Genomic DNA, 53,575 nt, shown 5'->3' with positions numbered 1-53,575 from the left:
GTAAAATTTATATTTGATATTTTTATAGCCTATAAATATACTTCCAGAAAAAAAGGATTATATTTCTTCAATTTACTGTTTTATTAGTTTCCACTTTCAACGTATGACTTTCACGAAACAAAAAGGTTGAAAATAATACATTGTCAAAGTAAATATTATTAAAGCTATTAGTGTAAAAACAGTAATGATAGGGATTCCACACCCGAACCACTAGTTGGAGTGGTAAAGTAAAGATGATATGTATCATCCTGATGATCAGGGTTCTAATCCTCCCCTATCTAGGAAAAAAAGTAACGATAGGGATTCCAACAACATGCAGTATCTCAATTATTACAACTGCTGAATTATACGTACATAATTTTATATGCATCATGTGAGATATATGGAGTGTAACTCGTGAATTCACTTGGATATTATACTTCCAACTCAGATATTGGGATAAGTGAGATATCAACTGTTAATATATTTATGATTTTCGGTGTAAAAACAATTGAATTTTAGGAAGAACATGAGGAGTAGGAGCGGGACATATACATACGTTCGATTAGGGGGGGTTTGGTTTGGGACCCACAAATGAGAGACCCCCATGAACCCGGGCTTTGCACGCGCAGTCAGGAACACGGGGCCCACGCACGTCCATGCAAAAAGGAATAAAAATATTAAAAAAATAAAATATAGGGCGTGGAATTTTATGGGCCCAATTCTTGTCGGGAATGTCGTGGGTGTAGGCTTGTTAACGTGCACCGCATGCGCATATATATCCCGTACACACAACAACACAGTGCCATCATTGTTTGCTATAAAGCGTGGAAATCAGCGTCCACGTTTGACAGGTCAGCTTTGATTTTTTTTTTATTTTTTTATGCTTTTTAGGAGATAAATCAATTAAAAATGGATTAATTGTGTTATAATTGTTGTAAGAGTTACCATGCAACATTAATTTCAATATGATTAAAAAGGTTTTAAATTTTTATAATGTCTTTTTTCAGTATAATAATTTGATACCTACACATAGGGTTGTACGGAATGCCTATGTACCCTTCAAAGCATATTAATATTTTTTGAATTTTTTTCTTTCATATGTACATCATTAATTTTGATTTTTATGTGGAAAAACATATTAAATATAGATTCGAAATTGAGGAGCAAAAATGAAACCCTAGGACCATTTTAGGGCTACAACCCTATTCTATAAATGGAGGAAAATTTCAAGATTTAGGGTTTTACCAAAACAATGCCATCGAAAGCCAAAATGGTAATTTTTGTTGATTTTTAAAAAAAAAATGAAGGGATGAACAATTAATATTTTTGTTGGACCATAGAGAGAGGGCATGCATGGCATGCGTTTGCATAATGAAAACACTACTTTCACTGTTAGAGGAAACGACCTAACCTTATAGACTGTAGCAAAACAGGTCATGAAGCAAGAGACTATGTGTTGTACTTTGTATAGATAATGATTATAGCTCTCTTTTGCTTTTCTGATTGAACATATATCGTGTGTATATATATGTGTGTATAAAACTCAAATTCATTTTTTCTCAGTGATTTTGTTCATTGTTTTCTTCAACAATGGAGAGGTCATGATGACCCTTTTGAGTTGCATATACATGCATATGTAATTTATCTTCATTCATTGATTGTGATATCATTCTACATGCCGAAGCAAACATTTAAAAGAAAAAGGCCTCATCTACGAGGAGTCATATCTAAGGAAAGATAAAGTTTTGGTTGCCTTCCAAGGCCAATTATACACACACACACACACATATATATATATATATACATATATGTCTATTATAGTGCGTATACATATATTGGTTCGATAATCAATAATTATATAATTAAGTTGAAAAAAATTCAAACCACGTGCAGTTGAATATTTGCTAGTTCTTTTCACTTCAATCAATCAATATAGTTGGTTTTTGTCAAGGTATCTGTACGTAATTTGAACATATAAGAAATTTTGAATTTACATATATCGTACTTATAATATATATATATATATATATATATATACCTGGCCCATCGTAATTAACCTGTCAAAGAGTGCCAAATATGTGTGTGTATAAATATATATAATAATTAGTGGAAAGAGAAAAGCTAAAGAAAAAACACAAAAAAGATGATTTTTTTGCGAAGTCAATTTGAGTGGTTACTCTTTTTGTAGTAAAACTAGCAATTATCAAAGAAAGATGAAAATCATAATCATCATAGCGAAGAAAGTGGACAAAGGCCACGTAAAGAAAGCAAAAACTGATCAGAACAAGCCGACCCCATAAATATACAATAAAAATAAATAAATAAATATTATTTTGTTATTGAGGGATTGGAAATGATGAGGTTGGGGGTTATTGGATATAGTCATTAGTGTGAAGAATAAAGAATTTCAAAAAAAAAGAAGGAATATTTTGGTTTTGGTGACATGCAAAGGGTGTGAAGTTGGGTATTTATATATATATATATATGAATCATCATCTCTGCAAATATTCGTAAATTCCTATGCATGTGTGTTGATAGAGTCAAGCAAGCGTGCCTGTTCTTTCTTAGATGAACCCAACAATCACCTCTGCAAATTTTCCATTCAAGATTCTGACATGCCTTCTTAATTCTTATACACACACATATATATAAGTTATATATATCATAATTTTTAATGTTATTCAACATTTGTGTTGAGTTGGGTTCTTCCCATTAACATATTCAAAAAACAAAAAACAAAAAGTGCAATTAAATCGCGTTTGGTTGGAAGATTTTTCTTCTTGTATCACTTTTGTTATTACTGTGGATTGTGTAACTTATTTGAATCAATGATGTTCTTCCTAGCTTCTTTATCAAAACAATCTTGGTTTAAGTGAAAATTATTAATCGCTAAGTGTGTGTGTATATATATATATATATATATATATATATGCATGTGTTATTAAAAATTATTGTCAATTTGAGCCATATAAAGAGGAGGAAAGGGGGTTAACCCCAAACCTATATGCGCATGTGTGTGTGTGAAAATAGGAGGAATATTCCAAAGGTAGACTTGTGGGTTGTGGGAGCGTTGGCTTGCATTGGAAGGGGACATGCAATGGAAAGTGGGGCTAAATTACATCCAAAAAGGATGGCGATATTATAGAAAAGTTGGCCCCCTTTTTTCACTTCGGAATGATCACTTCACACAAACCCACTATGTCATGTAAAATATATATATATATAATTATATATACACACAAGTAGAGGCCATACCAAAGCTATAGAAAAATAAAAGAGCATATCCTGTTCTTATCATATAAATGTCGACAGAAAACCCTAGGCAGCTTTCCCTTCATCAAGACCCGTCCCTATCACAAGATTTCAAAGAAAAGAAACCATGTGTTGCATTTTTGTTTGTAAATGGCCCTTGTGGAGAGAGATTTTGTATATTACTATATATTCCTTTGACAATACGACACTGTTGTTAAAGTTTTGAACAGTACTGTTTTCTTTTTGATATCAGAGTTCCACTAGACTTAATTTATCTTCTTTATTAATTATTATGGATTAAATTTATAATCATTTTAATTAATAAAATTAAATACACGACTACAAACAATTAAATGCTATGGTTTTATATATGAAATCTCTAATATTTCATTACTGAAGTTTTCAATATATCCAACTAAGAGGAGAAACAAGATAGAGAGGAGAGACGGGAATACGGGATGAAGGAGAGAACATATCTTCATCTCAATTACTTGTCAGATTCAACGGTTGATATGAAAATTTGTAAATTTAAAAAATGCTTATACACGGGGGTGTTGATGACTAAAATTGACTAGGAGTACTCTTGAGACCACAAATTAAGATTAAGATGCATTTTAAAGTCCAAAAAGATCAACTACAAAAAGAAAAAGTTCCAAAAAAGGAGACCCATGCCATACTCACACACACTAACTGACAAAACCCCCAACTTACGCCATGCACTCTCTCTCTCTCTCTCTCTCATCTCCACATGCATGGACTGACATGGGCACTCATGATATGACATGCACATGCAAGCCCAATAAAACCTCCCTCCCTCTCTCTCTGTAATTCTGTATGGTAATGGAAGAGTGATGATGATGGCATTGATGATGTTATGATGACGAGATTAAAACCCTCATTTTATTTTCATGATTTATTTTTTTTCCCCTTGAGTGGGAAGAGAGAGAGAGAGTAAACCCACATACACTTTTCTCTAATGGAAACATCCTCATTATAAAACAAGAAGCTTACCTAGTAGGTCCATATCCTTAAATTCCATGGACTCTTAAGACAATATTTACTCTTACTCATGGTCCGATCCCCTCTCTTAAATAAAACAAGAGAAATGATCACTTGTGAGCCCATAAAAAACAGAAGAAAAAATAGTTTAGATTATCATTTGTACCGTCTCTCTAAATTCATAGGAGAATCCCATGCATGATCATCAGTACGTATACTCCAATACATGCTTTCATATTTTCTTCTTTGATTTGCCTTCAATGGGAAATTAAAGTTTCCATATAGCTTCATTGTGTCATTATACTACTTATGGTCCTCCCACATTAATTAAGATTTATGCCTTTTAATTTAGTCCAAGCTTATGATGTACAATATTAAACCCTAAACACATTTCTTTTTAATGGAAAACTTCCATCACACATTTTTCTCTGTATATGGGGAAAAAGTTTTTATAGTTGAACCCAAACTAATAGAAGTGTGTATATACTTTAGACCACTTTTTCCAATGGCATGTCATGGGTGTAATTCCTCCATAGGGCAGAGGGGAGTTAAATTTATATATCAAATTCGTTAAACACGTAAACCAGTGATAGAGTTATAAGTGTGTAACTTAATCACATATTCAATTTGTGAAACAATATGTACACATATGATATAGAAATAAGGTTTAAATACATTCCCCCTATCTCCGATTCAACCCACCATGATCATTTGTCCGGTTATTTAACTTTTCAAAGACGTTGTTGATTGACCTATCTTTGAAAAGTCCCTTTTATCAATGACAGATACGGTAAAAAAAGAGAGAATTTGCAGCCTTTTCAGTTTCAATTTCAAATAAACATATCACTTCGATCCTTGAAGTCTTAACCCAAAAAGAAAGGGCTAGTTAGGAATATTAGTAAGTATATATTTAACAAGTAATTAATTTACTAATGTAAAAAATAAATTAAAGGAAGTACATTGGGGGTGTGTTTTGGTTGCTGGGAGGGTGGGAGGCACATGATAATTAATATTGGGAAGTGTCCTATAAAGAATAATGCCCACGTCTCTGTACATGTTTTAATTTCTTGGGTTGTGGACAAACACCCATCATGCACACCAAAGTCCAATTTGAATCCTTTTACATATATAATTACTTAATTAACTCTTAATTATTATATTATAGTATTATTATTATAATGTGTTGTGCGTCTTTGTGTCAAATATCTTATGTTTTCATTGACAGGTAATGTCATCATGCCCATCCCATTTTTATGGTCAGGTCCATCTCTGACTCTCTGGTCACAACACTTACAACCCTAACCACTTTTAAGCGACAAAATTGTACTAACTTTTATGTGTTTTTATTTGTAATCTAGAGATTTTAAAAATTAATATTACAGGCAGATTATAAAGATTATTGTAGTTTTGGACCATATAAGATGGAACCCCAAAGTATTTCAAAATTGTATATAATAAAATTCCAAGTATTTTGACATATTGCCTTAACATTTTTATATTCTGTGGATTGTTTGAGGAGGGAATATATAAAATGTTAAAGGGTAAAGAGATCCATGGATGAACTTGAACTACTTTTTGATTAAGTAGCAGTCAATTCCAAATACTTGAATTAAAAATTTACTTTCGTTTAAATAAATATATTATCAATTGTTGTGTTGTCTATTGTAGAGAATCGGTTTTGGTGGTTTGTGAAGTCTAATAGATAATCGTTATCAACGAAGGTTGACCTGAGTGATCAGGGACTCTGGTCGCTTAAGCAAGGTCTTGGGTTCGAGTTATTGTGGATGCCCAAAGCTTTCTTAGGAGAGATCCCGCATTTGACATCTGACCGTACCCAAGAGAATTAGTCTTGAGTTTGCCTGGAATACCTTAGAAACCAAAAAAAAAAAAAAAAAAAAGAGGATAATTGTTGATTGATCCTTTTGTTGCGACTTTCCTAATAACCCACGTACGTTAGGGCTTAAAAAAAAAGAAAGAACCTTTTTTAGGCATTTTGTTGTTGGAACAATACCCTAAAAGAAAGACAGGTGGAACATATATATTTCTTCTTAATAAAGTCAAATATTACTGTTATTCGACGCCTCTCAGAATGTGTATATATATATATATAAACATATACAACCAATGATATTGTTATTTAATAATATATAACTGACTGACTGACCACCCATTCCTCTCTCTCATTATTTCTGCAACTATTTCATCTCTCTCACAAACTTCCAAACATAGAGAATGAATGGAAAGTGAGAATTCTTATAAGGTTTATTATTCTCCTTATTATATATACATATTTATTCACACAAAAAAACCCTTATCTGTCCGTTAATGGGTGGTGTTAATCTTCCCTTTCTTGACTCTTCTTCTTCTTCAATATGCTCACACAGATTGATGACAACCTTATAATCGATGGCCGCGATCATCATCAAGAATAATAATAGTAGGCGATTGGGGGTTGTTCCGGGTTGTCGGGTATGACCATGGTTCCTGAACAAACCCTCTCCGAACATCATCAACTATACTGTGGCGGTTATGGTGGCAGTTACACGGAAGAAGAGTATTATGAAACGGCGGCTGGCTTATTAGGAGGATCCGATCTAGTGGACTTATCGGCGGCTCATAATCCAATGGCGGAAGATGAATCAAGAACAACAACAACAACGAATACTACTAGTGCTAGTCTTAACAACAACAACAACGAAGCCGCGGCTTCAAGCTCTAAAGACGTCGGAGGAGGAGCCGAAGACGACGCCAGCTGGCTCCAGCTCAGCATAGGCGCCTCGCCCAAAACTAACACTCGGAGAGGCGGCGTAGGTTTAGTAGAGCTTGATCTGTTACCTCCCTCCGGTAGCGGCGAGGGCGAAAGAGTCATTTCACAAGAGAATACAAGAGTACCGGTAGCAGCAACACCGTTAGCACCAATTTTTCACTTGCCTCAGCCGCTGCCGCGGCAGGTCCCTCCTTTTTTGTTTCAGGCCGCGGCAGGGAGTGGTTCGAGTACGGTCGTTCCTCCTCCTCCTCCTCCTTATCATCAAGAGATTAATTGGGCACTTAGGCCGACTGTGCTGAATATGGGGACGAATAATTCATCGTCTTCATCAACTTCGTCGTCTAATTACCTGCCCACGTTCATGCAATTGGGTTCGTATTTTGCTCGATCACCATTTCAATTGCAGAGTGGTGGTGTTAATGTTGCTGGACCAAGTTCGGATTTTAGAGCTATTGATCCTCCCAGGAGACCCCATTCCGGCATTTGGTTTTCACTTCAAGCATCACAAAACCAGTAAGTTTAATTTCCTAATTAATTATTCAATCATACTAATCAAATTGTTAGTATTTAATTTGTATAACTACAAGGTCGTAATATTTTGCAATTAAATGCAGAGCTAAAGAACCCTTCTTGCCTCAAATACCAAAGAGCTATCTAAGAATCAGGTAATATAATCAATTTCAATTCATTTTATGCAGAAAGTTCTTTTCTTTGTTTCTTGGTCTAATAATTTATTTACGTTTTAGGGATGGGAGGATGACAGTTCGTTTACTAATGAAGTATCTGGTTAACAAGCTGAGACTGGATAGCGAATCAGAGGTACTTTTAATTCATTCAACTCCTAGCTAGCTCCTTTTAATTTTGAAGTATTTTTTTTGGTAGACATCGTTATACGCAGATTAATTGTGTTATAGAGACATGAAAGAAACGGCAGAGCTAAATGCGTTTTTTTGTAGTGGTTGTTTTGCTGTTCTGATAACATCAGTTTAGGTAGCAAGTCATGTGTCCGGCCAGGTACCCATCTGCATCCTCTAACTTTGCATCATTAGAAGAGACATTCACAATACATTAAGACTAATTAAACACAAAAATGTTGGTCTAATCAAGGTTAATAATCAAGGATCTTGTTTGAAGTGGTCAGAAATTTCTTGTTTTTTACTTAATTAGTTATATGGATGGGTGTGTTCTTAATTAGTGAAGAGATTAAGAGGTTGGTAGGGTTCAAAGGGGAATTAGAAGTCTACAATTAGGAGACAATACAGAAAACTACCTACCACCGCACATTCTTTGAATTCAAATGAAACCCTCTTCAAGAATTTATGGACGAAGAGTTGCCATGTATAAGTGGGTTTACTATTTCAAGAACATAGAAGGTTATATGAAAATGATGTTTCAATGATCTATATATACGGCTTGTGTGTGTATATACCATCACAACTCACAACCTAAAATAAAGTGAACTCGAAATAAAATTTACCATTAAAAATGTAACATATATATACACATTTCTATATGTAGTCAATGAAACATTTGTAGGTAACGATGAATCCATACAACTAGTAGATATTAAAGTTAGTGATAAGAGAAAGATCTAAGGTTAGGGTTTGTTTTAAGATTTATGTACATGTGTGTGTTTTAATTTAACGTCAAGGATGAATCTATTTCCTCCTTAATAAGTTGCATGACCCGCAAGAGTTGGAACGTAAAGCTTATGATTCTATAGAATATCTTGCGGCTAAAGAAATGTCAATGTGTGTGTGTGGAGCTTGCGTATGATGAGTGAGAGAGAAACAAGGATTTTGTGTTTTTTTTTCCTTCTTGTTAATCTAATTAAGGAGGATAAATTAGTTAAAAATGATATAGTAGTAGCTACTTAATCGGGATCAATAGGGAACCTTTGAATTAACCTTGATATTCTCCACTTATTTAGGAATCTAATTCTTCTATATATATATACACGATTATGGGGCTTAATTTCATAGGAGAGGATAATACGCATGTACATTTCAAAGATTGTTAAAATTAAGGCATACGTGCGCAATATATATATATAATCTATTGAGAAATATCTTTTTTGTTTGCATTATGATAGGTCCTATAAATCATACATTGCTTCTTATGCACTCTTCATCATCATCAAAAACCATTATATCTTCACTATGATTACTACAAATTATAGCATATTTTCTTGTATTATTATACTTTATACGAAACATATAAAGCTAGCTCGTGTGGGTGGAGTCACTCTTTAGCACTTTTTTTTTTGATAAGCACATAAAAAATTAGTTTCCATGCATCCTAAGTATTCATTCTTTCATGATAATGTTCTTTTATTATCATACTTTATAATTTTCTTCAAAATCATTCAATTCGGATGCATATACAATTGTTTTCCACTAAAAAACGAAATTATTAGGAGTTACATGAAGTTATCAACCGAGATAAGCAATTGTATTGAGATTTCCAGTGGAAAACATTTAAAATGACTGAACTTATATTTTAATTAGGAAAATAAATTTTATATATTTGAATTTATTTTAAAATTGTTTGTATTATGCCTTTCGGAGTACCATTGAGTTCCAAAAATCACTGAATTTTTTCACATGTAAGATTTCTGAATAAATTTAGAGTTTTCAAATTTTATCAGAGAAGTTACCATTTTATACCTTTTTTATAGGCATATTAATAATGAAACCCTAGTTATGATATTAGTTTATAAATAATGGACAAAGATCCGTGCTTTTGATCTTCAAAAAAGAAACGAAAAAACTTAGTTGTGAGTATATACATATAGAGATTAATGTACGTAGAAGAGATAGCAGATAATTAAGTATCGTTTATGTGTTTTTAGTATGCATTTTCAATAGGTGAAACAATAATTAATTAAATTAAAAAAAAAAGAGTAGCTAATGAGTAAATCCTTAACTAGGAATATATCATGGGACATGCAACCGAGTATATGAGGATGTAGTAAATCCAAAAAGATGCGTGGCATGCTAGCTAGGTTTCATTATCTTTTGACTGATCAATGATCATTATATATAAGTATATAATTAACCCTTAAAGACAATGATTTTCCTTCTTAATTAGCTGCATATAACTTGTCTTCTCGGGGAAATTGTGGCATGCTTAGAGATAAAATAATTATATAGGCTTAGAGACAAAAGGAAATTAACAATTAATAGAGACAAAAACCCTTAGCTGCATTAATGGACAAAAGAGAATAACTATGTAATGTGATCAGTTTTGAGTTATTTCTTGCTGGTACCTTGATGGAACATTGATATATCATCTGAAGATGTGTTGTCTTTCTTACCTATAACATTAAAATATACTCTTATTATATGTGCGTCCAACATTCCATTTTTGTTAATTATATAATAAACTTCTAATTTGCGTGAGTATTAGTATTAGTTGGTATATATATCTAGGTCAACTCATCTTATATATGCCATGATTTGGAAATTTGCTTAGTGTTTTCTTGCATTTCATGCCTCTCCATGAAGTAATGACAAATGAGATCAGGACAATACACACACAGAGATATATATATATATATATATATATATATATATATATATATATATATATATATATATGTATGTTTAGCTAACTAACAACGCCCTCCACGTACAGCAAATCTCTCTCTCTCTCTCTCTCTCTCTCTCTCTCTCTCTCTCTCTCATACATATATAATATGTCCACAGATAGAGAAATCATCTCTTCTCTTTGTATTTTTGACCTTAAATTGTTTCTAATGCACCTCATCATATAAGAAGAGTCTTTAGTTGTATAAAGTAGTACGCACACAACATTCCTCATGAGTATTTATATATGTTGGTCAACTCTTAATGATGCCATTGATTTGGCAATTAATTCCTTAACAACGGTGGCCGGTTCCGCCGCCCCTCCCTCGCCTTTAACATCATCACATTCTAGTATTAATTCTACACGAGGCATGCGGCATATATATTACATAGCACAGCCATATATACATGTGTTAAGTGTATGTATGTAATACGTGCATATAGCTTCATATATATATATATATATATATGTGTGTGTGTGTGTGTGTGTGTGTGTGTATAGTAAGATATTTTCGTGTCTTTCAGGGTTAAAATAGGAAGAAGATAAAATGTTTTTTTTTTTGTAAGAAATGAGAGCATTGACTTTGGAGAATAGAATTGTTGTTCAAATATGATAGGATATTGTCTTGGCCTCTAATTGTTAAAAAAAAAAAAAAAGAAAAAAAAAAGGAGGTTGATTTTAAGATGATCATGATCATGATAATTGAAAACATCGTAGGGTTTGAAAAGTCACACGTGGACCCTGTCGTTGTCATTCTTTTTGCATGCGTTGCTCCCCCCTTTAGTTTCGTCACGCTTTCGCTTCTTTCAACTCATCACCCCCCAATATTCATAATAATACTGTATTGTAGGGCCCATCTTCTGAGATCTTCTTCCTCCATCCCCATCTTTTCGTATGGATTTGGATTTGTGCTTAAAAAAGCCCCATCAAAATCCTCAAGTAGTGCGCTTTGATTATATATATATATATATATATATATATATATATATATATCTATATGTTCATTTCTTTTACGTCTGAGGAAAGCAATGCATGAGCTACCTATTTAGTCTACAACAGAATCATTCCAATTTGGCAATTTCCAAGTTGTTGAATTTCTATTTTTTTTCCCATTTTATTTAAAATAATTCTCTACATTATTAGTTGGTGAATGAGTGTGATGTGCATGCAAAATAAATAAAGACATATATATGGTTGCTTACATACATTGATGTGAACAAAACAACGACCTTTTTAAAATTAAAAAAAAAACTTGGTTTTGAATGCGTGGTTTTACTAAGCTAGAATTATTAATTAAATGTCAACAAAGATTAGTGGCCTTCTCTCATTAGGGTTCTTTTGGAAGAAAAAAGAAAGCAACGTGAAGCAGACGTGCATGAGATATAGTTATCAGGACGTGCTATATATTAATATATACATACATATATGTAGAGAGAGATTTGGTTGGGTAGAAAATAAGAATGAGTGCATAATCCTCGCCGTCCTTTTTGGATCCACTATCAAGTTTACTTTGATTATTATTGTTTTTTTTTTCTCTTGTGGTTTCATAAATTTAATAATAAAGTCTATGTGTTAATGATTTAATCTTAGGAGCAAAGTCTAGGGTAGGCCATCTAATGATCAAAAACGGGCAGCCACTAATCAACTGTCTATTTCTTTGGCTGCCCGTTGCCCGTGGTGTGTTTTTTTGTGGAGTAAAGAAAAATAGTAATAGCTAGAGATGTAATTAATATTATATGTATAGTGTAATGCATGTTGTGGGGTAAAATAGACGTCAACAATCCAATATGGGACATGGCATGGGCAAGACGTAAGGTAGTGACAAAGCATGATGTCAATATAATAATCAAAATTCTAGGTTTTTTTTTTTAATTTTTAATTTTTACATTAGAGATTGAGAACCCTACTTTGGGTCGGATTGTTCTTCTCATTGCACATCTTGTTGTGAATCAAAAGTGCATACTTGAGTTTCAGTTCAATCTTAACAGTCGTTGGAATGGTGTGTGTTGATTTGACAGCTTGAATTTTGACCTATTCAGTTGTCCGAAAGGCACGCTGGGTCAGATCGTTCTAGATTTAAATTTTGTTTGAAAAAATGTATTTTATATTTTATATTTCAATAAGTCAATTTCCAAGATTTGATGATCCACTTAAGGAAAAGCAAATTGGTTGGTTTAAGAAGGCAATGCATGTGACACTAGTTTTCTAAGTATTTCAACTTTTACATGATTAATTGTTTTGTTATTCCACCTATAGACAGTGACAAATTAAGCATATATATCATTAGTGTAAAAGCAATCTTTCATTTTCATGCGCACAAGTGCGATATTATATATATATATATATTGTGAATAATGTGTTCTTTTTCTTCCAACATCTTTTTTTATAATTATGATAATTAATATTGTTAAATTTATAAATTTTTTTCATAATTGTGATTGATTGTTTTAAAAAAAAACACAGGTAGAGATAACATGTAGAGGACAACAACTTCTACCTTTCTTGACGCTTCAGCATGTAAGAGATAATATATGGAATCCAAGAGATGCACTCACTTTGCTTTCAGATTCATCAACTACGGATCATCTGATGGTGCTACAGTATGGTAGGATTGCTTAATTTATTCCAAAAAGAAAAAAAACTTAATCCCCAATAATTTAATTTTCTTCTCATTAATTAATTTACTTGTATTATTATTATTCGTTAAGAAACCACCTCATTTTATTTTTAAATTCCTAATGGGTTTTGTTAATTTATTTTTTTGCCCCTTTTTTTATTTTTTATTGACTTAATTCTCCAATTGAATGGGGAATTAAAGAAGATTATGGGTTATACCCCAAAATGAAGTTTATGGCTTTTGGGGTTGATAAACTTAACCAAATGAGCTGTGCTATCGATCTTAAATCTTGTTCCTAATCAAAGCAGATACGAACATTTTGTGAAGGAAATGGAAACTGAGTCAAACTCTAGTCAGTAAAAAGGGTCATGGACCCTACTTCTGAATTCATTCAACAAATAAGTTTTTCAATAATTATTCCAGCCAAAATATTAATACTGCTAATAATTATAGAAAAATAAATAAATACTGAATCTTTCTCATGGAAATGTTGATTAATAACTTGAAGGAAAAGCAGACAGATAAACCTCTAAACATGATCTTAAAAGACGACAATTGAGCTCGGAATCAATAAATACCATTCAGATCATGCAACGTACCCTCTCATTTGAATTAGCTATTTTTCTTTCGGTTTAAGTATCTTTAAATGAGACGCTATTTTTCTTTCGCTAATTTCTTGTAGTGGAAACAAAGCATAGTAAGTGATGTACATTGGTTAGAAAAATATTTTACAAGAAATTCTTAGGAAAAGAAGAAGAAAATGATGAAAAAGATGACGATGAAGATGAGAGGATACTATGAAAAAGTTGACTAATGGAGAGATGATTAGGGCGCAACGAAAAACAATAATGTGAAGAAGAGGAAGACACGGAAGAAGAAGAAGACGGAAAAAAATTATCGTTTTTTATTATTTATTTATTTAACTTTCAACGTTTGGTTTTTGGTAACAAGAATTTGGATTTCTTATTCTGGTCATTAAATGTTAAGAAAATTTAAATTTAGGGATTTGAAAATAATAATCAAAGACAATGGCCATTTACTCATAAATATTTTTTTCCCGACCACTAAACTGAAATTATTCTTGACAGAGGGCATTGGGCCATAATTTCCCCTCAATACTTTCCACTTTAACCTTTAATGGGCCAGGAAAAAAGGCCCGGCCCGTCAAACGGAGCGAGATTGAGTAACAGAGATGCCTATCGATTCCTCCACCTTTGCCATCTCCGGATTGACATGAAGTCCCATTCTCTGCAAAGAAATGGCGCTTCGTGCCTGTGAATATGCGTGGAAGGGCGGACTAATTTTTCACCGTCCCCTAATTCTCTGCTTTGACAAGGTCTCTCTTTTGAAATTGCTTTTTCTGGCCTTTTCAGTTTTTAATCTACAAAAGATTGTTTATTCTTCCTACTTCGCAGGTTCGGCGTTACAGTTCTGTCTCGGCGGTTTCATTGCCGGACGTTGAAGGGAAGAAGAGTGAGTTGAAGTTCCTGGTAGTTATGTTAGCATTAATTTTCCTTCTGGGTGTCGTTTTAGCGGTGGCTGATGGATGTAAATGTTTTTTGCAATGAAGTAGGTAATGATGAAAGCAAGGCACCGCAATGGAAGAAGTTGGATTCTGATGAACTGGGCATCAGAAATTCAATGATTTCAGAGCCTACACGAGTAGTACTTAAGAAGCTGAAGAAAAATGGTACTGAGTTTTCCTACCTTTTTGTCATTGAACAATGTCAAACGTGCAATTTGGCAATCATTGTCTATAATGGGTATTAAATTGTGAGCTCCAAATGGTTATTTCAATTGATTTCTGCGCCATACTAGTAATTAATGTTATTGGGGTCAATTAGTATTTGAATTCTCCGAAGTGGGTTCTTTTTGTCCGGTGGTTGTTGTAATTCATGCTATTAATCCTGTAGGATATGAGGTGTACCTTGTGGGAGGTTGTGTAAGAGACCTTATCTTAAACAGGACGCCAAAGGATTTTGACATTGTAACTTCGGCCGAACTCAAAGAGGTTCTCTCTATTTACGCTCACTTTCTCTTTTGGTAGGTCTGCGGTGCTATGCATGAGAAAAACATTTATGTACCATTGAATCAATGCTTGATTACAGTTCATATTATGTATTATTAGCTTTTGCACACCTTTAAAAAGCTTTCGATTGCATTAGGTTCTTAGATTTGTAATCCTTTCTTTGTGGATGGCACCATCTTGGTGCATCTCTGCAATAAAATCTCTTTTGCATTATAAAAAAAAGCTTTTGAATGCATCAAGTGGAATTTGGAAATATGATGAAGAAATACTGGTGTTCTAACTATAACCAAGGAATATCATCTTACCTGTTATTTTTGTAATAATTTACCAGTTGTATGCCTATATCATTGAAGGAATTGATAGCATTCAAGAGGGCTGCAATCCCATGTAAGGTCATGGTCATGCATCTGCTGTGCGACTCTCTAAACATAAGTTTTTCTTACTGGAATTGTAAGTCAAGGAGAAACAATTCGCTCTTATAGTGCTAGCTGTTTTTTTCCAAATTATTGTGTGTTTGACGCAATATAGCAGATCAGCTGTAGGTGCGGCAAGCATACAAAAGTACTTATGGCATCACAAACTTGGGAACTTGTTCTTTCCATTATCCCACATTTATAATTTATGAACCCAACATTTTTTATCAATTTATGTTTTATCAAATCCTCACTATCAGCTATCAGCCAGTCCATACATCTTTTTCTTTGCCAATTTATCTGCTAGGATATAGCCGAAACATAAGAATTTGTAATTTTTCCATGGGGGCATTCATGTTAGATCTTCTCAAAAGTGCAGTCAGTTTTTTACATTTCCATTTTTTCTTCTGGCGCTTTGAGTAAAAGATTAGAGGTGGTCCCAAAAAAACTAATTTTACCACTGTTACTATGACTATTACAAGTTATACTTTGTGAAGTGTGAGATTGTGAAGCAACCCAAACATTTGGATGTCCTAGGGATCAAGTCCCTTAGAACTTTCATTGAAGCTTTGCTTGGCAAGTGGTTTGTGGAGATTTGTTATAAAGGATGAGAGCCTATGGAATTTCTTTTGCGATAGCCAAATATGGTCTCTAAGAGAAGTGATGGACCTTCTCTTTATTAGGCAAGCTTTTGGAGTTGGAGCATCGAAGAGAACAAACAAGTGTGGGAAGATTAGAGAAAAAAATGTTTCCTTTTCTTTTGGGATGGTAACCGTTGAATTTTGGGGAGAAATTTGGTGTGGCTCCACTACACCTGAGAAATTTTGGGGAGAAATGTTTCTAACGCTTTTCACTTTGGTTAGGGACAAACAAACCTTAGTAGGTGACTGCTTCCATACCAACAATAATTAATTGAATGGAATATTGCCTTCATTTGGGCGATGGATTGCGAACTAAAGGATATTTTTCTTTTTTTCAGAAGATATTTACTCACCCTGCCACACCACAATTTAGAGGATGGTTTGAAATGAAAAGGAGGGCCCTACCAAGTTAAATCAGCGTACCACAGCCTGTTCTCAGCTAAGGCACCGAAGGATGGGAGACAAATTTCCCTTGGAAAAAAAATTGGAAAACAAAGGCACCAACTAAGGTGGCCTTCCTTACTTGGGAAACAACATAGGAACGCATCTTAACTTTAATAATTCAAGAAAAAGGGGGTATTTAACAGACACTTCTCTGCACAGAGAAGAAATAGAGTGTTACTCCTAGCTCCCTTCACTGCCCTCGGGTAAAGCATCTGTTCTTTTTTGCTCTGCTGCTCTTCAGATTTAGGGAATGACTTGGGTGAGATGCCCCAGGGTGGGAGATGAACTCAGAACCTAGAGTTTCTGCAGGATTATATTTTGGCCTCTGGGCTGCTGGTTTTCTAGCAAATATAAAGTGAACAAAAATCTTGTGTTTAATGATTTATAACTCGTATCTTGTGCTTAATTTTCTACACTTGGTTGGTACCCCCTCGGTGTCTTCTCTAATATGTATGTATATTTTTTGCTCTAGAAAAAAGAAAGAAAGGTTCTATTGGTTTCCTTGTGACATAGATGAACTTTTCTGGGGGAACACTAATTCCTCTGATCAATTATATGCAGATACGAACAACTTTTCACCAATGTGAAATTGTTGGAAAAAGATTTCCCATTTGCCACGTGCATGTCAATGATTCCCTTGTTGAGGTTTGTCCACCGATGGCTTTTATCCCTTCTTGACACCTCAAGATATGTAAATGTTGTAGTAAAACACTTGATGAAATCAAAGTTTTTGCTTGTGACTGTGGTTATTTCTCTTTCTCTTTTTTAATTTCCTTTTTCCCTCTCTTAGAAATTGTGTACCTGCTGCATAGGTTTCAAGTTTTAGCACTTCCGCGGGCAAGGGTGGTAAGAAGTTGAGTGAAAATTTCATAAAACCTAAAGGCTGCAATGGTCGTGATTACATACGGTGGAGGAATTGTATTCGGCGTGACTTTACAATTAATGGGTTATGTACTTGAAACCGAATTATTATGTATTTTTTGTCAAGTGTTTTTCTTTCAGTTGCTCCGAAGACAATAATTATAAGAAATTACTTAATGTTTTGAAGCTTTTGCTCCTCCGTTTTCAGGTTGATGTTTGATCCATATGCAAAGATCGTGTATGACTACATGGGGGGAATGGAAGATATTAGAAAAACCAAGGTGTGCATGTAATGTATTAGTTTTAGTATCGAAAGTTTTTTGTGAACTTACTGAATTTGGAAGAATGTTTTCTACTACATGTAGGTTCGGACTGTAATGCCTGCGAATACTTCTTTCCTGGAAGACTGCGGTCTGTATCTGTCTGCTTGTTGTGTGTCATTTACTTGCTTCATTGTTTTGCTAAAGATGAGGTGCAACGTGCTTGCACCTTGGACTTTTTTTTTTCTTCTTGAAGAACCTAATGCATTTTTATACTGAATCCACAGCTCGAATTTTGCGTGCAATCAGGATTGCTGCACGTTTAGGATTTTCCTTCTCAAGGGAATTGGCTCTTTCTTTAAAACAGTTATCACGCTCAGTGCTGAGGCTTGACAAGGTATTAAAGTTTACGGATGGTCTTTGTCGTGTAGTTTTGTCATCCTTAGCTTTCATCTTGCCTTTTCAATACCGTGTGCTGCAGGGAAGAATACTTATGGAAATGAATTATATGCTGGCATATGGTTCTGCAGAAGCTTCTTTGCGGTTATTGTGGAGATTTGGACTTCTCGAGATACTTCTACCTATCCAAGTATGGTATTTCTTCCCAACTGTTGACGTTACTCTCTGATCATCGGTTTCCATACTACAACATCTTCTGAGGATCACATAAGTCGCTGCATCATACAGGCATCATATTTTGTCTCTCAAGGTTTTAGGAGACGTGATAATGGATCTAACATGCTTCTGGTATGTACATATCTTATTCTCGTGAGCATTTTTTGATTTGCACAATAACAGTCTTTTGCATGGGACATTCTATTTATCTTGTTGCATGCAGTCTAATCTGATTCTACATATTGATTATCCTTGCTAATGCTGCATTCATGTTGTGCTCTCTCGCTTTCTCCCTCTCTCTCATTCTAACCTCATTAGAGACTTACCTCTCTGCACGGATGTTAACATGATTGCCTTTTGTGGTTTTTTTCCCTCTCTGTTGCAGTCCTTATTTTCCAATCTTGATAAGCTTGTGGCACCTGATCGGCCATGTCATAATAGCTTATGGTAAGAGCTAAGAACTTTGTCAGTGGCTAAACCAGTTAAAACTTAACATAAGCTAATTCATTGTTTATTTAATTACTTCATAAACTGTTAATAGAGTTATTTGAAATTGCAAAGTTACATGTGTCAGTTATACCAAGGACATGGTTTTGCCGTCTGGGTTTCATTTTGGTTGTATTGGACATTTTCATGAAGCTTAACATATCCTTTCATTACTTAAGTTCATTATTTAGGGCTGTTAATTTGTTGAAAATAGAGTTAGTGGCTTAAAATGTTCAGATAGACTGAGACATTATATCCTGTTATAGGCCTAGCTAGATGGAAGCAAAACTAGTGAACAGTTTAACCTATAACTGGTCTCCAATTCAGTGGCATAATATTTAGTTCAATTTGAGTGTTAGACTTAGACAGTCATATTAGTTTCGGCACTTCTATGCAAGTTTGAAGTTTCTCTTTTTTCTCTAAAACTAAACAAATCTTCATGTACGAGTAACATGTTTGTATGTTATCTGTGAATATGCGTTAGTTTGATACTTGTAACCTTAGAATGGCTAATACGATTGCAGGATTTGTATCTTGGCTTTCCATAAAGCTCTTGTTGACCGACCTCGAGATCCTTTGGTCATTGCAGCATTTGCCCTTGCTGTCCACAATGGCGGATCTTTGGTAAATGCTGTGGAGATCTCTAGGAGAATATCTCGTCCTCATGATGCTAGCTTCCATGAATTACAAGAGGCTTCAGATTCAAACTCAAATCAGGCGCTGATAGATCAGATCGTTGATCTTGCGTTATCAATAAAATATTCGTTGCGCAAGATGATGGAGAGAGATTATGTTTCTCAAGCAATGGCCAAATACCCTCGAGCACCATGCTCAGATCTGGTGAGGACGAACTGCTTCAGCTCATAATTTTTTTGCATATCAAAGTAAATAACTAGTATGAGGCCTAAAAAAGTTATCATTTTCCTGTGATGCTGCTAATTGCAACTAGATAAATGGTCTAACATTGCCTTGGAATGAAGACATGACCCGTTAATTGTATTGAGGTGAAATTACATAAAAACTAAAAAAAAAAGTGAGTGATGGATTCTTTATTTCTGCAAATTTTGATGGATGAAGTGTTTATTTGATTATGGAAATTGATTGGGATGTTGAGGATATAGAAAACCGGTAGAGGAATTTTTTGTTTGGCAAATTTGAAAGCCAGAAGAGGTTGAGCAGGAAGAATGTGATCTCTTTCTTGTTTATTAAGAGTCTTAATTTTTTTCCCCTTTAGCTTAATCTTCAGAAGATCCATAATCCTGCAATCGATTTGACCCTTATGTATGCTAGTCTCGTCTGTGAAATTGTTGTGAGATTTAGCTTTCTTTAAATTTATTATTTTTATGTCATGGCTTGAGAGCATAACAACTACGCAACCCTTGTTTGTACATGGTTACGAGCTTTCTTGTTAATCTTGGGCTCAAAGGGTTACACTGCAACCTTCTCCATGGTTGATGTTCTGCTATGACCCTATGAGATTATTCTTTGTAAATGGGTAAAAACTTCAGGGGTTAATGATATCAGCTATTTTTATTTATATTTTTAATTGTAACTAGGAATTGTTGTCATTTTCTCATTATTTTCTTGATTCCTAGGTTTTCATCTCAGAAGCATTGTCAATGAGAGCATGCAAGATTTTTGAATGTGTTAGAAGGGGTAAGGAGAAGGGATATGTGCCCAGAAGACGGAATAAGATCAACTACAAGTCTCTGGCTGAGGGGAGCTTGCCAGAGGTTCGGCGCTTGTTTGCAAGGATTGTTTCTGACACAGTGTATCCCCCAATTCATGGTGATCAGAATAGTCTTGTTAATATGAACAGCCATTCTTAGGCAATTAAGCTTCATTATTCTTGTGACAAAACCCCACTTTGGTGAGTGATTAAGTTGCATTCATCCTTTTTGTGTTTTTAGTAAATAGAGACTTGTTCTTTTACGTCATATTCATTCTTATGTGCTGTGCTTGAAAGTTTTACGATCAAGCCAGCTATGGAATGAAGTAATGAACACAGTGCTAGGACTTATAGTTACATGAAATGCGTATTCTGGCATTGCTCCCTGAGTCTGAGCTCGCTCAAGAATCCAAGTTCATAGCCGTTGGTGCGGACTCTTGACACTGTATGCCTCTATAACCTACTGGAGATACTTTTTTGCCACTACTCCTTGGTTTTTTTTTGTTATTGTATGATCGAGGGGAACGAGAAGAGTTTATCATACAATAACTTTAGCGCAAGTAAGGGCTCATCACAAATGAAAACACTCATGAGACTTGAACTCACGACCTCCTACTTGTGTTATGGTCAAATTCACCATCTCAGCCGACGACCCATTATTTGACACCCAAAACACCTAAAACCATTAGAGAATATAGATTCAAGATTGTAGCTGATGATTTGATGGTCTTATATTGTACAAAAATATGTGAAATAATAGTCTCAGCAGTTGACTTCCCTTTGCTGTTACTTTGGGGATGATCGCATACTTGATTGAGCTTCGAGATGACCACGTCCTTGCCGAACTAGCTAGATCTTGAAATGACCATGATGAACGAATTTGGGTAGGGAAAAATTGGATCAATGTGGAAGGATGAATCGATAGTAGATTCAACGGCACGCAATAAGTCAACTTTGTGTGCTTTGTTGATTGGGGGTATCAAACGAGGTTTGTTGGTGTCACCCATTTTGGAGTTTCTGCATATTATGATGCATTGTAAATGGTCGAGGGACAAAAAATGTCACACTTACATAGTTTAGAGACAAATAGTTCACTTTTGTCAAAATTGCCGCATTGAAATTTTTTCCATATGTCTCATAGATATCATGTCGGATTTTTCCAATCTCGAGTCTATGTAAATGACAAAAATGGTACCTTACGTAGGAAAAAAATAGTCTAAAGACGACAATGAAACTAGAGTATAATTGAGAGAAAAATTATATTCAACAAATATTCTTCTAAAAAATACTTTCAGCCAACACATACCAACTTTCTCTTTGTGGATATGAATATTTTTAACAATATGTTCCAAATATGAAGGAACAACAACTGTAATCCGATGAAATCGAGATTTAATTCAATACATTCAACCAATAAAATATTAAAATCTTGTTTTGGGGTCTTAAATAAATTCCTTGAAACCAAAAAAATGCCATTAGATTTGGGGCGGACCATAAACCCGGCCAGCTCTTGATCCGCTGACAGCCAACAACGATAAAGTTCGCACGGATCGATGACGTGTACGGTCCAGATTCAAATTCTTGCCTACGTTAGATTCGTTTCGTCATTATAAGACACTTGCATCTCTTTTTCCTCGGCCGCCGTTGTGTTATTCTTCTTCTACAAAACGATCTGATCTCTAGAGAAAAAGCAAATCTATTTGAGATCTCGAACTCTGTTTCCAACAGATCGGAGATCAAGAATAGATATTTGAATTTCGTAAGGTGAATTCGAATTTTTGCCCCAGGATCGATAATTATACAAAATCTTTTATGAAAAATAAGAATCAAATCTAATTTATATATAGTCTTTCCTTGAAATTGTTTTACTTTCTCGGAAAATCGAGTGGAGGTGCTCTGATTTGTTGTTTGGTTTTGAGTCCTAAGATATACAGCTATCTTGATCCAAGTGGATCGAGGAGTAGAATAATCTCGAAGAAACCCTTAGGTGAGATGGGCGAAGATGAGAAAAACAATGGAGTGGTGCATGCGGAGGAAGGAGAGGTTTCTGAATCAGCAGATGTGGAGGAGATCAGTGCATTAGATTTTATTAAGCAAGAGAATCGGAAGGTTGAGGAGTCGAAGTCATCGAAAGGGGATTCTAGGGTTTGGACGATGCAGGATCTGTATAAGTACCGGGTTTGCGGGGGTTATGTCAACTCTGGTCTGTACAACCTCGCTTGGGCGCAGGCTGTGCAGAATAAACCTTTGAATAAGGTCTTCGTGGAGGCTGAGCCCGATGAGAATTCCAGTAAACCTTGTTCGTCTGGTGCCTCTGTCAACGGCAAAGAAGTCGATAAAGTTGTGATTGATAAAAGTGGTGATGAGATGGATGCCGAGAAGGAAGAAGGGGAACTGGAGGAGGGTGAGATTGACTTGGACTCCGAGCCAGTGACAGAAGCCGCGAATGTTAATGGCGAAGAATGTACGGATATTGATGCATTGGATTCTGATGCCTTAATAATTGGGGAGTCGGGGAAGGGAGTGAACTTGATACGGGAAGCTTTAGAGAGCATTAATGTGATGGATGCAAAGACGTAAGTGAAATTGCTGTTGGGTTGGATAATTGAAGTGTATTTGCACAAATTGAACCAGTTAGGGACTTAGAGCAATTCTGGAAACTGACATGTCGAGTTAATTATATTTTTGCTGACTTATTTGCTGTAGGTCGTTTCAAGGAGTTTGTTCTAGACTGCAGAGCATTTTGGAGAGTTTGCAGGAAATGGTTAGCGAGAGTAATGTTCCTACAAAGGATCTTGTTATTCAGCTGTTGTTCACTAAAATTCAAGTTGTTGATTCCGTAAGGCTGCTAGAGCTTTAACTCAATTATTTTGTTTGCTATGTTTAATAAATACAATTAATGAACTAACTGAGCTTTTGAAGTATTTCTGTTTGATTCTAATTAAACTACTCTGGCACCTGAACAATTTTAATCGTTGCAGGCTTTTTGTGCCATGGATAATGCTTTGAAGGGACATAACAGGGGCATGTTTTTGAGGTTTTGATATTTTCTATGCATTATCTTGTTATTATGAACTTCCATCAAGTATGGGGTGTCATTGATTTCTTGTATTGAATCTTAAAACAGGATACTTTCTCTTGTAAAGAGCCATAGCCCACCGCTGTTCTCTCCGGATAAGATGAAAGAGGTGTGATTTGTGTAAATATCGGTGTTGATTTTGAGCTATTATGATTGTGTTTGTTTGTCATCTGTGCACTATATTGTTTGGAATGGGATTTTGAGCTATTATGGTTGTGTTTGTTTGTCATCTGTGCACTATATTGTTTGGAATGGTTGCTCTGTGTTCACGGAGAATTAATTATGCTCTCTACTTTACAGATAGAGGCAATGCTGACCTGTTTGGCTTCAGCTGATACTTTCTTGAGTGCTGGGCCTGGTAATAAGGAGAAGGAGATAAAGGTCTCTGTAGGGTTGAATAAGGAGGCTATCGATGGCTTAGCTGGAAATGCTGGCCATGATTTGATCCCAGTGAACAAGGTGCATCAAATTGTTCAACCATTTGACCATAATAAGTCAGGCACATCATCGGAGGCTTTGAGACCAGTAGTATCTGGTTTTAGAGGTAGAGGCTCTTTGCTTCCTCTATTAGACCTCCACAAGGATCATGATTTGGACAGCCTTCCGTCTCCTACTCATGAAACAACACCAGTTTTACCTGTACGTGGGGCATTGGGTGTGGCAAATGGGATCATTAGACCAAGTTTGGCTGCAGGTAAGGTGGCGCAAAACATTGAAGGCTCTAGAACTCATCCCTACGAAACTGACGCCCTCAAAGCTGTTTCTTTCTATCAACAAAAGTTCAATCGAAATTCATTTCTTACTACTGATCTTCCTAGTCCAACCCCTTCAGTAGAATCTGGAGGTGGGGATGGTGATACCGGTGGGGAGGTTTCTAGTTCCTCCACTGTTGGTAACCTGATAATGGGCCAATCGATGGCGTCGCCTTATCCATCTCTCGACACTTCTAACATGCATGGACTGATCACCACTAGAAATGCTACATCTGTGGTTTCTGCAAATAATTCATCCATAAAACCCCCAACGAAGACCAGAGATCCAAGGCTTCGATTTGTGAATCCTGAATCAGGTGCTTTGGATCTTAATCAAGGTCCCTCTCTAGTGGTTCATAATAAACGTAAAATGGAATCTGCTGCAGATATTATGAACTTATGGAAACAAAAAACTCCCGAGGATCCTAGTTCCAAAGGTCCTGCATCCAAAAGGCAAAGGAATATGCCTGACAATTTTGGGGATGTTAAGAATGTGAGAACTGTGACTAGCAGTGGTGGGTGGTTGGAGGACTGTGACGTTATTGGACCGCAAACTCTTGGCAGAAGTCGATTGACAGAAAATGCAGAACCTGATCAAAAGAAAGTGGATAGTTTAGCAAGTAGTGGTAAACATAATGTGATGGTCGGTGAGCAGGTGTCAGTGACCAGTACCAACACCAAAGCATCTTTTCCCAATATATTGAAAGATATTGCTGTTAATCCAACAATGTTGATTAATATACTTAAGATGGGACAACGACAAAGTTTAGCAGTAGAGGCCCAGCAGAAGGCTGCTGATCCTGTGAAAAATACAATACTTACTCCAAGCTCGAATTCAAAACTGGGGGCAGTTCCCTCTGTAAGTGTTACTCCCGTGACCCATGCAGGGATGTTGCCAACACCATCTGCAACACTTCAACTTTCTTCTCAAATAGCTACCACGGTGAGAACTAAGTTTTATGTTATTTGTGAGGATCTCAAAATTATGTTTATGTGAAACTGATGCCTCTGATTAGTTATTCGTTTGTGCCTTATGCCTATGGGTTATAACATGTTTCAATTTTATATATGCTATTATAGTTTTCCCTCTTTATTGCATCTGAATCACGGAATCACCAGTGTTACTGAAGATCCAATTCTTTTAATCTGATTAGTTATTCGTTTGTGCCTTATGCCTATGGGTTATAACATGTGTCAATTTTATATATGCTATTCTAGTTTTCCCTCTTTATTGCATCTGAATCACCAGTGTTACTGAAGATCCAATTCTTTTAATTTCTTGGAGGTAAATATTCTCACATTAAATCTGAGGTTAAAATCTCAATGTGCAGTATGAACATTCTGTAGGCTGAATGTTCTTTCTATATTTGAAGGATTTTGTAGGTAAGTTACCCGGTCGATCTTCGATCAAGAGATTTGCCCGCATTCCGTTTGATTGTTTTTGCTTAATCCATGGTCTTTTAGATGTAATAATGAGTTTTCATTCACATTATTAAGAGTGATGATGCTACTGACGTATATCCTTGCTTACCTTTGTCTCCTTGATTTGTCCAATTTAAGAGCATGTTTACTGTATTATAAAACTTCAATGGATTCTACTATTCCTAAGCATGTTATGAACTTTTGTTGACTGTTGGACAATTAATTTTCTTTACAGGAAGAGTCGGGAAAAATTTGCATGAAACCTCGGGACCCTCGTCGTGTTCTCCATGGTAATGCTCTTCAAAGGATTGGGAGCTTAGGATCTGAGCAGTTGAAAATGAATGGACCTCCTACTTCCATTACTCAAGGTAACAAGGACAATCAGAATGCTCAAAAACTAGGTCATACACAAACGAAGCCAATGACTTCTCAGCCTTCCGCGCTCCCAGATATATCTCTACCATTTACCAATAATCTTAAAAACATTGCTAATATTGTGTCTGTTCCTCAAGCATCAGTAATTCCACCTGTAGTTTCTCAGAATCTTCCTTCTCCACCTACGCCAATTCAAATGGAAAGGATGGATATGAATACTGTTGTTTCAAATTCTGAGAGCCATCAAGTGGGAGATCCAGAGGTAGGTGCAGCAGGTACTCATCCACAAAATACATGGGGAGATCTGGAGCATCTTTTTGAAGGTTATGATGAGCAGCAAAAAGCTGCTATTCAAAGAGAGAGGGCAAGGAGAATTGATGAACAGAATAAAATGTTTGCTGCACGTAAACTGTGCCTTGTCTTGGATCTTGATCATACTCTTCTCAATTCAGCAAAGGTAACTTCTTACTGTCATAACTAGCTTGTCATTCCCTATTTATGCAGCCAATATTTGGAAATACATGTTTTTCTTTTCTATTTTTTTTATACAAATTTTGTCATCTTATACCCCCGATTACCTTTTCAGTTTGTTGAGATAGACCGTATACATGAGGAGATATTGAGGAAGAAAGAGGAACAGGATCGTGAAAAACCAGAAAGACATCTATTCCGGTTTCCTCATATGGGAATGTGGACTAAATTGCGGCCTGGAATCTGGAATTTTTTGGAAAAGGTAACATAATGAGGCATTGGTCTTGGTTATGTGCTCAAAGCTGTTTGTGTTTTGAAATGTAGTGTTCAAAAGATTTCTGTCTTCATTTTAGGCTAGTAAGCTATTTGAGCTGCATCTTTACACTATGGGAAACAAGGTATATGCCACAGAGATGGCGAAAGTGCTTGATCCAAAGGGAGTTTTGTTTAATGGTCGTGTGATCTCTAAGGGCGATGATGCGGATCTCTTTGATGGTGATGAGAGAGTTCCCAAGAGTAAGGATCTGGAAGGAGTCTTGGGTATGGAGTCAGCTGTTGTTATTATAGATGATTCAGTGAGAGTCTGGCCGCATAACAGACTGAACTTGATAGTCGTAGAGAGGTAGCTTTTTCCTTGCTACAACAATAAAGCCCCTTAATGATTTAATTGACCAGTTTCCTTATAAGTATCTTGCTAAACCCAAACTTATTTGTTGCAGGTATACTTATTTTCCTTGTAGTAGACGCCAATTTGGGCTTCAAGGTCCCTCTCTTCTTGAAGTTGACCTCGATGAGAGACTAGAAGATGGGACGTTGGCATCTTCTTTGACGGTGAGGAAATCTCCCTCTCTCTCTCTCTCACACACACACACACACACACACGCCAAAAGGAATGAAAGGTGATTCTTGTCTTCTTGTTTGTCGACTGTTTCTAATAGGTTATTGAGAGAATACATCAAAACTTTTTCACCCATCAATCCTTAGAGGAAGCAGACGTTAGGAATATCCTTGCCTCAGAACAGCGGAAGATTTTGGGTGGTTGTCGAATAGTATTTAGTAGGGTGTTCCCTGTTGGTGAAGCAAATCCCCACCTACACCCACTGTGGCAGATGGCTGAACAGTTTGGTGCAGTGTGCACGAACCAGATAGATGATCAGGTTACTCATGTAGTTGCCCATTCCCTTGGGACTGACAAGGTATTGTTAATAGTTTTCTCTGCTCTTTGACTTCGCCTTATATCCGTAACCTGAATCTGCAAGTTGTGGTTGTGGGTTTTGATTGATCTTTTAATATAATAGAGAGCACAATGGATGACTTGAAGGAAACAATTTTTTGGATGGTTTCCATTCTTAAACGCTATGGTTAACACATACTTGTTGGAACTCACACTACAAAACTTTCCGTTCACAATGGATGAAGCGTTTATAATCTTGGAATCCAGTTGTTCTGTTTGTTGCTATTATGCCTTGGGAAATTACTTGTTGAAGTATATGTAGCTGACGATAGACGAGCTGTTAGGAAAATATTGATTGTTTCGTTGTGTTTTTAAACAGGTGAATTGGGCTCTTTCCAGCGGGAGATTTGTTGTCCATCCTAATTGGTGAGAATGATCTATGCCTTCTAATTTCTATTTTGCATTTGGATAATCTTATCGGTCCTGATGTGGTATGCCTTCATCCTCTCCTCCCCTCTTCTTTTCCATTCATATAACACAGGGTGGAAGCATCAACTTTGCTTTACCGAAGGATGAATGAGCAGGACTTTGCAATTAAACCCCCACAATCACCATCTTGACCTTTTCGGTAAATTAAGACCTGATAAACATAAAATTAAAATTCACATTTAAAGTCAGAAGTAAACCGTGGGTAGGCTTGGAGAACTCTTGGTCCACCTTTTGAGTTCTTTTTCACCCCTAACCAGCAGTTTCCCCTGTACTGAAGATAGGATGGAAGAATGGGGCAAGTAACAGGGTTATCGAAAGGTTTTAGTGGTGGTCTGAAAAGGTAAGAGAGATTAAAATGAATGGAGGTATACCGTTGAAACCTCGTGGGACGAAATATCTGAAACGAAGAGGGGAATGGGTGTGAATGATGCATGGGACTTGGAAGGAAATTTTGTTTTCCAAGACTTGATTGGAAAGTTGCACCCACGAAGGTTTTGTTGTAGGTGCACACACACTTTGGTTCTGGATGTCTGGCGGGGGGTTCTATTTCCCCTCCATTTTTGAAGGCTTCCTTGGGTGAAACAAGCATTCCTTGGTATTGATTAGAAGGTCGTGAAGCTTTAACGTGCATTGAAGTATTTTCCTTCCCATCCACGCTTTTCAGCCGGTTTTGACACTCAGAAAAATAAAAGTGATGTCCGAGAATGTCTATAAATATTCTCAATCAACACGAGAGTGAGAAACTAAGAGTGAAGAATTGCTTCTGTGCTTTGCTTTATCAAAAAAACAAAATTACTGTAAATATCGAATTGCCCAGGAGAACGTGAAATACACCCTTTTCAGTCCTCTCCAGTCTCCACTTTTCTAATTTCAGGCGTTTAAGCTTTTATGTGGGCTACTCCTTTAAAAAATATGGATATGGTCAGTCAACGAAACTGGGCAAGAGAGGACCACAAGACAAGGTTGAAGGAATCACGAGAAGAGTTTATATATCTTTTTGTCCACATTTACAACGTTGTCATGTGAATTGTAAGAGGTGGTGGTATTATGGGTGTGTTCTCTGCCGTTGCTGTCTTTCTAATTGGGGATATATTGATTGTGGGGGTCACTTTCAAGTTTTGACTCCATAGAGTCCTAGACTAACAGTAGATTCTTGAACATTGGGGAAATTAAATTTCTAGGTCGGACAGTGAGATCTTGAATGGATAACAATAACCTTTTATTTTTAAATTTTGAGAGTCTTCAATTTCAACCCCATGCACATCTGGTACGGATCGTTGGAGTTGGCTTGCATGTAGTAGAGGATGGGCCTGTCTTATTCGACGATGGGTAGATTTTATGAAAGTGGAAACAAATTCGAAGACTAGTCCTGATTCCTGAGGGAACCAATTGTCAATTTTTGGCATTTTAAGGAAAGTTATCCTCCAAATCACTGGTATTCAGGTAAGAGATTATCAATGTTGTTATATACACCTAACAACATTTCACAATATAGAAGTACCCATACATCTTGCAGGATCATCGTTACTCAAAAACAAAAGTGATATTGAACGGGCTTCTGCAATTATAGGTTAGAGAAAAAACAGAAGCAAAGCGAGTAGTACGTTTCAATTACGGACTTATGGCCAATTTAAGCAGATTGATTCCTTTTTTAAAAAGAATATTTATATTTATTAATATTCTGAATCCTCCAAGCTTGATGATGTCCTAATTAATATTTAAATAATTGACTTTCATAAATGATAGAGATGTGATAAGATAATTACCCCCATTAGATATTCTTTGTTGAAATAAATAAGACAAACGACAACGATAATTAAACAATTAAATTTTGTTTCCTTAAACCTTAAAAATGCAGTTTAATCTGCCAGAAATTCCTTACGTAAAATTGAAGATGCGTATCCAATTTTTTGTTTTTATTAAAAAGAGACAATAATACAATAGGGTTTCCTTAACAGTGTTTATAGGAAAGTCGTATGTCCGTCGTTGTCTCCACGCGCTGTATTTCTGGATCGTGTTTTTGGCTCTATTACGCGGAGATCTAGGGTCCCACTTGTTCGTTTCTTTTTCAGTATGAACCGAAACCGACAGGGTAGTACGGTTTATGATCCGCGATGAAGCAGAGAGCCCGGCTCAACCCTACTGCCACTTCCTCTCCGGCAATGTCTCCGGCTCATCACCACCAATCGCGATCTTCCGCCATCAATGGCCTCTCCTCCGTCAAGCGCACTCAGAACTTCGCTGCCAAGGCGGCAGCCGAGCGTCTTGCTCAGGTCATGGCCTCTCAGACTACTGACGACGACGATGACGATGAAGACGGTGGAGACTTAGGGTTCAGGTACAGTGCGCCTCCTCCTATGTCTCTCACGAGGAACAACATGAACTCTGGTAGTAGTGCTACTAGTAAGCCTGCGGGTTCCTCTGCGAGGATCGGTAGATCTCCTTCACCGGCGGTGAGTTGCGATTATGTTGTTTTACTTTAACTCTTTGATTCGCTGAATGCATTTGGATCTTGTGTGATTTTGATGCGAAAACAATGTTGCTGGTTCGGCATTGTGCGATGAACTCTGTTTTCCAATGAATTAAAGAGAATTATTCAAAATGAATTGATTCAATGTGGATGTACTTCTTGTTTTTGATTAGTTGGCAAGGATTTCTGCGGAGGAAGCACCGTCGGTTCGTTCCACATCAGCTGGAAGGGCAACAACCTCTCTTCGTACAGCGGTACCACCGATGCCTCCTAGTAGAGCGTCCGTGAGGACTCCGGTTTCCATGCCACCTATAGATCCTCCTACCAGTCGAGAAAAAGATAGAAGGTAATCAAGTTGTCGTTTGTCTTTATGGAACTATTTAGAGCGGCCTTAGATGTTTTTGAGCTTTGTTCATGTTATTGAAGAGTCTAAAACTTTAGCTTGGCTTGGATTTTGCTCTGGTTAGAAATATTTTTTTGGTTTTACAATTTAAGAAATCAGATATGTGGCATGAACTACAGATGGTTATCTGATGTTGGACGATTGAACTCAAAAGATAACAGACATCAGCGCGATGCCTCTGCACTTCTTGACGAAGTAGGTTATTGTATAACGTTTAACTGAACATTGTCTTACCAGTTGACTTTGAACATCTTTTTTTCCCTGTACAACTCCTGAATTTCTTATGAAACTGACGACAACAGACAACTTATTCTGCAGCTCGACACATTACAAGAAGAGAATGAGAATCTTCTTGAAAAGGTATACCGTTTTCTATGTTTGAAGTTTTAAGGAAACTCGGTAGTTGCCTTGTATGCCCTTTCTCTTCATCATTTTAAAATAATCTGTGCATTTCTTGTACAGCTCAGGGTTGAAGATGAGATATCTAAAGAAGCTGAGGCCAGAGTTAGGGAGCTTGAAAAACAGGTAGTTGCTAGTTTAATAATGTAAGATGGCATCCTCGTTGACCACATGTAGATATTATTGTTAGTTAGAAATTTTATTTGGGATGCAAATGCACTCATTCCTGTATCACACATCACGTATCCATGGTTTTATCCGACTAAACTTGTAATGATATTCTTCCCTGTGGATTTCAGCTACTCTGTAGTAGCTGCTGAGATATTGGAACAGAGCATTTTTCTTGCTAAAAAGTAGTTGTTTCTTAAATATGTCCTATTCCTTTGGAATATCCCCATATAAACCATGCTGCCTCTCCCTTGTTGTTAGGTTGCTGCCCTTGGAGAAGGTGTGTCTTTGGAAGCTAAACTATTGAGCAGGTAAGTTGTGATCCTGGTACCTGTTTATCCCCCCTCCCTCTGCTTGAAGTTTATGTTGACATCTATTTCCTTACTGCAGAAAGGAAGCTGCATTGCGTCAAAGGGAGGTAAATGACTTGATTATGCAATTAAATAGGAATTGTTTGATTATTGGATATAACGTTCTGTATTATCTTCTTTCCTTCAATGAAACAAAGAACTAGGCTTCTTTGATTTTCTTTGTTTTCTTCTCCTGCAGGCCGCCCTTAAGGATGCAAAGCAAAGTGGCACAGTAGATAAAGAAATTGCATCTCTTAAGTCTGAAGTGGAGGTATGTATGGAAATATGTGGTGGCCGTACAATGTACATACTCTATTCTCACATTTCTTTAGCCTAATAATTTTGCTTGTGAATTTTTCCGCTGCTACTGACTCATGTTGATACTTTAATTTCTTGATTGAATCAGATTGCAAAAGATGAAGCTGCAGTTGTTGTGTGCCAGCTTCGTGGGGCAGAATCTGAAGTTAAATCACTTCGCTCAATGACACAAAGAATGATATTGACTCAGAAAGAGATGGTGCATACTTTTGTGCTTTTAAGCACCCTGCTGACAGTCTTAAGGATTAACCATTGACTTAATTTGTTTTTCAGGAAGAAGTAGTTCTTAAAAGGTGTTGGCTTGCGCGCTACTGGGGTTTAGCTGCAAAATATGGTAATCTACTGCAAGATTCCCCTGCCTTTCCTTACTGCTGTTGTTGGCTTTAGTTTTTCTTTATTAGTTAGGGGCAATTGCTAGGGCATTAGGGATGAACTAGCCTGCTTTTCAACTTTCCTATGTATAATATAAACAATATTAGAGCATGCAACTTGGATGTCAAACCACTGCACATATATGCTGGTGTTCTAGTTCTTGAGTTAATCAACATTTTTGTTTTTGCATGATACTCTTTAGTTATTATTTTCAAAAGCTCATAATATATATTTCATCCATCATCAACTCTAATGAATGCATAATTGCAGGTTTCTGTGCTGATGTTGCTGTCTCGAAGTATGAGTACTGGTCATCTTTGGCTCCACTTCCATTTGAGATTGTCATTTCTGCTGGACAAAAAGCCAAGGAAGAATGTTGGGAAAAAGGTTAGTAATTACCTCTGAGATTATTAATATTTATTGACATTCTCATTGGGTGACATGTTTCTATTATTAATAGATCGGCATGTATTCTCATTTGTACTAGACATTTTACTATTTTCTAACACTTTCACCTTAGCAGATAATGAAGACAATGAGAAGAGAAGCACACTTGCTCAGGACTTGAGTGATCTAACCGGCGAAGGCAATATTGAGAGTATGCTTTCAGTGGAAATGGGTTTGAAGGAGCTGGCTTCTTTGAAGGTCTGTTGTGCATTACCTGTTTTTAAATCTTTATGGTTTCTTGTTATGGTCTACAAACGTGAAATTTAGGCATTATGTGAAGTAATTTTTTGTTTTTGTGTATCTTCTTTGTTAGCCATTCGTTTTATATGCTTCTGTATCTTTTCTTGGGAACTCCTGGAACCTACATAATATTGTATTGTTGAAATTATGAAGGTTGAGGATGCTATTGTTCTTGCATTGGCCCAACAGCGACGGGCAAACGCTGTTCGACTGTCCTCAGGTATGTTTTGTAAACTTGGTGGTATATCCGGACATTCTTAATCATTGTTTGTACCCACTCATGTGACACGACTGCAATTGTCATACATTTCTTATTCTCACTCTCCTGTGCTTTAAATTCCATTTTCTGTTTCCTTGCTATTTTCATCAGTTCTAAGTGTTATCGTTAATGTGCATGCGTCATAAGTGCTGATACTTACTTTTCTGTCATTATTTGAAATCACGTGCAGATATCAAATCACCAGGTGATCCAAAGTTTATGGAGGCATTTGGTAAGTTAATATCTGAGTTTGGGAATTTACCACTTTTTCTCTAAAATAAAGATATTGTACAAAGACTTCCAAACAAAGTTGATAGACATATCCTTAAAGTGGTATTCTTCATCAAAAGCAAACTTTTTTATTTCCATCTATGATCAATCTCATATTTGAGGAGGAAGTTACGTCAAAAATGCTAAGACGTGCTTAAGCTGTCTCCCAGTGCAAGAATTCTTAATAATCCCTTCCTTTTGTTATCTCTCCCTCTCTTTGTCTCTCTCTCTTGGGAGGGAAAGTTAGGGTCTGTTTGGTATGCTTGTTTTCCACGTATTTCCGTTTTCATTTTCCGGAAAACAGAAAAACAACCCTGAAAACAAGTTTGGTTGCTCATTTTAGAAAGCACGGGAAACAAGAAATCATTGGAAAACAACTTGAAAACTGAAATGAAAAAAAAAACATTTCTAGAAATTAGAAAACAAGGGAAAAAGTGAAAGCATGACACAAACCAAACAGCCCTTAGGTTGCATCATCATGTTATTTTATCTAAAAATAGAATCAGAGATATCGTCAGAGGATACAAGTGTAATCAAAATGCAAGAATTTTTTAATTTTAGTTTTTTTTTCTCAGAATTGAGTCCAGAGGAGTCTGAAGACGTACTTTTCAAGGAGGTCTGCCATTTCTTCTCTTAGTTATCCGTATATGCATTTTATTTAATTTTTATGTGGAACAGACTGTTATATCGCTCCAAATCTGATACTGTTCATGTATATAACTTGCATAGGCATGGCTTACATATTTTTGGAGAAGGGCCAAGTCCCATGGTATAGAGGAGGGTATAGCCAATGAACGACTTAAGTTTTGGATCAGCCGCAGTGCGCACTCGCCAAGTTCTCATGATGCTGTTGATGGTAATAATAACTCTCTCATCAATTTACATGGAGAAAACATAGTAGCTTTCATGAAAGCTTAAAATGGTAATGATTGAACTTCATTGGGATATGGTATATGCTAAGCATGCTCAACTTGACTGCATGTTTGGTTTGCCCTACGACTTCCATTCCAAGTGAAGGGGCATACCTTAGATTAGCTTGCTAGAGCTAGGTATTCACATCTTGCCCTTTCATTCCATGGGGTGGTCAATTATTCCCCAATTATAAGTTTATCCTTGATTAGAATGATATTATATAAATTATATTATTATAATAAAAAAATAATAATCATCAAGGAATAATAGGATATCTAGAATTGTAATATGACAGTAATAATTATTGTAATATTTATGTATTTATGACAATAATTTTTCTTCAACCTATAAATTATTATTGTTATAATAAATTATATACTCATAATGCTATAATTATATAATTACTATTGGAATATAACAAGTTATAATTGTCATCCACAAGGGTTAATATAACCCCAAGAAGTGAGGGCAATTTGGTTATTGACAGTTGATTCACCTATCATTTCTAGTGACTTTCTACAAATATGAAATGGTTGCATTGTTCATCACCGTTTTAACAAGACAATACTAGAGACTCCAAAATTTGATTCCCAAAAGTCCCCCAAATCTATGTGGCATTAAAATAACCATTGATTAAAAACACACGTGTAGGGCCCACTTCACATCCAACACTCCACATTAAATGGGGGTTTTTTGGGGGTCACTTTTTGGGGGTCTCAAGCATTATCTGTTTTAATACCTTGTATTACCAGATGTGAACATTTATTTTGATTCTCATTCTATCCACCTTCCAATTCGTAAACCATTTCCGTTTTGCATTTCGCACTGGCTAGCAAACGTTACCATAGTTTTAAAAAGGATGAAAATTCTGTTATACTGTTATATGCTGACACATGCTACCCAGTGTCATACTAATGCGATTTTGACTTGGATTTATGCTTCTCATTAATAACTACTCGTTTTGGTTGTTCCTACTTAGTTGAGCAAGGGTTGATGGAGCTCAAGAAGTTGGGAATCGAGCATCGATTATGGGAAGCATCTCGCAAGGAAATCGATCAGGACCCTTTGGTATCTAGGAAAGCAGCCGGATAATTCTAGTGACCTGCTTTGCTTGACAGTTAGTACAGTACCTTATATGATTATAGCTCTTGTATTCTTTTGACCTTTCATTTATCTCTAAACATCTTTCTCAAGACTCTTGAATCTCAGAACTCTGCTGGAAAATTGAACTGACCAGTTGAATGTCTACACTATAAAGTCGGATTTTATATATAGTAGCAAGGCATGTATACATTCTTCCTGTTGTTTAATACAATGGATCAATTTGTCTGGTTCTGTAGACAATTGTTTTGAGTTGTTTGCCCCACTCTGTATACTATAATTATTACCATCTATCTTGGGATTGCCTTTTGGAACTTTGATGAGTTTTTCCTGAATAGTCTGATGTGTATTGCTCCAATGCTGTAAAGCCGATGCCTGGGGACACAAAGCCTTTGCCGGTGTCACCATCTCCACACTCCTCCCTCTGAAAAATCTTGTCAGTAAGAGCTGGATATGGTACCTAAGACACCCACTTGGGTGCACTAACAATGGCTTTTAGAGAGAAATACAGGCCTTTTGTCGTCTATCCAATGGAACTTATAAGAGGAATGGCCGTTGGAAGCATGGAATCACTGTTGAATAAGCTTTTTAAATTTAGCTCCTTGTGTTATGGCCCATGGAGTCTCTATCTAATGGCAGGGGCCATGGCACCAGCACGCGCTGCGGGTTTTGTTCTCTGTGTCCTTGGAACTAAACAACTTTTTTTAAAGAAAATCCCAAAAAGTTGTAATTCCACTTGTGTTCTTAACTGAAATGGGCACTTAGAATATAATATTGGCATAGTCTCCTAAGTGGACATCACTAACTAGAAAGTGGAAAAGCTATTCTTTTTGGTAGATAAGAGGCATGGAAAGAGAGGAAAACCCCTTAAAATTCTAAAGGGTCATTTTTTGACCTAATAATCTTACAGTTTTTCACTTTTTATGTTTGTCACACATGGCCTTATAACGAGGCTTTATTCAACTATTAACTCTAGATACCCACTTAAACCCCATTAAAACCCCTTTTCCTCTAACTAATCTTAGAAGCTTTCTAGCTAGGAAAATGACCTAGAAAACAAAGGGTGGTGGTAAAGAATAATCATGGAAGGATTACCCTACTTATTGGGTGTCTGTTTCTTCTTGTTTTTCCTTGTAATTATTGCATTGAAATGATGCCTACTGGATTGTGTTTTCTTCCAAGTGTGAAAGTTTGTATGGAAGTTACTATAGTTTGGCCACCAAAAAGACAAAAGGGAAATTGGTTGGCTAAGACTAGCTCCTTTTGTTTTGGTCTTTTGGCCTTTTGTCTCTCTAGAAATGGTTGGTCTTTCACTTGCAATAAAATAAAGAAAATGTGTCAGATTAGCCTTCCAGGGTAGGGAAAAAAAAACCTAAATTAGAAATCATTCCCCTCTTGACCTAATCATCACCTCACATTAGCGTAAGACACTAATAGTTTTGTTTAACCTTTTCTTAGTAAATTTGTTGGGTGTGCTTAGCAAAGATTGATTCTTCACTCACTAATTTGTCCTCTTTGAAAGACAGACTAATAAAGGAGAGACATGGCATGAATCAAATCAAATTATGATCGAACGTCTACAGGAGTAAAGGGGGAACTTAGTAGGGTTTTTGTGAGTCATATATAATCACCATTCATGCACCATGCTTATGCCAAAACCAGTTAATAAAAGGAAAATTAATATAATTAATGTAAAAATAGGAAATTTGAAAAACTTTTCCACATACATATACAATTAAGAGTAAATTTGATACATAAAAAATGAGGATATTATTGGCCAAAAATAAGAAAGTATAGAGTAGAAAAGGGAAAAGGTTGAAAGTTCTAACTTTGCTTCCATGTCAAGCCTCTCCAAAAAGCTTTTATATAACTTCATGGCCCCTTCACATTTCCCAATTAGACACACATGCTATTTTTTATTTTTATTTTTTTTGTTCAATATGTACTAAATAATAATATTGTCACATATAAATATATTGCTTTGGAAAAAGCGAGGGCATTAATTTATTATTATTTATCCAAAAAATTTAATAACGAAAAAGAGATGAATATTTTATGTGAAATGAAAGATTTGAGACACAACCTAGCTATGAAGGAAAGCAGAAGACGGAATAACAGACTGCATCCTGTCGTTTTGTGTTAGCGTGATGTAGAAAACGACACGAAAATGCAAAAGATGGGTGGGTCATGAGCCAGTGCGCCCACATTGTGACAACAATGAGTGCAAAAGCTATGAGTACAAGCCTAGTAAACAAATACACATTGGGTCTTTGTTTTTGCTAATTTGGATCCTCCATTATAGATAATCAATCCCAACTTTACCTCCATTCAAGGCAAAGTTCAATTTGGATAGAGGAAAATTTACCATGTCGTCGGGTCGGGTGAGTAATTTATGTGTTTGTGGGTCTGATACCTTAATTTAGACTCATATCAAATATCCAAATGATAAATTTATATAGTGTCATTCTCGATCACAAAAAAAAATCCATGATTTCAATGTAATTAGTGGAATTTGAGTATTTCAGCTAAAAGAATTTATCCCTAGCAAACTCGACCACTAATTGGCTAGTCTTATGGTTATCATTGTTAAGAATAAAAAAAAAAAATTACCATTTTTTTTTCCAAAATGTATTTCGCTCTCTCTCAATTTCACTTCGCGAACCCAAAAGGCAGCTACCAGCTTTCTTTGCCAAATATGACCCACTCACACAGTGGCTGTGTGAATGTGAGGGAGGAGGACTTGCGACGGGACTTTGTAGTGTTTACACTTTACAGAACCATGTAAGACAAATCCTAATGCCTCTATGACACGTCAAAGAAAGTTAAAACATATATATCTAATATTCCTCTAGACTCTTGAGTCAATATATATATATATATATATATATATATATATTGACTTGTAAATAGCAATGGCAGTCAGTATATGTAAAAAGTAAAAAAATTTCAAAATTCAGTAAATTTATTATTTTCTTTAGAAAAGAAAGAAGTAAGTTGACAAAAAATGCTTTGGATATACACAATGATGTAAAAGATCTCTGCTTTTATCACTATAATGATTTTTTTCCCTGGAAAACAAAAAACTAAAGACTGGGTTTCTTGCAATATTCCACCAGATTCTTCTTAAACAATTATCGTTTAAAAATCATAAATATATAATACTCATCATAACCAATCTAACTATTTATGTTTTGTTCGAAACAAAAATCAAATTCATTGCGATCAAACACATCGAGTATTTTGAGTTTATATCTGACGATATACAATTGTCATGTTTTTTTCATATTGATTTTGATTTTGATTTTGAAAAAAAATATCATTGGATTGGTTACAATGCATATTACATATTTATGATTTTTAAAAATTAAAATTAAAATTTATTTTTGTGACCCAAAAAACAAAATTAGAGCGGGACATGCTGTATTAAAAGTACAGCGGGTCCTCGAGTGTCAGCAGTTTATCATTACAAAACAAGAAAGGATAGCAAGACGACAAGTTGAGATATGGATGTATCATGTATAAGTAGTACTATAGCATATATAAATGATTTTTCCCTTAATCACTACAAGCCATTTTTTTCTGGGAAAACCAAAAAGACAGTCAGAATTTCTTGCAATAGTCCATATGTATCATGATTCTGATACACACCCCTTTTTTGAAAATTGTAGCTAAAGTATACCCTGGAAATTTCTTTGTAGATATAATTACATTTGCTGATATTATTACCTGTATAAAGCCATTTCCCATGGAATTAGTTCCCAACTATGGACTCTGTAGCAGTACTGAGTATATATATATTGGCTTATTTGCTGGACTTGCAGAAACCAGTGGTTCTGTAACTTCTGTGAGGGACATTCTCTCCTTTACTCCTTTCATTTTTCAGTTCACAGTCTAAAAGACCCCATTTTCCCTCACTCAACCCAAACAGACAAAAAAAGGGTCTTTATTTGTTTACTTATTTTATGTTTTAATAATAACAATTATTTTTTTTAAAAAAAAAGTGATTTCTCTTTAGGCATTATATAACGCCACCCCACTTAGCAAAATCATCCTAAGCTTCCACTTTTAACTCTTTTCTTTCACTCTCTCTTTGGGCTTTTTGCTCGTGTGCTGAAACCATGCCTTATCTACTACAATTCCTACCAGGGAAAATGGTGGCATTGGTTGTGGGTTTGTTTCTGCTATGCTTTTCAGCTCAAGTAGAGTCCAACTTTACCAACTCGGACAGGATTTTCAGGTTACCGGGTCAACCATTGGTCGGGTTCCAGCAGTATTCGGGTTATGTGACCGTTGATGAGAAGAAACAAAGAGCCCTTTTTTATTACTTTGCAGAAGCCGAAATAGATCCAGCTTCGAAGCCTCTTGTTCTCTGGCTTAATGGAGGTTCCAGCTTCTCATTTCTCTCCCACCAAAGCTGTTTATATGTGTATATATGTAAAGATATGTATGTATTTATCGATTTTGGATGGTTGTTTGGTGGTGTTATTGTATGCAGGACCAGGTTGTTCTTCTTTGGGAGTTGGGGCATTTTCCGAGAATGGTCCATTTAGGCCAAGAGGAGATGTTCTGGTCAGAAACCAATATAGCTGGAACAGAGGTTAGTGACTTTCTGTTAGCTTCCATCGATTTCAGTTAGTGGGTGTGATCATGGAAATAAAAAAATTCCCTGATCTACTTTGCAGAAGCTAATATGTTGTATCTGGAGACACCAATTGGAGTTGGGTTCTCTTATTCCACTGATACCTCCTCTTATGAAAGTGTAAATGACAATATCACTGGTGAGTTTTCACTCACTGGATTGCTCCGCTGATTTCATCTTCATAATTCTTGTGTCTTGGGTCTCCAGATTTCCTTAACAATTTTGCTTGAGAAGACACTTGCTTTGAATCCCAGAAGAAACAGAGTATTTGTGCCCAAGATTCAAAACTCAACTTCTTTTCCTTTCTTCTATTTTTCATTATATATATAAAACAAATACGGCTGCATATATTTGTGGGATACTGTTTTTCAGCTTTACAGATATTCCATCTTCAATGGCTACTTTTATTGTTTGTTGTTTTCTCTTTCTGATTTGACAAAAGCTTCCAATTTTGTTTTGTGGTCTACAGCCAGGGACAACATGGTGTTCTTGCAAAACTGGTTTCTGAAATTCCCACAATACAGAAACAGAAGTTTGTACATTACAGGAGAAAGCTATGCTGGTAATATTTTTTTTCAAGAACAATTCTTCAATCCAAACAGTATCAACATTGGTGGAGAATTCATACTCTTTTTTTTCCCTATTACTAGGGCACTACATACCCCAACTGGCAGATCTCATTCTTCAATTCAACAAGAAAGAAAATTTGTTCAACCTGAAAGGAATTGCTGTGAGTGAAATAGAGAAGGCTTCAATGCTTATGTTTCTAGCAACACTAAAGTAAATCCTTTTTAAGGTTTTTTTTTATTCATTTGATTGCAGTTGGGGAACCCAGTTCTAGAATTTGCCACTGATCTCAATTCAAGGGCAGAGTTCTTCTGGTCTCATGGACTAATATCAGATTCAACCTACAAAATGTTCACTTCAGCTTGTAACTATTCCCGTTACGTAAGCGAGTATTATAGAGACAATGTTTCTTCTGTCTGCTCAAGAGTGATGAGCCTAGTAACTGAAGAAACTAGTAGATTTGTTGACAAGTATGATGTTACCCTTGATGTCTGTATATCATCAGTTCTGTCACAATCCAAAGTCTTTAGTCCTCATGTGAGTAGAAACAATCTTCTGCTTTGTTTTGTTTTGTTGTCACTTGTTTAACTGAAAACTTACATAAATGTTTACTTTTTGGGCCCTCAACCGTAGCAAGTTGGAGAGACTATAGATGTCTGTGTGGAGGATGAAACAGTCAAGTATCTGAACAGGCTGGATGTGCAGAAAACTCTTCATGCCCGTCTTGTTGGCATCCATCGATGGGCAGTTTGCAGCGAGTAATTTTCTTTCACACAAATACTTTAAAAACATACATTCTGCTAGTTTAGGTGTGATTGATTCATTCCCGTTTTCTTTTCCCCTCAGAATCCTAGACTATGAGCTGCTTGACCTGGAGATACCAACAATCACAATTGTGGGTAGACTTCTAAAGGCAGGAATCCCAGTTTTAGTGTACAGGTAATGCCTGTAATTCCTTATGATGAAATCCTCTTTGTTTGAAGAAATAATAGCATATTGGTTCTTAATGCAGTGGAGACCAAGACTCAGTTATCCCGTTAACCGGAAGTCGAAAGTTAGTTCACAGTCTTGCAGAAGAATTGGGATTGAACACCACAGTGCCTTATAGGGTTTGGTTTGAGGGGCAGCAGGTAATTCTTGTTAAACACATTGAAGATCTCTTTAACAGTATTTCCAATGAACTAATGGAACTTCTTGGTTATTCACACCTTTCAGGTTGGTGGGTGGACTCAAGTTTATGGTAACATTCTATCCTTTGCAACTATAAGGGGGGCATCACATGAAGCTCCATTTTCACAACCCGAAAGATCGCTCGGGCTGTTCAGATCTTTTCTACAAGGCAGGCCTCTGCCAAAAGCATTCTGATCATTTCACGCTGAGAATTCAGATTCTAATTGTAAGTAAAGCTCAGTTATTCAAGAGAGAATCCGCTATTGGTTTGTTTGTTCTTTTGGGTTTTGTCCATGCCAATGGAGTGTAGAAATTTTTTGTAAAGATCTCAAGAAACAATGCAAAACAGCACAAATAGTTAAATTGCAGACGTTGCTTCTATGCTTCACTGAAATCCCTAGCATGTCAAAGCATATCATTAATCAACTTAATCAACAGTGCATAAAACTGATCAAGTAGTTCGAGAGCAGTTAGAAATTACAACTGGAGCTTCAACTGTCATTTTTAGGCAACTGAACTGCAAAGCTATTATAGGCCTTGACAACATCACAGATATGCTTAGGTCTCTTCCATCATCTCCACTTGTAATAGATCCCATGTTCTTGCAACAAGGGTCTTCGGGAGATTGTTCTCTGTCGATTTCCAGTCCCAGAGATGGACCTAACACCTTCACTGGCTGAACTGTGCGCACCCTGCACCACAATTTCATGAAAGTATTTCACAAACACTGTGAATAGGACATCACCATGAAAATATTTATGGCGCGCAGAATCCTAGGATTATCAGTGTCATCAAACCAAATCATCAACACAGGAAAAAAAAAAAGAAGAGAGGGAAAGAAAGTCACCTGCAATCCATATGGCAAGAGTATTTCAAAAGGTTGGGATTATACTCTGTCCGGCCACTACAAGCGTATGAAATAAGAAGCTAGTTATAGCACAAAGCGAAACAGAGACCAACTTAAGCAAAAACTTGATGGAAATGTACCTAAAACTTGGAAGGGTCATTTTTATTTGTGGCCCCATCCATTTGTTTGATTTCAACCCAGGAACTGCCAACAACAAGCTCATGACCAGGATAAAGATATAGCATAAATCATTCAGAAATGTGATGGTAAAATGGGAGCAAAATTTGTTGAGCCAAAATAGATAAAGAAACCAGAATCCTTCCTTATTTTAAGATCAAGCATGCAGGTATATTTAATTCGTACTGCAAAGATAAAAGACACGGGTTAATACAACTTTTGATCACTGAAAGATTTTTCATTTTTCATTTTGATCATTAAATGTTCAAATATTTCAACATGGTCACCAAAAGTAGTAATATGTTTCATACTAGTCACTTTTGGTCACCATGTTGAAACAGTTAAACACTATAATAATGACCATATTGAAACATATTATAACTTTTGGTGATCATGTTGAAACATTTGAACATTCAGTGACCAAAATGAAAAATCCAAAATCTTTAAGTGACCAAATATTGTATTAACCCTAAAAGACACATTCAACCTGGCGCGGATGAACAGCAAAAGAAAATCTCTGTGCAATACATATAGGATTTAATAAGAACTCAGAAGCAAACAGACTTGTCGAAAGCCACAAGAAGATTGAGAAAGCAAAGCAACTAGGTAGCAGTATATTCTTGGACAGGTCGAAACTTAACCAACATAGTAGGAAATGGGATCTGGGTAATTAGGAACTGAAGATCTATCTAAGAAAAGGTTATTCGCCAATGAAAACCGGGGTGGAATAAGCGAACAACTAGAAAGTGGTCTGTGGACAAGCATATGGCCCCATGGATAAGTAACAATAAACCAGAGAACAACTTTTTTTTTTGACAAGCAATCCAGAGAGAACATTATCTCAGTAATTGAGAACAGAAGCCCTGTGACGCACAAGGGTTTGCCCGTACTACAGCATGTATCACTGGTTGTGTGATTGACGGGATGAGTGTCACCAACTTACCAAGAGTTGTGAGGTTGATCCTACAGATATCTGTTGCAGAAGCACCCTTGATTTCTGTCACTCGAATATCCATGCCATCTTCTGGACTACTGAGAGTGGCATCCAAACCGATCGACTTTGAAAGACCACCATATTTGCTCTTGGGCTTCGTCATCGTCGGAGTCACGGTGATCCTCTTTTTCAAGAAGAAAGCATGTTAAATTCAGGAAAAATATGGGTATTTGCAATATCAATGACTTGTCCTGATACTCTGAGAGACAGCATAGGTAGTTCATGAAGAATTCAAAACAGGTTTACCTTTGAAAACCTGGCAACGTGACTTGGAAGCCCGACATCCTGCAAGCAACAGTCCAAGCAAGAGCAATGTTAGTTGAGGTCATAGTCAATGCACTTTTACTGTTTTATCACTATGAATAATCACTAAAAGTTCATCTGCAATTTCGAGTCCCATTTTGGAATAAGGATTTGCAGCCTCCTACCTTTCGTCCATGATCACAAGCGTCATTGCTGCTCACAAGCACTCTTGCTGCCCATCTGTTAACAAAGAGAACTACTAAGAAAATCAAATAGAAGGGAACTTCCTTAACCCAACAAAACCATTTCATCTTCTGCATACCAAGTTATTGAATTTCTGTTCATACGTAAACAGTCCTCCTATCATCAAGACCAAGAAACAAAAGAGGGGGAAGGCAAGGGCAAGTGAGCATTTAAAGGCACAAAGCATTTAGGCATACTAAGTGAGGAAAAAACCTGGTGCTTTTTCTTACCACATGAACTTGCAGTAATAGTTTACTACTCCCCAACATTAAACAACAGAAAGTTTGACCAAGTTGTGAAGGCAAGGCAACTTGCAAAGAAAAAATTATAAACAAAAGGGACCATGGCCTTTTTAAGATTTGGTGTCTTTAATATTTAAAACTTATTAACTACTGATGCTAAGAGAAACAACTTGCAAGTTGATTAACTGAACTTTAACGGAAGTTGGGTCACCTAGTTCTAAGCATAGTATTCATCTTTATTTGCATGATAAAAGCCCTCTTGCCAAAATCAGTCAAATTTCGTGAAATTGAGAACTAGGTCAGGTATTTTCACAAGCTACTATATGTGTGTTCATGCATATCAACTACTCTGAATCTATAATAATCCATTGTTAAAAAAGATTGAAAAAAACGATAGCTTACGCGCAAGATGTAGGGGGGTTCCAGACAATTCCTGCAACCACGACAAGCTGCAAGAGAGAACTCTACTCTGTTAATGCAATGCTCGATCAATTAGCTCAACGAAGAAACAAACACAATATATACCCTAAAGTCTTAGGAAACTACCTCGTCAAAGATCCCAGCCGGACTGTGATCATAGCTGGCAAGAAAAAACCCTCCTAAAGTATATCTATAGAATGAAAAGCATTGACTAATTAGTGGAAAATGGATATCTTTTAACTACACAATCCCTCTTAAACTGTCAGGGTAGAAGCAATGTATACCCAAAAGCTTCAACTAATCTGCACTCTTTTGGGATGAAGGCACGAGCGGTTTCTGATTTCACAAGATGGAGCTGGTACAATGCACTTGAATGGAAAACAAAACTGGTTTAATTAGATCAAATAAAGGGAATAAAAGACATGAAGATGACACCTTCAAGGGTTTTAGGTACACTTGCCTGCCCTTAAATAACCATGGAGGCTTCTGATAGCCTGATGAACAATTTGTTTCAGCAAATTCCATGTCTTCTTCAATTACTCCACAGATAGGATTTCCCTGTCAAGAAAACAACAGATATCATTTTTTTCATTCGATTGAAAAAGGTTTCTATAGATCATTAACAGGACAACAGATCTGCATTGGACTATAGTTGCCATCTTTGGCAACTATAAGAGCCATCTGAAGAAAGACAAAGAGTTTGAGGTATATAACAGAGACTAATACACAAATTTGCTGAAATTGAAGAAATTAGAAGTTTTTCTTCGGATTCAACATTTTCAACAGGTAAACATCTAATAAAAAGTTCAAGATCAGTGTTAACGTCCCTAAACCCCAAAAAAAAAACATTGCAGAGACAAAGATTAAGGATGAACGAATCAATAAAGAGTCTACTTTTAACACGAACGTATAAGAACCCATTTGCCACCAAACTTTACTAATGAGAACTAAAAATCCAGTAAAGCCGCATCAAACAGAAACCCAGTTTCCACAAGAAATGACTAAAGCTTTTTTCTTGGAAATTTGTTGAAAATAGATAGAATAAATGAGACCCAGATGAGAATTCAGTGTGGTTTGTGTGAGAGTGAGTGAAAGTTGCGGACTTTAAGGTGGGAAGAGAAGAGAAGAGGAGAAAAACCGACAGAGAAGGAGCGGGAGTGAGCTAAGCAAGAACAGGTGGTGTTGTGGATAGGCTTTGTTTATCTATTGGATTACATTCATATACATATATATGTGTATATATACAACACTGCAACACATATATTACTATATGACCACCATCATTTACTTTGGCGCTAAACTGACTTTTAACAATACCGGCCCTAGTTTTTCTGTTTAATCCAATTTGAATGTTGGTTTTAGTCTAATTTATAAATATTGAGACATATTTCTAGCCAATATGTCGTTCAAAATTAGCATATCAAGGGGTAAGAGGGGCCCGCTGTAGTTTTTCTACAGCAGCTCACATTATAATTTCATTATAGTCTTGAGTAAATTTTTTTTTAATTTCAAAAAAATTATATTTGTATTTTGATCATTTATACAATTCAACGATATATTTTTTTGTCCGAAACAAAAATTAAATTCAACATAAAAAGGACATAACAATTCTGAACCGTTGAATATAAACTTAAAAACTTTCTATGTCTTTTTCAAGTTGAATTTGATTTTTATTTCAAACAAAAAATATATAGTTGAATTCATTAAACAAAATACTACAAACATAAAATTATTTTTGTTATTTTTAAAAATAATATAGATACTCAAAATTGCTACAACTGAAGCTGTTGTAATTTTATTTACAGCAGTTCCCCGGCACTCATATGTAGCTAAACTTTTTTAGCCAAGTATTTCCACTAATTAAAAAAAAATTAGATATTATTTAAAAGGTGCTGCTAATAAATATAAACATTATCCACTAAAAATTACAGCTAGGGCACCAGTAAAAACTTCTATATATAATGGAATTAATTAAAATGCTCTAGACTTGTCTTTTCATTTTCACATCAATAATAGAACATGACTTGTCTATTCATTTTCATTTTCACATAAATGATAGAACATGACTTGTCTATTCATTTTCACTTTCACATAAATGATAGAACAAGAGCGTACCAGAGATGAAAACGAACACCGTGGATTTCATGAAAGCCTAAATGATACTTTTCCTCAATCAACTATTTCCCTAGTTTGGTTTTCATTCTTAAATTAATTTTCAACCTAATTTTGTCTCTTAATTATTATGTGACGTCCGTTTATCCATATATTGATTCTGACGATGAAAAGATATGAGGTGACATCCGACATATTAGAAAAAATCATACGCAACAATAATCTTTGTCAAAATTGAATGTTTTGTCCCTAAACTATTGCAAATATAATATTTTTCACCCCTCAATTATTAATAATATTTTATTGTATCCCTTATATCACTATGCATTATAATATGAGAAAAACAACATCCAAATGTATCTTAAAGCATTGTGATATTAGGGACAAAATATGTGTTATCTAGAGGAACGGAAAGTGTTGTATTTGTAATAGTTTTAGCTATGGACAAAACGTTCACTTTTATCAAAATTTGGCACATACTTTTTTGATATGCCACATCGATGTCACATTAGATTTTTTCGGATCTCGGGATTATGTGAGGGATGAAAATGATACGTCATGATAGTTGAGAGACAAAATTAAACAGAAAAATAATTTAATAACGAAAATGAAACTAAGAATATACTTGAGGGGACTTGAATTACTATTTATCCTTTCATGAAATGCACCATTAGCAACTTGAAATTGATAACACCATTAGACCCCAAAAAAACCAAGACAAAACAAAAGACCATCCATGTTAGCTTGAGCTTGTGATGTCCTTGCCCCTCAAAAACATGTTAGTCTAGTGATGCTTTTTAAAAATTATAAAAATAATTGAAGATATTATCCATTAATTTTCATTATCCAACTCTATGTCCATTCCCCCTTTTTAGCAACTTGAGTTATGAGGATCCACTGTTGGCTTCCAAAAAGATCGGCCTCCAAAACACTTTTTTAAGGGATCCAAGATAAAGTATTCAATCTATTAACCTTGTGGCCATGCGCTTGCTTTGTGTAGGTGCGATATGAGGATTCGAGTCCCCACAAACAGAAGATAAAATTCATGATGGGGCATGGTATGGTTTACCATGTAGGGGGTGCTGGTCCTGGGTGAGCTGGTGAGAAGTTTCCTCCTTAAAACCCAAACAGATAAAAAGGGAAAAGGAGAACAAAAAATCACACTTTCTTTTTTGCTTTGTGGACAATCATGATGAGAAAAAATCTCAAGGTTTTTGTAGTTTTCAAATCCCACTAGAAATTAAATTATGGTATAAGCAAAGCACTAAACAAAAGAAGGATGTGTGACCTTGACTCTTATGACTCGAGACCATAATCTGAAAGAGCCTTCAATTCCAAATCTTGTTAGCCAATCTCACGCGAGGCATCCATGTCCAGTGGTTGGCATATCCAAACTTTCCTCCAATCATATTATATAATCTCATCAACTGTACGTTAATTTGTTCTATACATTCAAATTACTGGGAATGGAGTTTATCAACTGTACGTTTCTTTCCAACTTAAATGGTTGCAATGGCTAATATCCAAATAGGGTAATTTCACATGATCTGGGCAACACATATTCCAAGTTCGATCTATTTGATCTCTTGAGGATTACCAGTATGCAACACATTTGTTGCAATCACTACTATTCCTACCGTATTCCTCGACATTTTATAAAGACAATTCCGCATATTCCGTCCACAAAAACTAACTCGTAATATGATGGATGGTGACCCCAAAAATGTGATCACTCCCCAATAATGTGGAGTGTTGAATATTAAGTGGATCATACATGTGTGTTTGTAATCAATGATTATTTCAATACTACATAGTCACATAGATTTGGGGCGAATCCAAATCTTATTTAAAATAGATGTAGCGTTACCCTATCAGAATATACAACTCGGCCTTACTTTTAGTTTGAGGGCCCGGATCCATCCAAAAATTTGCCAAAAAGGCTCAGGCCCATTACTACCACTTTTTTTTTATTTATCATAAACTCTTCATTCTTAATAAACCTAAAAACATCATTTAGCCAGCCCATTACGACCAATTTTACGACATGCAAAAATCTACCAAAATCGAAGTTGGTTGTGAGAATATATATATATATTATTATAATAGTTAATTTATTTATTAGTTCACGTTGATTTAATTTCCTAATTTATATTGATTTAGGTTTAGTCAATCCTTAATTTATAAGTTTTCCTAATTTTATTAGTTTTCTGACTCTAATATTCCCTTATAAATAAGACCTCTCTTTAAATTTGTATTCAATCCCTCACTCTTTTATTTGAACGTCCCTGTCTCGACATGAAACTCTCCTTCTCCAAGCCCTCCTCAAAATATACCCCAACCTTCTGCGATGGAGACCTGTTCTTCATAGATGAAGACCGACAATTCCTCTCAGAATTTGACCCATCTAAGCCTCAGCCTCCACATGTAATTCCTCCCAAGGTGTATGAAGGGCAACCCTTGAAGTTATTACCTGGTTTGAATATCTCATTTGGTTGGAATCTCAAGCAATCAATGAAAACCGATGCGTCCGTGGATGGAGCGAGCAAAACGCACGGATATGGTCGTCGTGATGAATGGCCACCGTCGGTGGAGAATATTTCTGTGGATAGGTTGAAGGATGAGCTTGCAAGAGGATCCAGGGTTCGAGGAATTTGCAGAGGTGCCGGTGGAGGGTTTCGGTGCCGCTTATCTTGCTGGATATGGCTGGTATGAAGGGAGAGGGATTGGCAAGAACGCCAAAGAAGAAGTTAAAGTGAAGAAGATCAGGAGACAAATTGGCAAGCAAGGAGTTGGATTCGCATCATGATTGGACCTCTATTTTGAGGTTCTAATGTCCTTTAATTAGGATGTTCTAGCACTTAGTTAACGTATTTGATTGCATTTTAGCTTAATTTTACACTTACAAATGTTTCCCCTTGGTTTTGTAGGAATCGGACCTTGTTCGGGCAAGTTGGAGCACTTTTTGGGCACTTTTTGCTGTGAGGTTCAAAGTTGATGGACGCATGAAGTGTCCGGACAGCCGTCCGGACACCCGTCCGGACACCTGTCCGGACACCACCGCGGAACTGCAATTTTCCTGCATAACATTTCAAGGGCATTTGGGGTAAATCATGTATATAACCAATGGGGAACGTTTGTATAAGGGTAGTTAGGTATTTTCAATGGTAAAAGGAGGAGAAAACCCTAAGATTTCTTCTTCCTTCACAGAATTCATCTCCTCCAACTTCTTGCCTCCATTGTTTTTCTCTCTATTTCTCTCTCTAAGTTTTTCTTGGTTTCTTGTGATTTCGTGTGTAGACATTGATTTTCATCTATAAAATTGATGTTTATGTCCATTATGATGAGTGGCTAAGTTCTCTTTCTAGTTTCTAGTCCCAAACGGTGGGTGCTCGGTTTCGATTACTTAAGGTATGCTCAAAGAATCGTAGCTTCGATTTCTCTCTTTTAATTTCGTGATAGTTGTGTGATTGGATCTATGGGAATGACATATTTGCTTGTATTCTTGGATTGTCTAGTCTAGGGATTGCATCTAATGTGTTCGATTGAGAATTGTTAAACCCATTGCATGATTTCCTTAATTAATTGAGTTTTCCATTGCATAGCTATTAATTATGTGTATTGATGATGGGGTTTTGGGTTAATTTAGGAATGTGCATGGGAGAGTTACGGTTAATTGATCTTTGAGTGTGAAACTAGGGTGTTAGCCAAGCCGAGCCCCAAGGGGGAACATTAATCCATAATATTATATGCTTATCCCTCTGCGTTCATCGTAGATTAAGAGACCCGATGGCCTACATGTATGAATTGAAGTCTTATATCCCAATTCTCTTTGCATATGCATGATTGATAGTATCACACAATGCATTGTGTATGGTTGTGTGTGTTTGCAATGATACCTTGAGTATGAGAACCGAGTAGCCACCGGGACGGACTAGAGACTAGGTTTTTAATTAATTGTTTTAAATCCAATTTGTGCTTACTTTGATTACAAAATCGCTCATGCTACCGAGTCATTCGGCCCATTTCTTTTACTTGCTTTTATTTGATATTCATTGTGTTTATTAGCGTTAGCTAGTCATTTGCATATCATTCACTTCAAATTTGCATTGCTTCCTCGTGGATCGATACCGGACTCACCGGTTTATTACTTGACGATACCCTACACTTGGGGTAAGTACACACACACACTTTGGTGTCGGTCAAGTTTTTGGCGCCGTTGCCGGGGATGCGAGTGTCAAAGAAGGAGCTGGGTGGCTTGTAGATGCTAGCTTTATGCTATTAAACACCATCAAATAAGGAAGGAGCACGGTCACGCTTCAAGGGTAACTTCGTTCCTCCCTTTTACTTGCTTTGTAGTGTAGTCGATTTAGTGTAGTTGCTAAAAAAAAAAAAAAAAAATTTTTGTGAGGAGAACTTGGCGGATGGGGGTAACTTAGATTCCTGTGGGCGATGGATGCCACCTTGTTTGCTGCTTGGTAGTGATACGTTGTTTGAGAGAGCTTTGCGCATTTTTATTTTTATCACTACTTGCTACATGTTGGTGTGTTATTGTTCCTAAGGTTGATTGTTGCTCTATTCATATCCTTGCTCTTGTTCTTGCTTGACATTGTTCTTGGTTGTTTGTTGATTGAAAAATCTGGTGTTACTTGACTTGGTTGGTTGCCATCTTTCGTGTTATTTGATAGCTTTGTTTGCCATCATATCTCATCTTAGAGATAGTGTTAGTGGGCATGGGTCTAATAGAGATGGGAGAGGTGGTGACATAAATGCGAGTGATGCGGGGAGTGTACATGGGGGTGATATCAATCTCGATGTATTGCGTCGTCTTTTGCAACGTGTGAACATTGATGAATTGATGAATCCGGTGCAAGGGCAAGATGCCCAAAATGTGCCAAATGCCCAAAATTTACCAAATGTTCAAGTTGAGCATGCTTTGCAAAATGCACCTCAACCACTTCAACAAGACGACACGGCACAAATCGCCCCACAAAATGTCTACCAACCTCCCAATATGCCTCCCGCATATCATATACCTCCCCCATACAATTATGTGCATCCCATGTATTATCAAATGCCACAAATGCCACAATATGCTCCCTTCGGACAAAATTTACATGCACCTCCTCCTGTGGAGTACATTCATGCCCAAGAGCATCGCACTTTGAGGGAGCTTACGCATCCCGCAAGGCAAACTCAACCTTCTTGCATCATCATGCCACCGAACCAACAAAATGTGAGCCTTAAACCATCCATGTTCCAAATGATTCCCAAATTCCATGGAATGGAATCGGAACGACCCTATTCACATGTGCGTGATTTTGAATCGGTGTGTACTACTTTTGGTGATGTTACATGCACACAAGAAATTTTGAGACTCAAACTTTTTCCATTCTCTTTGAAGGATCATGCAAAACAATGGTTTGAGAACTTGCGCCCCCAATCCATTGCGACTTGGGCGGCAATGCAAGAAGAATTTCTCAACAAATATTTTCCTTCCCACCGTACCATTTCTTATCAAACACAAATCATGAATTTTCATTGCAAAGAACATGAAACTTTCTTCCAAGCTTGGGAGAGGTTTAAAGATTTGTTGTTTATGTGTCCTCACCATGGATTTCAAAATTTTCAAATTGTGAATTTCTTCCACAAATCTTTGACTCCATCTTTGAAAAAATTGGTTTCCACTATGACTCAAGGTGACTTTTTGAATAGGGATGCCAATGAAGCATTTACTTTCTTTGATGGGTTGGCGGAGGAATCCCGATCTTGGGAAGCTCCTCCCCTAACCCGACATGAGGTTGTGCCAAGCTCTAGTGGCAAGTTTGTG

General features: G+C 36.2%; 6 protein-coding genes and 1 pseudogene across 10 annotated transcripts; 5 read left to right on the top strand and 2 right to left on the bottom strand.

Annotated features, from left to right (window-relative positions):
* Window positions 1-6,440: 6,440 nt before the first annotated feature.
* LOC120000872 (protein LAX PANICLE 2-like) lies at window positions 6,441-13,287 on the top strand. Its single transcript, XM_038849035.1, has 4 exons — window positions 6,441-7,513; window positions 7,615-7,665; window positions 7,747-7,819; window positions 13,052-13,287. The coding sequence occupies exons 1-4, from the start codon at window positions 6,705-6,707 to the stop codon at window positions 13,205-13,207; spliced, it is 1,089 nt and encodes a 362-aa protein (XP_038704963.1). The 5' UTR covers window positions 6,441-6,704; the 3' UTR covers window positions 13,208-13,287.
* Window positions 13,288-14,388: 1,101 nt separating this feature from the next.
* Window positions 14,389-20,891, top strand: LOC119999428 (poly(A) polymerase I). Of its 3 annotated transcripts, none has more exons than XM_038846984.1 (14): window positions 14,389-14,541; window positions 14,621-14,678; window positions 14,779-14,895; window positions 15,119-15,216; window positions 17,294-17,377; window positions 17,545-17,678; window positions 17,802-17,874; window positions 17,959-18,004; window positions 18,141-18,250; window positions 18,335-18,442; window positions 18,541-18,600; window positions 18,854-18,915; window positions 19,479-19,794; window positions 20,550-20,891. In XM_038846984.1, the coding sequence occupies exons 1-14, from the start codon at window positions 14,464-14,466 to the stop codon at window positions 20,781-20,783; spliced, it is 1,578 nt and encodes a 525-aa protein (XP_038702912.1). In that variant the 5' UTR covers window positions 14,389-14,463; the 3' UTR covers window positions 20,784-20,891. The 3 variants fall into 3 exon arrangements, with proteins under 3 accessions (XP_038702912.1, XP_038702911.1, XP_038702913.1); XM_038846983.1 differs by having other exon boundaries at window positions 14,776-14,895; XM_038846985.1 differs by lacking the exon at window positions 17,294-17,377 and having other exon boundaries at window positions 14,776-14,895.
* Window positions 20,892-22,261: 1,370 nt separating this feature from the next.
* Window positions 22,262-29,505, top strand: LOC120000183 (RNA polymerase II C-terminal domain phosphatase-like 3). The gene is made up of 12 exons (XM_038848128.1): window positions 22,262-23,199; window positions 23,330-23,462; window positions 23,605-23,660; window positions 23,751-23,811; window positions 24,003-25,397; window positions 26,112-26,708; window positions 26,838-26,984; window positions 27,076-27,344; window positions 27,442-27,553; window positions 27,661-27,918; window positions 28,276-28,322; window positions 28,438-29,505. The coding sequence occupies exons 1-12, from the start codon at window positions 22,616-22,618 to the stop codon at window positions 28,514-28,516; spliced, it is 3,738 nt and encodes a 1,245-aa protein (XP_038704056.1). The 5' UTR covers window positions 22,262-22,615; the 3' UTR covers window positions 28,517-29,505.
* Window positions 29,506-30,382: 877 nt separating this feature from the next.
* On the top strand, window positions 30,383-36,346 carry LOC119999235 (coiled-coil domain-containing protein SCD2-like). The gene is made up of 17 exons (XM_038846705.1): window positions 30,383-30,838; window positions 31,029-31,201; window positions 31,378-31,453; window positions 31,577-31,618; window positions 31,721-31,783; window positions 32,087-32,136; window positions 32,216-32,243; window positions 32,375-32,446; window positions 32,582-32,692; window positions 32,767-32,827; window positions 33,136-33,252; window positions 33,389-33,510; window positions 33,706-33,772; window positions 34,002-34,043; window positions 34,657-34,697; window positions 34,811-34,937; window positions 35,973-36,346. Exons 1-17 carry the CDS (start codon window positions 30,500-30,502, stop codon window positions 36,083-36,085), a joined length of 1,644 nt encoding a protein of 547 aa, XP_038702633.1. The 5' UTR covers window positions 30,383-30,499; the 3' UTR covers window positions 36,086-36,346.
* Window positions 36,347-39,934: 3,588 nt separating this feature from the next.
* On the top strand, window positions 39,935-42,864 carry LOC119999567 (serine carboxypeptidase-like 45). The gene is made up of 10 exons (XM_038847216.1): window positions 39,935-40,477; window positions 40,590-40,691; window positions 40,777-40,872; window positions 41,203-41,295; window positions 41,384-41,463; window positions 41,556-41,837; window positions 41,934-42,058; window positions 42,147-42,239; window positions 42,313-42,430; window positions 42,516-42,864. The coding sequence occupies exons 1-10, from the start codon at window positions 40,213-40,215 to the stop codon at window positions 42,663-42,665; spliced, it is 1,404 nt and encodes a 467-aa protein (XP_038703144.1). The 5' UTR covers window positions 39,935-40,212; the 3' UTR covers window positions 42,666-42,864.
* Window positions 42,855-46,849, bottom strand: LOC119999568 (protein NEOXANTHIN-DEFICIENT 1). 3 transcript variants are annotated; one of them, XM_038847217.1, is made up of 11 exons: window positions 46,779-46,849; window positions 46,097-46,194; window positions 45,921-46,004; window positions 45,763-45,826; window positions 45,619-45,665; window positions 44,917-44,971; window positions 44,735-44,773; window positions 44,438-44,612; window positions 43,458-43,521; window positions 43,318-43,374; window positions 42,877-43,162 (listed from the first exon to the last, which is right to left on the bottom strand). In XM_038847217.1, exons 2-11 carry the CDS (start codon window positions 46,159-46,161, stop codon window positions 42,922-42,924), a joined length of 891 nt encoding a protein of 296 aa, XP_038703145.1. In that variant the 5' UTR covers window positions 46,162-46,194; window positions 46,779-46,849; the 3' UTR covers window positions 42,877-42,921. The 3 variants fall into 3 exon arrangements, with proteins under 3 accessions (XP_038703147.1, XP_038703145.1, XP_038703146.1); XM_038847218.1 differs by having other exon boundaries at window positions 46,775-46,821; XM_038847219.1 differs by lacking the exon at window positions 46,779-46,849 and having other exon boundaries at window positions 42,855-43,162; window positions 46,097-46,762.
* Window positions 46,850-53,264: 6,415 nt separating this feature from the next.
* On the bottom strand, window positions 53,265-53,364 carry LOC120001159 (annotated as a pseudogene).
* Window positions 53,365-53,575: the final 211 nt, after the last annotated feature.

Source organism: Tripterygium wilfordii, chromosome 6 (genome assembly GCF_013401445.1).
Source record: "Tripterygium wilfordii isolate XIE 37 chromosome 6, ASM1340144v1, whole genome shotgun sequence".
NCBI classification, from domain to species: Eukaryota; Viridiplantae; Streptophyta; class Magnoliopsida; order Celastrales; family Celastraceae; genus Tripterygium; species Tripterygium wilfordii.
The sequence above is the reverse complement of the archived record's forward strand: the minus strand, read 5'-3'. Positions and strand labels throughout refer to the sequence as shown.

Excerpts from the sequence above, each read along its gene's own strand:
- LOC120000872 (XM_038849035.1), top strand. The coding sequence starts at position 6,705 with ATGACCATGGTTCCTGAACAAACCCTCTCCGAACATCATCAACTATAC. Across the intron at positions 7,514-7,614 it reads CTTCAAGCATCACAAAACCA|AGCTAAAGAACCCTTCTTGC; the intron begins GTAAGTTTAATT and ends AATTAAATGCAG. Across the intron at positions 7,666-7,746 it reads AAGAGCTATCTAAGAATCAG|GGATGGGAGGATGACAGTTC; the intron begins GTAATATAATCA and ends TTTACGTTTTAG.
- LOC119999235 (XM_038846705.1), top strand. The coding sequence starts at position 30,500 with ATGAAGCAGAGAGCCCGGCTCAACCCTACTGCCACTTCCTCTCCGGCA. Across the intron at positions 32,244-32,374 it reads CTGCATTGCGTCAAAGGGAG|GCCGCCCTTAAGGATGCAAA; the intron begins GTAAATGACTTG and ends CTTCTCCTGCAG. Across the intron at positions 32,828-33,135 it reads GGGTTTAGCTGCAAAATATG|GTTTCTGTGCTGATGTTGCT; the intron begins GTAATCTACTGC and ends GCATAATTGCAG.
- LOC120000183 (XM_038848128.1), top strand. The coding sequence starts at position 22,616 with ATGGGCGAAGATGAGAAAAACAATGGAGTGGTGCATGCGGAGGAAGGA. Across the intron at positions 23,200-23,329 it reads AATGTGATGGATGCAAAGAC|GTCGTTTCAAGGAGTTTGTT; the intron begins GTAAGTGAAATT and ends TATTTGCTGTAG. Across the intron at positions 27,919-28,275 it reads ATTCCCTTGGGACTGACAAG|GTGAATTGGGCTCTTTCCAG; the intron begins GTATTGTTAATA and ends GTTTTTAAACAG.
- LOC119999567 (XM_038847216.1), top strand. The coding sequence starts at position 40,213 with ATGCCTTATCTACTACAATTCCTACCAGGGAAAATGGTGGCATTGGTT. Across the intron at positions 41,296-41,383 it reads TACAGGAGAAAGCTATGCTG|GGCACTACATACCCCAACTG; the intron begins GTAATATTTTTT and ends CCCTATTACTAG. Across the intron at positions 41,838-41,933 it reads CCAAAGTCTTTAGTCCTCAT|CAAGTTGGAGAGACTATAGA; the intron begins GTGAGTAGAAAC and ends CCTCAACCGTAG.
- LOC119999568 (XM_038847217.1), bottom strand. The coding sequence starts at position 46,161 with ATGGAATTTGCTGAAACAAATTGTTCATCAGGCTATCAGAAGCCTCCA. Across the intron at positions 45,827-45,920 it reads AGATTAGTTGAAGCTTTTGG|ATATACTTTAGGAGGGTTTT; the intron begins GTATACATTGCT and ends TTCATTCTATAG. Across the intron at positions 43,522-44,437 it reads GATCAACCTCACAACTCTTG|TTCCTGGGTTGAAATCAAAC; the intron begins GTAAGTTGGTGA and ends TGTTGTTGGCAG.
- LOC119999428 (XM_038846983.1), top strand. The coding sequence starts at position 14,464 with ATGGCGCTTCGTGCCTGTGAATATGCGTGGAAGGGCGGACTAATTTTT. Across the intron at positions 15,217-17,293 it reads CTTCGGCCGAACTCAAAGAG|ATACGAACAACTTTTCACCA; the intron begins GTTCTCTCTATT and ends AATTATATGCAG. Across the intron at positions 17,378-17,544 it reads TCAATGATTCCCTTGTTGAG|GTTTCAAGTTTTAGCACTTC; the intron begins GTTTGTCCACCG and ends CCTGCTGCATAG.